We start from the raw sequence: 69,813 nt of genomic DNA, 5'->3' as shown, positions 1-69,813 counted from the left end.
GGTCCTTGTGGTCTATTACAACTCTTTGATTTTATAATTCTAAAGTGGAATCATAGCACTCTGACAGTGAATTATGAAAGGGCCCTCAGTCTTCAAAGGAAGTGAAATGGATTCAGGTTCCTTACCCACAGAGGCTACATTTCCATAATTCTCCATCATCACATAACTGTACATCAGTCTCTGTTTCTTCGTTAACAGTTTCCATTCCTCCTCAGTGAAATATACAGCCACATCTGCAAAGGTCACCTGCAATAGAAAATAGCCCTGATCCAGAGAGTGACTAAACAAAAGAGGAGGAAAGCACATGGTGCATTGCAAATATTATTTCATCACTTCAGAATTCAGTCCAGGAAATAAACTTTAAATTCTGCAAGAAAGCAAAAAGCTACAGCCTTTGAGATCCAGTTTGTCTCGAATCCTTTCAATATAATATACAATATGATAAACAATATAATTTCGGCCATTTCTGGAATATTATTGATTGATTAACATACTGGCTATTCCAACATGTATATTAGTTTTCATTTAGCCATATTTCACCTAATTTCAGAGGCAAATTTCATTTTTAATAAACAGTTCTGGGGAGTACTCTGGGCTTGAGGGCCACTGGGCCCACCCTCAATTTAAGCCCAGAGATATTCTTCCATATCATCCAGCATTTCACAGATGGGGAAAGCAACACACATGTGGACAAGCAACACCAGAAGTGGGTCAAGATGGCCAAAGTTGTTAATGATAAAGATCACACAAGCGAGAAAGGGTACAGCATTTTGCTTTTAGCTCAGATTCCTGGCAAGGGCAAGACGCTGCCCCCTTCTTTCCTCCCCTCTCCCCTCTTTTGCATTGATGGGCTGTAGACTCTTTTGAACCTGGAATGCACTTTGCAACAACTGAACTGACCTGAGGAGAAAGGAGGAAATGGGAGGAGGAGAGTGAAATAGGACATTCCCTAAGCCCCTGAAAAAAATGAGGAGACAGAGGATTAACCAGGACTCTCTCTGCCAAACTGGAACAGTATCTTCTCAGCTTGCTTTCATGATCCAGCCCAGACACAGATGAAAATAACAGTCAGGATGGCAACTTACCAAAGAGCTGTTAACCCTCAGCAGCCTCTTTCTGTTGGAGCCCAGCTCCGTCTGCTTGGCCTTTGTGTTGGCCATCAGGTGGGCAGGGGGATCCTGGTGGCCCTGCACTTTGGTCACTTCCAGCAAACAACGTCCCAACGCTGTGTACAAGGGGATCGCGATGAAGTTCCTGAGAAAAGAGACCAGGGTAAGGCTTGGTTTAGCAAGAAACCCTGCAGCAGTCAAAGACACAGAGAACAGCATCCTGCTGATGACATATGCAGGTAACATATGCCTCCTTTGGGCCGATGTAGAGGTGAGCATCCCCTTCCTCCCTCTGCACCAAACAAAACCCCCTGGACCTAGCACAGACTCACTGCAGCTCCCCTACACAACACTTACTCCATGCCTTATGAGAGTAGCTGGGGATCAGGGGATGGGGAATTGGAAAGGGTCCTGACTATGTCCTCATAGCTGGATGTGAAATGAATGCATTATCTGCTGAAACCTGCAGAGGTCCACAATGCCCTCAGAGGAAGATTTCTTCATTTTGCTTCTGACTACAGAAACACAGCTGGATGCTTCTCTAATACCTCACACCAACACTCTCACCAGGCATGGAGTGGCCATGCGGGATGGCTTCCACAACTGTATGGTAGGACCTGGGTCACTGAATGGCCAGTTGTAGTGTGATTCCACTCGGAGCAACACTGGAGCATAGACGGTTTTGCTGGGTCAGGCTGTCTGGCCTGGTGGTTCCTCATTCTCCCAGTGGCCAAACCAGCAGAACTCTCTATGCTCCAGTGTTGCTCTGGGTGGAATGGGTCTACAAATGGCCCTTCCCCAGGGAGGCCCCTCATCAGGAAGGGCAGGAAAGGAGCTCTCTCTTCTCAGGTTATGCCCCTTCCATGGGATCCAGCCCTTCTCCCAGGATTGACCTGATGGAAAGGGAGCACCCAATTCCCATGGCAGCCTTCTGCACGCAGAGAAGTCACAATTCTGATAGTGTCTTTGCCCAAGTGGAGAGTGCCCATTTTCCACACTGTTGCCTGTCCATCTTGTCTTGGGAATATCCTGTTCAAGCCACATGCAGACATAAATCCTAGCCTCTATCTTGTGCCTAGTCCTGATCAGAGTAGAATCACTGAATCATTTGGATTTATCTATATGTTAACTCACCAGTCACTTATGGTTTCAGTGGGTCTGCTCTCTAGGGTTAACCAACAGGATTCAGGACTCCTCAGATTTTTAAATGCAGGAATGCAAATTTTTCATGCTATGTCATCATGACTGATGAGAATTTGACTTCTCTTTCACACAGAGGAGGAGGGGAGGGCCTGCTTTATGTCCCAGGTGGAGAAGCTCTAGCTCTAGGGCTGGATGAGACATGAATTACTTTACAGATGTAATCCATGCCCTCCCATCATCATGGCCTCCTTCCCATTTAGACACTGGCCAAAATAATTATTTCATTTTTGCAGATGAGACTATTTCTCTAAGCTTAACTGCTGTGTTTGTCTATGTCAGTCATAGCAGGAGCATGAGGTATCTACCTCCTCCCTCTTCTTGCTAAAGCCACATAGAAATTGAGGCATGTACATTTGTGTGCATTGTTTCTGAATGGATCTATTGTTAAAATCACAATTTCTTCATTTTTCCTTGAATATTTTTTAAAAAGATGCAAACTGCTGAATATGTTGCACTTGATATAACAAATATCTATAAATGTATAGGTTTATGACTTGAATATTGCACCCTGGATTATGCTCATTTGGGGTTGTGGTGGAAATATTCCTTGTTGAAATAAAAAACTATAGAAAGATGGAGTCACCTTTGTCAGCCAGAGAGATGGTTTTTGAAATAAAGGCTTGGAGTTTAGAGAAACTAGAGCAAAGGAATAAGGAGTGCATCTTGACCTGGATGGAAGCTGGCACCAGTAAAAAGACATAACATAAACTACTGAGATAAGGACACACAGTTGACATTCAGAAGCAAGGTTAGGAGGAAGGCTACAGGAGGGGGTAAGGAGTGATGATGCAGTTTTAATGTATGCATGTATTTCTGTTCTGATTGTAAGAATTCTGTATGTTTAAATTGTAATTAGCCAATCAGGTGTATAGAAGAAGCTTCTTTGTCTTGAATAATATAAAAAGAGCCATTTTGTCTTGTTCGGGGTCTCAGCTTTTGGAACTTGAATTCCACTGAGTTCATTGTTTTCCTTTGTCGACAATTGGAAATAAACTTATGGATTTTCAATTACTAGGTCCTCTTGCCAATTCTATTGTTCTGCAAATCCTAGAAATTTAAGTTTCCTTAATTCATCTTATAAACCCAGTGAAACTAATATTTTTCAAAGTTCTAGTAAACAACACATACACACACAGTTCCCATAAAAAGGACTCACTGTGTGTCTGAGGTCTGGAAATCTCCCTTCCACCTTCTGGGAAGACAATGCTGTTAGAGAGCGAATTTGGGGCTTTATGCCTGCAAAGCATGGGCTCAGTCTCTCAGCTGCAACCCTTCCACACAATCCTGGACTGAAACATTTAAACAAAGGTCCTCTTTCAGCTCCAGGAATAAAGGCCTACCTTCAGTACAAAGACCCTGATTCCTGCAGCCCCAGAAAGGGCTCTTCCGCAGTCCTTTATGGCCGGAGCTTCCCTGGGTCAGAGGCCGTCTCCTCAGCCGTAGAGAAGGGTTGCTCTGAGTGCGAAGGAGGAGGAGGTCCAAGGGCTGAGGGAGGGAAGGCAATGGGAAAAGGTCAGTGCCAATGGCCATGGAGGGCAGAAGGTGACAATGCCTAGGAAACTCCTCTGAGTCCCAGCCATTCTAGGAATGAGAGGCAGGAGTGAGTCCAGGGGGCTGAGGGGGTCCCCTTTCCCAAAGGGGGAGGCAAGGACCGGTGGGACCCTCCCAGCTAGGGCCCAAAGGGAGGGTCTCTGTCCCAACTCTCTCTTCCAGTCCCCAAAGCCCAGCCTCCCCACTGGCCCTGAGTCCCCAGAACATTATTCCCCACAGTCCCAAGCAGCACAAAATGGCCACCAGAACACAAAATGGCCGCCTCTGCCTCAGTGCTTGGCAGTTGGCAGTTTGAGGCCTTCTGGGACCCAAAATGGAGGATGAAAGGGCCTCAAAGTCGGCAGGGCCCCAAACAGGATTTCTGATCCTAAAGAAAGGTTTTCCTGATCTCACCCGATGGCTGTGAGAACACAAAAAGTCCCCAAACAGTCCCTTATCCTTGTTTGTTTGTTTATATGTTTTCTTGTTTGTTTCATTCTTGATAACATGAGATGGTCTGGTCTTCCTTCTTGCCTGAAAATCTATTAATAAGGAAACTGGGGAGACATTTAAAACCTTCCAAAGGAGCTCCTTTTGGCCTTGTTTGGGGAACAAGCCTCCTCTTAGAAGCCAAAGACCGATGTTTGTGAAGAAGAAGAATAAGGCTTGTATTAAAACTATCCTCCCCATTTCTGATCCCTTTTAAAACCCTTGTTCCCCAGAAGGAGAAGAGCTCTGAAATAAGAAAACGCTCTCAGAAAAGACACACAAAGAGACACACTGCCTTTCTTTTGGCCCAAGGAGCCTGGCCTCCTTCTCTCTCTGGAGCCTCAGGAGAGAAAGAGATGCCTCTGTTCAACTGAGGCTCAGAGAAGGTTCTGGAACATTATTCCCACAGTCACAAGCAGCACAAAATGGCCGCCAGAACACAAAATGGCTGCCTCTGCCTCAGTGCTTGGCATTTGGCAGTTTGAGGCCTCCAGGGACCCCAAAATGGAGGGTGAAAGGGCCCCAAAGTCGGAAGGGATCCCAAACAGGATTTCCAAACCTTAACAATACCTAAAATGCCAAACAAAAAGAACAGTCCCAGAGTTCCATGACACTGAGCCATGGCCATTACAGTGCTTCAGAGCAAGAAGGCCTAGCGACAGTGGCATTAATGATGATTAAGGTCTGGCGGCAGCTCCATCCCCCCCCCCCCCGGCCTGATATCATCATCATCATCATCATCATCATCATCATCATCATCATCATCCTCATCTTTGCTACAGCATGAGAGCAACCATTAAAAGCATTGAAATCCCTTTTGGGGAGCCCCACTCTCCCACCTTCAGAGAGACTGGGCCTTGCCTAGAAGGGCTGCTGGGCCTCCTTCCTCCCCTCCTTAATGGCAGTGGCCAAAGGAAAGCACCAGCAGCAGTAGGCCCAAGCCAGGCCCAGCCAGACCTCAGGGCAGCAGTGAAGCCTAGTGGTTCCAGGCCTTGTCTCTCTGCTGTCGCTTCACTCCACTCCCCCCTCTCTCTCCTTCCTTCCTCCCTTAATGTCTGTCTGTCTGTCTCTTTCTCCCTCTAAAACGCTGCTGCTCTCTCCTCATTCTCTCTTCCCCACCGAGAGCTAAATATAGAAGCTGAAGCTCCGCCTCTTCTTGAAGCTGGCCAATCGGGGCAGAGCAGCTGGAAGACCCCACCCACTGCCCCAGACTCACATTTTGCCTTCTGGCAGCCATTTTGTTTTCTGGCAGCCATTTTGTGTGCTGCTTGTGACTGTGGGGAATAATGTTCCAGAACCTTCTCTAAGGCCTTAGTTGAACTGACCATTGGCTTCTCTTTCTCTCCTGAGGCTCCAGAGAGAGAAGGAGGCCAGGCTCCTTGGGCCAAAAGGGAGGAAGTGTGTCTTTTGTGTCTCTTTTCTGAGAGTGTTTTCTTACACAGTTCTGCTCTCTCTGGGGAACATGGGTTTTAAAAGGGATCAGAAATGGGGAAGATAGTTTTAATACACCTCACAAACAACTCTATGATATTGTGTAATAGAGCACCACATTCAAGACATATTAGTTCAAAACCACAATCATATCCCCTGTCCAAGCAAGAGGTAAACTACAAAGTGCCCTTCCATTACTCTTCCGAATAGATGGGAATTGAATCCAAGGCAAGTCACATGATGCGGATTCAGGCAAAGCGGAGCGAGTGCAAATTGTATCACCACACGGTGCATACCATTCAGATTCAACGATTTTAACTGGGACCCTTGCGCATGCTCAGTGGGGGTCTGAACGCATCCTGAACCTTTGCACTTCCGGGGTGAAGAAAGGAGCCTGGTTCCACTTTCACCTGAATGCTAGCCTCACCTGAATGACAGCTGCACCTTTCTTCCTCCCTTCCATTTCCCCATTCCTGGCAGCCAAATTCAGAGCCCCCATCCATTTCAGCCACATCTACATCTACCCTCCTATCATTCTCCTCATCTATTTCATCTACATCTCTCCTTCCCTTCGTAACAGTTGCCTTCTCTTAAATTGCATCCACACTGAGGAGATAATCTGGTTTAACTCCACTTTAACTGTCCTGGTTCAGTGCTATGGAATTCCGGGAACTGTAGTGTCCTGAGACATTGAGCCTTCTCTGCCAGAGAGCTCTGGTGCCTCAGCAAACTAATTTAATTAATGAATACAAATTAATCAGATGCAACTGATTGGGGTAACTTCATTAGACTTTACTACCCAACTAGATTAGTTTGATGGTATGGTAAAATACGGCCATACCTCCTCATTTACAAATGTTACCCTTAAATCAAGCCATCTATACAGATTTTGAGATTATATTATAACATATTACATCTGTTTAACAAACTTTTTACAGTTAACTGCTATTAAGAGACATAGCTATGAAAATCTATGACATGGGGTGCACTATAAACCTTTTAATAAATGAACAGGAATTGCAATCCTATATATTCATATTATCAGACCTAACTCCAGAGAATGTTAGCCTTTTGGATGCCAGAAGGTTCCTCTCATTCTTCAGAGCAAGAAGCAACACTTCAGCTGCCGTCTAGAAGATAAAGCAAAAAGGCTTCCAAAAGAACTGAAGCCTTGGGCAAGTCACACTCTCTCAGCCTCAGAGGATGGCCATGGAAACCCACTCTGAAGAAACCTGCCAAGAAAACCCCTTCAGAGACTCCCATAAGGTCACCATAAGACCTGGAAACAACTGGAAGGCAGACCCCAAGAGCAACATTGGGAAATAGGTGCAAGCCTTGCCTTGGGAAAGTGTAATGACTGGGCTCCAGTCAATGGAGGTCTTCTTCAGGCAGAAAAGGGAGGTTTATGCAAATGCAGAGTGACATCACTGCTACGGAAGGCTCTCTTGACCAATCAGAGAGCAAGATGAAGGTCCTTCTGGAAGCTTCCGTGAGAAGGAGATATAAGACCTGAGAGACCAAGAGACAGTTGGGGGAATTGTGTCGGTTGGAGATCGAGAGAGAGAGAGTGAAAGAGCGGATCTTGGAAGTTAGTCTCAGAATTGGATGCTTAGGTTTATTTGTTTTTAATACCTTGTATGAATTGAACATTATATACTTACAAATATTTTACCTGCAAGATTCTTAATATCTTGTAGGATTATATTTCAGTTATATTTTGATATTTATAATAGATATCTCTTTGGAGTATTTACTACTAGACGCTCCTTTTACACGTGTTTTGGCTCAGTTGATGCTTGGAAGATCAGTAAAGAAGAAGAAATAAGGTTCCTTAACTGGTCCCAGTGTAGGTTAAGGGAAACCCTTTTATAATTCACTGGATGGAGGCAGAGAGATTTAAGGAAGTTAAGGGTCTGCTGGGCTAAGAGCCATAATGTCTAAATGTCTAATTAGCATTTTGTAATCCACTCTGATAACCTTTTGGCTGAAGAGAGGGGTATAAAATAATAATAATAATAATAATAATAATAATAATAATACAGGGCCGCAGTTTGGCTGCTTGGACCACCGGAGATCATCACAGTGAGTCAGTTAGAAAAGCCCATCTCACTCCAGAAAATAAAGGTACTTAAGGAGTTTGCACTCTACGTCTTTCTGTAATAATAGCTACAAAACTGATAATAGCATTTGGGACATTTAGTCTTTTAAAAACAAATATTGCAGATTTAAATGCTGCTTTAAAACCTCTTTCCATCTGCCAGCTTTGCTCTGGTTTTGGGGGGAAATGAGAAAGTGTTGGGAGGGAGGGACTGACAACAGAATTAGGAGATGCATTGCAGGCTATGGAAACTTTGCAACCAAGAAAGGTCCAAAACACACGGCAGAAATATTCCAGTTTGAGAGCGCTTTAAATGCCCTGGCCCAGTGCTAGGGAACCCTGGGAACTGGAGTTTATTGTGGCACCAGAGCTCTCTGACAGAGAAGGCTCAATGTCTCACAAAACTACATTTCCCAGAATTCCCTAGCACTGAGACAGGGCAGTTAAAGCGGTCTCAGATTGGATTATTGCTGCCGTGTGTTTTGGATTTAGGTGACCCTTGGCAAGTCACACTCTCTCAGCCTCAGAGGATAGCAATGGCAACACATCTCTGAAGAAACCTGCCAAGGAAACCCGATGAGTTGCCATAAGTTGAAAACGACTTAAAGATACACATGAAGAACATAAAAAAGTCTGCAATTATTTCCCAGGTTGCACATGGGAATGGGAGGCAGTGAGGTGCAGTGGTTTGAGTGTTGGGTTACAACTCTGGAGGCCAGGGTCCAGTGTCCCACTCCTCCATGAAACCAGATGGGTCCCTTGGGCAAGAAGCCACACTCTCTCAGCCCCAGGGAAGGCAATGGCAAACTTCCTCCGAACAACTCTTGCCAAGAAAACCTCAGGAAAGGCTCCCCAGAAATCGGCAATGACTTGGAGCCACTCCACAAAAAAACTACAAAGCCTCAAGAAAGAGACAGCGTGGTTCAGTGGCTGGAGCATTGGACTATGACCCTGGAGCCCAGGGTTCAAATGCCCTCTTGTCCATGGAAACCCACTGAGTGACCTTAGGCAAGAAGTCATACTCTCTCAGCCTCAGAGGGAGGCACTTGCAAAACAACTTGAAAGCACACAAACACAACAAGAGCAGTAACACCATTAACACAAGGCAGCTAGGGAGAAAGAAAGAAAGCTATTGACAATGTGTCTGGTCAAGAAGACATGGGAGTTATAGTCCTTGGTTCAGAGGGATTGGAGGGGCCTTATTGCAGGGCAGGACCCCTCCTCTCTCTGGCCTTGTGAATGCTGGGAGTTCCAGTCCAGGAAATACACTTTAAATCCCATTGGCAACAGAAAAGGCTAGTACTGCCTTTCAGATCCAGTTTGCCCCAAATCCTTGATGAGGCCAGAAACCCCTTTGTTAGGATGCGAACACTGAATATCCCAGGAAGGCTGCTGCAAGGAGCACAGAGTGAGACAGAGACAAGGAGGAAAGGAGGTAGGGAGGGAGGGAGGGAGGGGAGCGGCAGCAGAGGGACAAGGCCTGGAAGCAATAGGATTCCCTGCTGCGGTGAGGTCTGGCTGGGCCTGGCTTGGGTCTAATGCTGCTGCTTTGCTTTGGCCACTGCCACCATGGAGGGGAGGAAGGAGGCCCAGCAGGTCTTCCAGGCATGGGCCACTCTTTCTGAAGGCGGGAGAGTGTGATTCCCCAAAGTGGAATTTTAATGCTATTAATGGTGGCTCTCACGCTGTAGAAATGCTAGCGGTGGGGGTGGGGGTGATGATGATGATGATGATATCAGGCTGCCACCACACCTTAATCACCATCACCACCACCCCCACTAGCACAGCTCCAGCATTCCTGTTTTACACCCGTGCAATTGCCATGGCTCAGTGTTATGGAACTCTGGGAATGTACTTTTCGTTTGGCATTTTAGGTGTTGTTAAGGTTTGGAAGTCCTGTTTGGGGTCCCTTCTGACTTTGGGGCCCTTTCATCATCCATTTTGGGTTCCCAGAAGGCCTCCAACTGCCAAGAGCTGAGGCGGAGGTGGCCATTTTGTATGCTGTTTGTGACTGTGGACAATGTTCCGGACCTTCTCTGAGCCTCAGTTGAACAGAGGCTTCTCTTTCTCTGCTGAGGCTCCAGAGTCAGAAGGAGGCCAGGCTCCTTGGGCCAAAAGGAAGGAAGTGTGTCTCTTTGTGTATCTCTTTGTGTGTCTTTTGTGTCTCTTTTCTGAGAGGGTTTTCTTATTACACAGCTCTGGTCCTTCTGGGGAACATGAGTTTTAAAAGGAATCAGAAATGGGGAGGTTAGTTTTAATATAAGACTTATTCTTCTTCTTCACAAACATTGGGCTTTGGCTTCTAAGAGGAGGATTGCCTCCCAAAAAGCCAAAAAGCAGCTCCTTTGGGAGGTTTTAAAAGTCTCCCCAGTTTTCTTATTAATAGATTTTCAGGCAAGAAGTAAAGAGACAGACCAGAATAACTCATATTACCAAGAATAAAAGAAACAACAACAACAAAAATAAGGATTAGAGACTAAAACAAACTACTTATTTTTTTAAAGGAAAACCACTATTAGGAGGTTAAAAACAAGACATGGGTGCTTCTACCTTTTTACAGCTGATTCAGAAATAATCCAGTTCTAAAGTGTGTTAATTCTTCTGGTGCAATCCTATGGAATCCTGGGATTTGAAGTTTGTTGTGGCATGAGAGCTCTCTGGCATAGAAGGCTAAATGTCCAAAGGTAAAATCCCAGGATTCCATAGCACTGAGTGGTTAAAGAGGTGTCAAAGTGCTTTATTTCTATAGTGCGGATGCAGCCTTCTTGGGAAAGGGACTGATGATGGGGAAAAGCATCGGGGAACTATGGAAGTTTCAGCAGATTATTTATTTATTTATTTATTTATTTATTTATTTATGATGCACTCATTTCACATCTATCTACGGGGACATAACCAGGGCCATCTCCAATTCCCCATCCCCTAATCCCCCACCACTCTAAGAAGGCATGGAGTATCTGTTGTGTAGGGGAGCTGCAGGGAATCTATGCTAGGTCCAGTGGGCTTTGTTTGGTGGAGAAGGAGGAAGGTTATACCCACCTCTCCGTTGGCCCAAAGGAGGCATATGTCACCTGTGTATGTCACCAGCAGGATGCTGTTCTCTGTGTCTTTGAGTGCTGCTGGGTTTCTTGCCAAGCCAATCCTAACCCTGGGCCCTTTTCTCAGGAACTTCATCTCGGCCTCCTTGTACCCGGCTTTGGGGCCTCTCTTCCTGGAAGTGACCAAGTGCAAGACCACCAGGACCCCCTGCCCACCTGATGGCTGACACAGAGGCCAAGCGGAGGGAGTTGGGCTCCAACAGAAAGAGGCTGCCGAGGTACAACAGCTCTTTGGTGAGTCACTATCCTAATAACTTCATCTGTGTCACTTCTGGGCCAGTTTATGAAAGGAAGCAAATAAAATACTGTCTGAGTTTGGCAGAGACAGTCCTGGTTAATCCTCTGTCACCCCACTTTTCCAGAGAACTTTAAAAATGTCCCGGTTGCTCTCTCTTCCTCCAATTTTCCCCTTTCTCAGCTCACTTCAGTTCCTGAGTGCCATTGAGTTTGCAGCCCATCAACTCAAAAGGACGGAGAGGAGAGGAAAGAAGGAGTATATAGCCCTTCCCAGGAGGCTGAAGCAAAAGGAAACTCCTGTGCCCTTCCTAGCTTGTGTGATCTTCCTCATAAACAAATTTGGCCATCTTCACTGCCTTCTTGGTTGCTTGTCCACATGTGTCTTGCTTTTCCAATCTGTGAAATGTTGGGGGCTATGGGAGAAAATCTCTGGATCTAAATATGGGGTGGGCCCAGTGGCCCTCAAGGCCAGAGTACTCCCCAGAACTGTTATTAAAAATGATGTTTGCCTCTCAAATGTGGCAAGAAATGTCTAAATGCACCATAATTCTTTGGTGGCTAAATGTACTGTATGTGTTGGGATAGTTAGTATCCTAATCCATCATCAATATCCCATGGCCTAAATTATATTGTGTATTATATTGAAAAGATTTAAGACAAACTGGATTTCAAAGGCAGTAGCTTTTTTCTTGCTGACAGAATTTAAAGTTTATTTCCTGGACTGAATTCTGAAGTGATGAAATAATATTTGGATGCACCATGTGCTTTCTTCCCCTTTTTCCTTAGACACTCTCTGGATGAGGGCTGTTTTCTGTTGCAGGTGACCTTTGCGGATGTGGCTGTATATTTCACTGAGGACGAATGGAAACTGTTGACGAAGAAGCAGAGATTTATGTACAATCATATAATGATGGAGAATTATGAGAACGTGGCCTCTGTGGGTAAGGAACCAGAATCCACTAGCATTATAGAATCATAGAGTTGGAATAGACCACAAGGGCCATTAGGTTCAACCCTCTTCTGCCATGCAGGAATACACACTCCAAGCATCATCTAGCCTTTGTTTAAAGACTTCCAAGGAAGAGAATTCCACCAAACTCTAAGGAAGTACATTTCACTGTCGAAGAGTTGTTAATGTCCCAAAGTTCCTCCTAATGTTTAGGTGGAACCTCTTTCTCTGTGAATTGCATCCATTGTGGTGTCTCTTTTTCTCTGTAGCAGCAGAAAGCAAGCTTGTTCCATCCACAATACGACCCTTTCCAATATTTAAACATGGATATCATATCCACTCTTAACTTTCTTTTCTCCATGGTAAACATACCCAGCTCTCTAAGCTGCTCCTCATAAGGCTTGATGGTTTCCAGATCCTTCACCATTTTGGTTGCCTTCCTCTGGGCATGTTCCAACTTTTCAACATCCTTTTTGAATTGTGGAGCCCAGAACTCGACACAGGATTATTCCAAGTGAGGCCTGACCAAAGCTGAATAGAGTGGCACTATTACTTCCCTTGATCTAGAAACTATACTCGTATTGATGCAGCCTTTTTAGCTGCTGCATCACGCTGTTTCCCCATGTTGAACTTGTGGTCTACTAGGAGTCCTAGATCCCTGTAAAGCGTAGTTTAATTGTGATAGCAACATCTGTAGAACATTTGAATTTGTAGTTTAGTGAGGCACTATTGCTCTCCACTTTATAAGGATTCTAAATATTCCATTGTAAACTGCCAATTGTCAGAACCAGCTTCTGTGGTTCATCCAGAATGGTATTGGGGTTTAGGGGGAAATTGTTAGTAGTTTAAATGCTAGTACTTTTAAGTAGTTGGTAAGGATAGTGGGGCCTAGAACAGCTTGGGGAAAGGAAGCAGTTGTGGAGGCTCTTAACTGACTGGTTTGTGAGCTTTGGGTGGCAGACATGTCCCCGAGGGGAGAGACGTATGTGAACGGTGGACAAAGAAGGCAAGAGGTACCCGGGCTGTTTAGCAGCTGAAGGGGTAAGAAAACGGAGGAGTGCGAAGGTAGTTAATGATGGAAGAAAAAGGTTTCAAAGCTTCAGAGACTGCTTAGACGTGTTAATGGACGCTTCTGCCTGATTTCTCAATAAACCTTTTGGTGCAAGCAAAGGACTTTCTAATTCTGAAACTTAGTTCCGCCCCCAGATATCACACCAATTCTAGGATTTTGTGGGAAGACAGCATGGGGATTAATGCATTTCTCACCCAAATGGTATTCAGCACATCTCTGAGTATCTTTCCTACCTTTTTTGGCCCTCTTCCAACCTTTTGAGGCTCTGTAGAGGCTTCTTGGGGAAAAGACCTCCCTTGGCCCTGCAATGGCTCAGAGAGGGCCCAAGAGTGTTAAAATGGCCTCCACTTCCCCAAAGGGATGCAATGGGATACTGAGGGGCAAAACATTATTCCTATTTTAAAGCAACAGAATGTGCGGTTGCCCCTGAGATACCCTGGGGGCCAATGTGACCCCCCCCCAATCCCCAACAGTAGCCCATCCTTGTCTTAGACATATTCAAGTAGACCACAAGTTGAACATGAGTCAACAGTGCGATGCAGCAGCTAACAAGGCCAATGCGATTTTACACTGCATCAATAGAAGTATACTGTCTTGATCAAGGGAAGTAATAGTGCTACTCTATTCTTCTTTGGTCAGGCCTCACCTGGAATACTGGGCACCACATTTCAAAAATGATGTGGAGAAACTGGAGCGCGTCCAAAGGAACTAAAATGGTGGAGGGTCTGGAAACCATGCCCTATGAGGAACGCCTTAGTGAGCTGGAGATGTTTAGCCTGGAGAAGAGACGGTTAAGATGTGATATGATAGACCTGTTTAAATATTTGAAGGGATGTCATATTGAGGAGGGAGCAAGCTTGTTTTCTGCTGCTCCAGAGACTAGAACATGGAACAATGGATGCAAACTGTAGTAAAAGAGATTCCACCTCAACATTAGGAAGAACTTCCTAACAGTAAGGGCTGTTTGACAGTGGAACAAACTCCCTCGGAGATTTTGGTGGAGTCTCCTTCCTTTAAACAGAGGCTGGATGGACATCTGTTGGGGATGCTTCGATTGGTGCATTGCAGAATGGGGTTGGACAGGGTAGCTAGCCCTTATAGTATCTTCCAATTCTATGATTCTATGAATCTAGGCCTCTGGGAGCAAGGAGGGGAAGGCAGGAGCAAAGCCAGAATTGCGTAGCTCTCTGTGGACAGGAAGGGACCTCTGGGAAGGGCCAGGAGAGGGACATTGGAAATTGGGGGCAGCCACCAACCGGACAGATTTTAATAATAATAATAATAATAATAATAATAATAATAATAATAACAACAAGAACAAGAACAAGAACAATAATAATATTTCCCGATGGATAAAGGTGGTTTCACAACCATAAAATAGCCACAAAGCAACAATAGCATCCAATTTACACACAGTAAAACAACAAGTCGCCAAAAATTCAATTCGGGACAAATAAAAACATTGTTTAAAATGCACAATTGTGATCAGAACTGGGTTTTCCCCATAAGTTCTTTAGAAGAGGTCAGGTGGGTAAGCCTGCCGGAAGGGATCCATCTTAAGTGCTTTCTTGAAAGCATCCAAGGTGGTGTTAAGATGGATCTCCTCCGGCATGTTGTTCCATAACTTGGGGGCCATGGCCGTCTTCGCTCTGTGGAAAGTTGTTCTTAGCCTGACCTTTGGGTAATCTAATAGATTCTTCCCAGATGTTCTGAGAGTGTGGGGCGGATTGTGTAGGGAAAGGTAATAAGCAACACTTTGTATTGTGCCTGGAAGCTAATTGGCAGCCAATATAGAGATTTTAGAACTGGTGTTATACAGTCTGACCTAGATGTTCCCGTAACCAATTTGGTGCCGCATTTTGAAATAACTGAAGCTTCCGAACTTGGTACAAAGGTAGCCCCATGTAGAGAACGGAACTTAAGAACTGAGCTTGAAATCAGGCCCTTGTTTTCATACATATTAAGGGTTAAATTTAGCAATTATGAGCAATGTTTATGAAAAAAGGAAAGGGTAACACAAAAACTCCTTTTTCTCTCATGTTTCTTTTCCAACCTGAGCTTGCTTAGCTCCATGGTTGATTCCAGGAGCCCTTTGTCACTCGAAATGCTGGAGTCTGGGGAGGACACTCACAAGTGATATGCTTTTAGGGGAATTTCATACTTAGCTCAAAGGAGAGATTGAGGCAACAGTGACCTCGGGATTCATCCCAACTATACCAGGCGCAGAAGCACACAGAACTCCAGAGTCATCCCTTGGTGCCACACAGCATGAAGCATCCTCTGCAGTTAGCTTGCATCATGCCATGTGCTCTGACTCAACACTCTATGGCAGTCTCACAGGAAATGATGACACTTTTCAATTAAAATAGTTTTACACATATTTAATGGAATATTTTTCTTTGGTCGCTCCTATGAGTAAGGATACAATCATTATATGGATTTGGGGGCATCCAGAACAGAATCATGCTCAGGTCACTCACACCAACTTTATTCATTTAATCTCAAATAGGGAGGGGTGAACGTGGGGCTAAATCTTGGGGTAACACTTTCCTCTCTTAACACTGAGATTCAGTCTTGTCTGTCATTGTCTTCCTTTACAGAAGAATTGGTCAGTCATGAGAGAGTCCACACAAGAAAGAAGTCACATAAACGCCAGCATTGTCGGAAATATTTTGCTTACAAGTCAGTCCTAGTCATGCATCACAGAGTCCACACAGGAGAGAAGCCATACAAATGCCAGCATTGCTGGAAATGTTTTGCTTCAAAGTCACACCTAGTGACACATCAGAGACGCCACACAGGAGAGAAGCCATACAAATGCCAGCATTGCTGGAAATGTTCTTCTGACAAGTCACACCTAGTGACACATCAGAGAGTCCACACAGGAGAGAAGCCATACAAATGCCAGCATTGCTGGAAATGTTTTTCTGACAAGTCACACCCAGTGACACATCAGAGAGTCCACACCGGAGAGAAGCCATACAAATGCCAGCATTGTGGGAAATGTTTTTCTCAGAAGTCACACCTAGTGACACATCAGAGAGTCCACACAGGAGAGAAGCCATACAAATGCCAGCATTGTGGGAAATGTTTTTCTGACAAGTCAGTCCAACTGAGACATCAGAGACTCCACACAGGAGAGAAGCCATACAAATGCCAGCATTGTGGGAAATGTTTTGCTTCAAAGTCACACCTAGTGACACATCAGAGACTCCACACAGGAGAGAAGCCATACAAATGCCAGCATTGCTGGAAATGTTTTTCTGACAAGTCAGCCCAATTGAAACATCAGAGAGGCCACACAGGAGAGAAGCCATACAAATGTCAGCATTGTGGGAAATGTTTTTCTTCGAAGTCAAACCTAGTGACACATCAGAGAGTCCACACAGGAGAGAAGCCATACAATTGCCAGCATTGTGGGAAATGTTTTTCTTGCAAGTCAAACCTAGTAACACATCAGAGAGTCCACACAGGAGAGAAGCCATACAAATGCCAGCATTGTGGGAAATGTTTTTCTGACAAGTCAGTCCAACTGAGACATCAGAGACTCCACACAGGAGAGAAGCCATACAAATCCCAGTGTTGAACTAATAGTATTATTATTGTCAAGAAGGAATACAAAAAATATATTTTCAATCCTATGGTGCTAAGAAAAGGCCCTTGTGATTTTGCTTTTAAGGTTTGTCTGTCCATATGTCTATTTATGTTTTAAGGTTGCATTTTGTTAAGGTTTTCATTGCTAATTGTATAGATAATTACTTTGGGTTGTAAATTTGGCTGGGGATTGTGGGTCTTGGTATAGGTTAGGTAGATGGGGGTGGGGGGGTGGGATTTGTTGCCACTGGCTGGAATAGTTATGGGAATGATAACTTTTGCAATCTGTTAGATGTTGGCTGAAGAAAGTTGGGGACAGATATTAACAGAAAGGGCTAGTTTCTGGGAATGGCAAAGTGGACCTTGTTACCTGTGGGGCATGGATTGTGGGAACTGGAGTTGGGGGCTAGGATTGGAAGAGGGTGATATTTAAAGTTTTGGAGTTTTAATGTATTGTTTGGATTGGAGTGGGCTTAAACACTGAATTTCTATGTGTTCTCAATAAAGTTCTTTGCTGTTTCAACACACTGGACTCTTTGATGCACAGAAGTTCTGAATTTGCCCAAAACTGACCCTTTCTTCTCTCCTCAATCCTCAGCTCCATTCCCAGCCATCAGAACAGCAGAGGCAAACACACACACAAACACACACACAAATATACAGGGTACACAGAGAGCTTTATTTCCAACTACAGCCTTTCCTTCCTGAATCCAGCGCTGCACCTTGGGCTACATTGTGGTCTCCTCAAAGGAAGAAAGGAGGGAAAGAAGGGGAGGCTGCTGAACTCCCGGAGCATACCTTCCTTTCCCTCAAAGGCCGCCAGTGGAATCAGAAGCACCAGCAGCAGCCTGGAACTAGCAATCCCTGTGCATAAATGCATGAATAAAGGGATTTATGACATATTGTGACCCATTGTGACCTCAGTCTGCTGCTCCTCACCTTAAGGATTGAGACAGGACTATTGTGATCTCACCCTGAGGTTCCTTGCCTGAAAGTCTGAGATGGGACTATTGGCTCGTGCTCTTTACCTGAAGGATTGAGACTGGTCCTATTGTGATCTCAGTCTGATGCTGCTTGCCTGACAGATTGAGATGGGACTATTGTGACTTAAGGCTGGTGCTTCTTACCTACAGGAATGAGATGGGACTATTGTCATTTCAGACTGGTTTTCCATACTTGGAGGATTGATACTGGTCCATTACAACCTCAGGCTGACGCTCATTGCCTGAGAGATTGAGACTGGCACAGTTTGACTTAAGGCTGATGCTCCTTGCCTGAACGATAGAGACTGTCATATTGTGACCTCAGGCTGATGCTCCTTTCCTGATGGATTGAGACCGGACTATTGTGAGTTCAGGAAGATTCTTCTTTCCTGAAGCATTGAGACTGTCCCATTGTGACTTCAGTCTGATGCTCCTTACTATTAAAAACCCCCAACCCTCCTCCTAATGATAAAAACATTAATCACCCCCTAATAAGCTATTAAACAGCAAGAAAATTTAAAACATTCCAAACACAATACAATAAAAAAGGTTTTTCAGGCAAGAATTGGATCGTTTTCTGAAGGTGAGAAGAAAGGGCAGGAACGATAGATACATCAATAACAATTTCCATAAGAATAACAATGGCAAGGGTCAGGGGGAGGGGGAGACAAGTCAGTAGATCTAATCTAGTCTGGAAAGTCCTTCCAGAAGAGATCCGTCTTAATAGCCTTCCTAAAGGCTTCCAAGGTGGAAATATGACAGAGCTCATCCAGAGGTCGTTCCAGAGCCTGGGAGCGGCTGATGAGAAGGACCTCTGGGTCACTGCTGAAAGTCTGGTCTTCTTGATTTGTAGCAGGTTCTTCCCAGAGGACCTCAGTCTGCGGTGGATTGTATGGGAGGAGGCTCTCCCGCAAGTAGTCAGGACCCAAGCCATGGAGGGCTTTAATGGTTAAAAGCAACACTTTGTATTTGCCCAGAAACTAATGGGCAGCCAGTGGAGGGATTTAAGAACTGGTGTCAAATAGGGTTCAATTGCATTGGAAACAACATTTTTCACGAGGGGAGGGGAGTTTTCTCTGGAGTCCTGAGAGGAGGGGCTCTGGGGAGGAGAGAAGAGCCAAAATCTAAGCCAAAGCCAAGAGGAGGGAGACGGAGGGGCCTCAAAATTCTGGCAATCCCCTGGCAACCTGGAAACTAGCTTTAGAGGTCCTCCCTTCATTCCAAATGCCACTGCCCTGGTCTTGAAGGGAGATAAGAACCAGCAGTACCTGCTTGACTTGATCCCCTTCTCCACTGCCATTCCCTTCTCTTTTGTGTCGTGTCTTTTTAGATTGTAAGCCTGTGGGGCAGGGAATTGTCTAATTAACTATCTGTAAGCTGCCCTGGGATCCTTTGTGGCTGAAGAGAAAAGAATAAATACTCTAAATAAATAAATATACAAAAAAATAACAAACAAGTTTCATTTATATACCACTTCATACCACATAAGCAATGTCTAAGTGGTTTACAACTGTAAGCTAATTTCCCCCCAACAATCTGGGTATTCATTTTAGCGACTTCAGAAGGATGCAAGCCTGAGTCGAGGTTAAACCCTTTTGCTGATCTTGAAATCACAACCTAATGGTTTTTGAGTGAGTGGCTGCAGTACAGGCATTTAACCACTGTGCCACCAGGGCTCCTGGTTATGGCATTAGCAATATAGCATGTACATTTCTGTACCGCTTATCAGTGCACTCAGCACTCCCTAATGGTTTACAATCTGTAAGCCAATTGCCCCCAACAAACTGGCTACTCATTAGACTGACCTACGAAAGGATGGAAGGCTGAGTGGACCTTGGGGCCTTGCCTGGGATCGAACTCACAACCGTGGCTGCAGCACTGACATTTAACCACTGTGCCACCAGTGCCCCAGGTTTTCCACAATCTTCCAGTCTAGACAATTCAACATCCCCCTTACTTTCTTCTCTGCGTGGCTAATGTAGTATTTCATTGTTGTATGACCTTTAAGCCAAATAACCAGAGTACAATATTGCTGCAAATTTCATTTAATTACAAAATATAACACAGTTGGAATATTCTGAAGAAGCTGAATAAGGAAATCAGATTACATCATACTGTTTACAGACTCGAGTCTGTCATTGTCACATCATATACATGTTGTTAACTGCCCTTAAACTGGTCCTGAGGCCCCCGACTCATGCTGACCCTGTGGATGAGACATCTCAAAGACCCCTGTCCTCCATTGCTCTGCTTAGGTCCTGCAGATTCAGGTCCGATTATTGACTCTACCCATTGGGCATGCGGTTTCCTCTACCTTCTATATTTCCTAGCATCATTGTCCTTCCTAATGAGTCATGCCTTCTTGAGATGTGTCCAAATACGACAGGCTCAATTTAGTCATCTTGGCTTCCAGAGAGAGTTCTGTCTTGATCTGCTTTAGAACGCATTTGTTTGGCTTTTTGGCTGTCCATGGGATCCTTTGCACTTTTCCCCACCATCGCATCTCGATTGAGTTGATTTTCTTCCTGTTGGCTTTCTTAACTGTCCAGTTCTCACATGTGTATAAAGTGATGAGGAATCCCATAACTTGGATGGTTCTAGTTTTAGTGCTCAGTTGTTTCTCTTTAGGATCTCGTCTAGTTCTTTCATCGCTGCCCTCCCCATTCCTAGTCTTCCTCTGATTTCTTGACTGCAGTCTCCATTCTGATCAGTGCTTGATCCAAGGTACAAGAACTCTTTAACTATTGTGATTTCCTCACAGTCTAAGTTAAATTCATGCAGCTTCTCCATGGTTGTTATTTTTCTTTTCTTTATGTTCAGCACTAATCCTGCCTTTACACTTTCACATCAGCCCTTTTCACATCATATGCAAACAGTTACTCAGACATCTAAGCAAAGGCTGACTTTCAGTGTCACACCACTGATCACAACACACATAGTGGTTTCATGGGCACATACATGTCATCACACACCTCATCCCTTTGCTGTTTTGCTTCTTTGTGTGTGAGGATCTCTTTGTCTCACAATTTTTCTTCCTTACTGATTTTTCTCTTTCTATCCCCATGGCTTTTCTCTCTATTAATCTCCCACTTCACTTTCTCTCTTCCTCTCTCTCCTCTCCCTCCATATTTTCCTTCTGTATGAGAAAAAAAGAAACTACGTTCCTGACAATCTAAGACTTATCCCTCCCTCACAGACACACAAGTCATTAAGTGCATGTCTGCATCCATTTGAAAAATACGCCCACTGCCCCCCCAAAAAACGTGGGAGATTTCAGGCGTATGTAATGAGAAGTAACATCCTCGATAACAACATTACACATTATAACTTTTCTAGATCAGAGAGTGAGCTTGTTTACACAGAATTCAACCCCATTACATGAATGAGCCACATTTTCTTTCTCTAATATGTTTATTGCACTTATATTCCTGCTTTTCTCCCAAATGGGATACAAGGTGGTTTACAATCATTTTTAAAATATTCCACTAAAACATTAATTTACAAAAGCTATAAAGAAATTAAGTGGCAGCATTGAAAACATGACTAAAACACTAAAAACAAAAATGTATTTAAAACAGTTCTTATATATATATATAGTATATATCTACAGAGAGAGAGAGAGCATACCGTGTCATACACTGCAGCTCCATAGTTAAAACCCCAAAGCCTGCCCAAATAGAAATGCCTCCATCTGCCACAGAAAGACAGAAGGGAAGGAGCCAAACGGGCTTTCTGTGGAGCCAAGTCCTACCTATTGAGAGCAGCCACGGATAAGGCTCTCTCCCGAATCCTTACTAACCCTGTCTGTGAGGATTGTGGGACTGTGAGGAAGCCCTCCCTTTAGATGTCAATGCACACCTTGGTTTATATAAAGAGATACGACCTTTCCAATATTAGAAACAAAAGCTTTATGCTCACACGCAGTTTCCCATCTCCACTCCTGCTTTTTCATACCTTGGAAGAAGAGATGGGTCATTCCTTCTACGGACTTAAACAGATCTCTGTGACATCCAAACATGAACAATGTGATTTCCCTAAACGCAACTTGAAAAAAACCAACCAAATATGAACTAAGGTATCAGATCTTGGTTTGTTTTAACCAGAGTTTACCTATAAAAAGCAACGCTGTGGCTTCTCCAAAGGATTCTTTAAAATTGAGTAGCTGGAGCTAATTAGTTTGAATCTTAATACTTTCGTGGGGAGGAGGGCAGCCTCAGATCTGACCTAAATGCATTGCTGATCACTTCTGATGGTCTTCAATAAAGTTCTTTTGTTTATTCAATTAAAAAAGAACTGGAAGCAAATGCTTTCAAACCCTTCTCCAGCGAGCAAAAAGAGGAGGGCAGAGTATGAGAGCTCAAGGCTCATATACTATTCATGTCACAAAAAAACATGGTTTCCCATTAAAATAATCCCAGGGCAGCATGTACATTAGATAGCGCTTTAAGTCCCAAATGCTGAAAAACACACTCAGTCGCACACAGAAGATATAAGGAAAACTGTCGCATGGAGCAGGTCAGTGTCACAAAGTGTGGAAGAAGAAGAAGGAAAAGTGTTTTATATACTGCCTCATATGGAGATCTCTGGTCAGCTATATCAGTAAAAGACTTCCCTCGGGTGATAGTCTCCTAGCATTTTGGACTACAAATCCCTATCAGTTCCTAAAGTGGAACGATATACACAAGTTACTGTTCAAAATACCTAGAAGATTGGGGAAAGCTCTGACTGACTTTTCAGGGACAGGGATAGATCTTTCTTAGCTTCCTTACTACATAAGATCCTACACAAAAAGTGAACACAGAACCTCCTACATGCAAAGCATGAACGCTGTCAGTGCATTATAGCACCTTTCTTGCAATATGGTAAAAACAAATACCAGGACCTATACAGGAGAGACATGATTTGGAGGTGAAGAAGGGACACCCCTTTTTCAGCATGAGATTAACCCACATGGACAGTAAGAAAATGCTTAAACAAAGAGGTTACAGGTTTTTTTTTTAAATAGGGTACTGAAGATGTCACAAGCTTTAGAGGGAAATCCTTTGTGACCACTGATGACAAGGGCAATGTCCAGCAGATGACTGACACACGAACAGCCACATCCCACCAAATACTTTAAAGGAAGCACCAGGGGATGGGGTGGAAAATCACTCTGTCTACCATTTATTACTCTTCTGAGAATACAGTCATTCATTCGCTGTCACCCACTGACCACAGTTCTCTGCATGGAATAGAAGTGGCTGGAAATACAAAACGCAGAACAACAGTGATTCAACAAAACAGTGATGAAAAACAGCAAAGAGAAAACCAGCAGCAGGGAATAAACCTATGGCCAACTTCTGGCAGAGTTGTGCAAGAGATTCCTAGAGAGAACATATCAATCGGAACCTCAAATAATCAAAGCCGCAAAAGTCAAAGCTGCAAATGTGGAGGGACAACTCTACTCCATAAAGCTAAAAAGCAGCTTCATATTTTTTGTGCTAGAAAAGGGAAGAGTGTAGAAGGATTATGTATCTTGCAGGTATTAAATTGGCATAGAATTTGGGGGAGAAGGCGAATTTCAATGAATTACATACAAATAGGTATGTCTGTGAGCGTGTGTGTGCACCATCTTCAAGTCGCCTGTCAATGTATGGTGACCCCATGAATGTCATGCGTCTTCACAGGCAAGGAAAGACTCAGCCATGGTTTTGCTAACTCCTTCCTCTGAAATAGAGCCTACAGCACCTGACCTTTGTTGGCAGTCTCCCATCCATTACTATCCAGGGCTGACTCTGCTTAGCTTCTAAGATCAAATGGGCATTGGTGCCTTTAGAGTTTTTAGGCCAAATACACCTCCACTACAAGCGAATTCCCATAACTCTTGTGCAGCTGCTGGTCTTCCCACATACAGACACATCTTGGAAATCCTTGAGTGAAAGGGCAATAGATGGCATGAAGGAGAGCATCACTTTCATCAGACCCAACATGGACCCCTAAGCCTCTTCCTCATGTACTGAAGATAAACAAAATAGAATGGGAAATGGCCATAATATAGCCATAGTTCAGCATGTTTCCATTTCATTAACTTCAAAAGGAATCATTAATGATGCATTTGGGGCCTATAATTCTATGTGTACTAATCTTGGAGAAGGAAAATAAACCATAGGATTGGACCACAGATGTGTGCCAAAGGAATCAATAGGATCCTTAACTGGATCCTACAAAATAAATCTCTCTTACAGTGCAACCGTTTTCATTTCCTAGCAGCCACTCAGGCATCTTACAAATTCAGCATGTTTAATTTAAAAACATATATCACCTATAATAGTATTATAATAGCTATTGCCTCCATCTTTTTTTCATTCTGATCTCAATCCACAATCATTTAATTGTGTGTCTGTGTGTGTACACATATGTCTATATGCATGTGTGTGTGTGTGTGTATGTGTGCGCATATGATCTTACAATACTGTACTCCAAGCATCTGAGAAAGGCTGTATCTGCACTGCAGAAATAATCCAGTTTGGCACCACTTTGACTACCATGGCTCAATGCTATGGGATCGTGGGAACTGTAGTTTGTTGTGGCACCAGAGCTCTCTGACAGAGAAAGCTAACACAAAACTCACAAAACTATATTTCCCAGAATCTCATAGCATTTAGCCAGGGCAGTTAAAGTGGTGTCAGATGAGATGATTTCTGCAGTGCAGATGCAGCTGAAATGAATCACAACCCACAGAAGCTGATGCTGAAATAAAACCCTTAAGTCTTTACTTGCTTTGTTGTTATTAGCTGCCTTCAACTCACAGCAACGCTGTGGATGAGCCACCTCCAAACCCCTCTATCCTCCATTGCTCTGCTCAGGTTCCCTTGATTCAGCCCCGTAACCTCCCGAATTATGTCTAGCCATTTGGCATGCGGCCTTCCTCTCTTTCTACTCCCTTCTACCTTTCCTAGCATTACTCTCCTTCTTAATTATTCATGCCTCCTCATGATGTGGCCAAAATACAACAGTTTAGTTGTTTTGGCTTCCGGGGAGATTTCAGGCTTGGTCTCTTCTCGGACCCATTTGTTTGTCTTTTTGACTGTCTGCGGTATCCTCAGTCCTCTTCTCCAGCACCAGATCTCAAATGAGTTTATGTTCTTCTCATCCACTTCCATTACTGCCCAGCTCTCACAGCCGTACATGGCAACAGGGGACACAATGGACTGGACATTAGTGCTCAGTTGTATATCTTTAGAGTCCCTTCATGGCTACTCTTCCCATTCATAGTCTTGTTTCGATTTCTTGACTGCAGTTTCCCATTCTGATCAATGTTTGCTCAAAGATACAAGAAACCTTTTAATTTCCTCATTATTTAGGTTGAATTTATGTAGATCTTCCCAAGTCATTATTTTTGTTTTCTTTATGTTCAGTAACAAGCCTGCCTTCGCAGTTTCTTCCTTGACCTTCCTTAGTAATTGTCCCAAGTCCAAGGTGTTTTCCTATAGTAGTATTGTATCGTCCATGTATCTTAAGATTGCTGATGTTCTTCCTTTTATCTTCCCTCCTTTTCAAACCAGCTCTTCGTTTATTTTCTGCATGTAAATTGAACAGTTGGGGTGATAAGATTCAGGCTTTTTCCAATTGAGAACTATTCTGTTTCTCCATGTTCTGTTCTGACAGAAGCCTCTTGTCCTGAGAACAGATTCCTCATCAGGACTATCAGAGGCATTGGCACTCCCATGGCTTTAAGGGCTTTCCATAGCCTTTCATGATCTATGCAGTCAAAGGCTTTGCTATAATGACCAGTGTTTCACAAACTCTGGTCTTCCAAGTGGTTTGGACTTTACTGGTCAGTAAACGGGGGAGCTGTAATCCTGGGAACAAGTTTAGGAAACACTGCTATAGTCTATTAAGCACACAGTGATTCTTCCCCCTGGAATGCCTCTTACAGTCACACAACTACAAATCCCAGAATTCCATATCACTGAGAGCCTTGGCAGTTAAATGTGGACTATTTCTGCAGTGTAGATGCAACCAAAATGAATTACAATTGATAGAGTTGGAAGAGACCACAAGGGCCATCCAGTCCAACCCCATTTTGCCATGCAGGAACTCTCAATCAAGGCATCCCTGACAGATGGCCATCCAACCTCTGCTTAAAGACCTCCATGGAAGGAGACTCCACTAAAATCTCTGAGGGAGTTTGTTCTACTGTCAAACAGCCCTTTCTGTCAGGAAGTCCCTCCTAATGTTGAGGTGGACTCTCCTTTCCTGCACTTTGCATCCATTGTTCTGCATCCTAGTCTCTGGAGCAGCAGAAAATAAGCTTGCTCCCTTCTCAATATGACATCCTTCTAATATTTAAACAGGGCTATCATACCACCTCTTAACCTTCTCTTCTCCACGCTGAACATCCCTAGTTCCCTAAGTCCTTCCTCATAGGGCTTCATGGTTTCCAAATCCTGTATAGAAATTTCTGCTTCAGACTCAAGAATGGCCTTTCCTCCTCTTCTGTGAAGAACACTGCGACATCTCAAAAGGTGATCTGCAATAGAAAATGGTCCTCATCCAGAGAGTGATTCAGGAGGGAAGCACAGGGTGAATCCCAAATATGATTTGATCCCTTCAGGATATCATGAGAGTGGGAGATATTGGAACATCTTCCCTTCTCTTTTCCTTAGCTCCCTGGATCTTCAAGAATGGGGTGAGAGGGGAAAGACAAGGCTGCAATCTGTGTTCCTGGTCATCTAGATTTCTCCTGGGATGGGAGTATTTGTTTAGCAATGAAAGCTCTTCCCTGGAGGTCTTCCCAATCTGCTTTACTAAACTGACAGAAATCTAGGGCAGCATCACCCAATAATCAGATTTATTTATTTATTTATTTGATTTCTAGTCTTTATGGAGGTCCAGTTCTTTTTGGAGGCAGAGAACACTCTGGGGCCCTCTTCCCTTCCCTGGCAATAGAAATAGGAAGACCACATATTCAGCCATTAGGAATGGCTTCCTTTCATGGTGGCTCCAAACCAGCTGCCTTCACCAGGAGCCTCACTGAATCAAGCCCTGTCTCAAAGGCATGCGTTCAATGCTCTTTTAGGAACAGAAGATGTCCTCCTGAGGACACTCTGAGGGCTGCCATTGTCTGGAATCCCAGTCCCTCCCACCATCCCTGGCCCTGATTGGCTGGAATCCCAGTACCTCCCACATCCCACACAGAATGACATCACTGCTACGGAAGGCTCTCCTGACCAATCAGAGAGCAAGATGAAGGTCCTTCTGGAAGCTTCCGTGAGAAGGAGATATAAGGCCTGAGAGACCAAGAGACAGTTGGGGGAATTGTGTCGGTTGGAGATCGAGAGAGAGAGTTAAAGAGCGGATCTTGGAAGTTAGTCTCAGAATTGGATGTTTAGGTCTATTTGTTTATTTAATAGCTTGTATGAATTGAATATTATATACTTACAAATATTGTACCTGCAAGACTCTTAATATCTTGTATAATTGATATTTTACTTATATTTTGTTATTTATAATAAATATCTACTATTGAACACTCCTTTTCCACATGTCTTGGCTCACTTGATGCTTGGGAAGATCAGTAAAGAAGGAGAAATAAGGTTCCTTAACTGGTCCCAGTGTAGGTTAAGGGAAACCCTTTTATAATTCACTGGATGATGGCAGCAGGATTTAAGGAAGTTAAGGGTCTGCTGACTAAGAGCCATAATTTCTAAATGTCTAATTAACAATTTGTAATCCACTCTGATAGCCTTTTGGCTGAAGAGAGGGGTATAAAAATATTATTATTATTATTATTATTATTATTATTATTATTATTACAGGGCCGCAGTTTGGCTTCTTGGACCACCGGAGATCATCACAGTGAGTCAGTTGGAAAAGCCCATCTCACTCCAGAAAATAAAGGTACTTGAGGAGTTTGCACTCTACGTCTTTCTGTAATAATAGCTACAAAACTGATAATAGCATTTGGGACATTTAGTCTTTTAAAAACAAATATGGCAGATTTAAATGCTGCTTTAAAACCTCTTTCCATCTGCCAGCTTTGCGCTGGTTTTGGGTGGAAATGAGAAATTGTTGGGAGGGGGGGACTGCCAACAGAATTAGGAGATGCATTGCAGGCTATGGACAGTTTGCGGCCAAGTAAGGTCCAAAACACACGGACGTAATAGTCCATTTTGAGAGCGCTTTAACTGCCCTGGCCCAGTGCTAGGGAATCCTGGGAAATGGAGTTTATTGTGGCACCAGAGGTCTCTGAAAGAGAAGGTGCAATGTCTCACAAAACTACATCTTCCACAATACCCTAGGACTGAGTCAGGGCAGTTAAATCCGTCTCAGACTGGATTATTGCTGCAGTGTGTTTTGGACTTAGGTGACCCTTGGCAAGTCACACTCTCTCAACCTCAGAGGATGGCAATGGCAACCCCTCTCTGAAGAAACCTGCCAAGGAAACCCCATGATAAATTTGCCTTAGGGTTGCCATAAGTCGGAAACGACTTGAAGACACAGATGAAGAACAGAAAAAAGTCTGCACTTATTTCTCAAGTTGTACATGGGAATGGGAGGCAGTGTGGTGCAGTGGTTTGAATGTTGCTTACAACTCTGGAGGCCACGGTCCACTGCCCCAGTCCACCATGAAACCAGCTGGGTCCCTTGGGCAAGAAGTCACACTCTCTCAGCCTCAGAGAAGGCAATGGGAAACCACCTCTGAACAACTCTTGCCAAGAAAACCCCAGGAGAGGCTCCCCAGAAGTCGGCAAAGACTTGGAACCACTCCACAAAAACAACAAAGCCTCACGAAAAAGACAGTGTGGTTTAGTGGCTGGAGCACTGGACTATGACCCTGGAGACCAGGGTTCGAATGCCCTCTTGGCTATAGAAACCCACTGAGTGACCTTAGGCAAGTCACACTCTCTCAGCCTCAGAGGTAGGCATTTACAAAACCACTTCTGGACAAATCTTGCCAAGAAAAGCCTGAGAAGAGCTTCCCACAGGGTCTCCATAAGTCAAAACAACTTGAAAGCACACAACCACAACAAGAGAAAGAAAGCGAGCTATTGCCAGTCTGTCTGGTCAAGAAGACATGGGAGTTGTAGTCCTAGTTCAGAGGGACTGGAGGGGCCTTACTGCAGGGCAGGACCTCTCCTCTTTCTGGCCATGTGGATGCTGGGAGATTCAGTCCAGGAAATACACTTTAAGTCCCATTGGCAAGAGAAAAGGCTACTACTGCCTTTCAGATCCAGTTTGCCCCAAATCCTTTATGAGGACAGAAACCCCTTTGTTAGGAAGCAAACCCCGAATATCTCGGGAAGGCCCTATATCTCCCAAGGCCCCCCTCCCTCCAGGACCTCCTTCCTCTCTTCCCCTCAGTCTCTCTCTCTCCCCTGAAGGCCTCAAACTGACAACTGCCAAGCGCTGAGACTCAGGAGGCCATTTTGTGTTCTGGCAGCCATTTTGTCTTTCCAGCGGCCATTATGTGCTGCTTGTGATTGTGGGGAACAATGTTCTGGAACCTTCTCTGAGCCTCAGTTGAACAGAGGCTTCTCTTTCTCTCCTGAGGCTCCAGAGTCAGAAGGAGGCAGGGCTCCTTGGGCCAAAAGGAAGGAAGTGTGTCCCTTTGTGTGCCATCTGTGTCTCTTTTCTGAGAAGGTTTTCTTATTACACAGCTCTGCTCCTTCTGGGGAACATGGGTTTTAAAAGGGATCAGAAATGGGGAGGATAGTTTTAATATAAGCCTTATTCTTATTCTTCACAAACACTGGGCTTTGGCTTCTAAGAGGAGACTAGTCCCCCAAAAAAGTGAAAAGGAGCTCCTTTGGGAGGTTTAAAAAGTCTCCCCAGTTTCCTTATTAATAGATTTTCAGACAAGAAGGAAGGAGACAGATCAGAATAACTCATTACCAAGAATGAAACAAACAAACATACAAACAAACAAGAAGAATAAGAATAAAGATCAGACTGAAAGGCAAACTGCTCATCTTTTTTGAAAGGAAAACCATTATTAGCAGAGTAAAAACAAGAATGGGCTGCTTCTATCCTTTTACAACCGACTCCCGCTGTATTTGCACTACAGAAATAATCCGCTTTGAAACCGCTTTAACTCTCCTGCTTCCATCCTATGGAATCCTGGGATTTGTAGTTTGTTGTGGCATGAGAGCTCTCTGGCAGAGAAGGCTAAGTGTCCAAAGGTAAAATCCCAGGATTCCATAGCACTGAGTGGTTAAAGCAGTGTCAAAGTGCCTTCTTTCAATAGTGCGGATGCAGCCTTCTTGGGAAAGGGGCTGATGCTGGGGAAAAGAGGAGGAATGCAGAAGGAAAGGAGGACGGACGGACGGACGGATGGACGGAGGGCCACCTGCAGCTGGACTGGCCTCCCTGAGCAGTCAAGACCTGAGCTGGGTTGTGGACGATGGGCACTCTTAATATCAATATTAATATCTTTCACTATTGATTGTAATTAAGGAGGGGATGAGGTTCAATAGCATCAGGAAAATGTTTAGGTGTTGTGAAGGTTTGCAAATCCTGTTTGGGGACTTTTTGTGTTCTCACAGCCATCGGGTGCCATCAGGAAATCTTTTCTTTAGGATCAGAAATCCTATTTGGGGCCCTTCCGACTTTGAGGCCCTTTCATCCTCCATTTTGGGTTCCCTGAAGGCCTCAAACTGCCAACTGCAAAACGCTGAGACTCAGGAAGCCATTTTGTCTTCCCAGCAGCCATTTTTTGCTGCTTGTGATTGTGGGGAATAATGTTCCAGAACCTTCTCTGAGGCCTCAGTTGAACCGAGGCTCCTCTTTCTCTCCTGAGGCTCCAGAGTCAGAAGGAGGCCAGGCTTCTTGGGCCAAAAGGAAGGAAGTGTGTCCCTTTGTGCCTCTGGCTCTCCATTTTGGGGGCGAAGGAAGGAAGGAAGGAAGGAAGGAAGGAAGGAAGGAAGGAAGGAAGGGGTCTGTGGGGGTCTGAGGAAGGGAGGCAGGGACTCAGGGCCAGTGGGGAGGCTGGGCTTTGGGGGCTGGGAGAGAGAGGTGGGAAAGGGACCCTCACTTTGGGCTCTAGCTGGGGAGGATCCCACCGGTCCTTGCCTCCCCCTTTGGGAAAGGAGACCCCCTCAGGACTCACTCCTGCCACTCATTCCTAGGGCTGGGACTCAGAGGAGTTTCCTAGTCATGGTCACCTTCTGCCCTCCATGGCCATTGGCGCTGATCTTTTCCCCATTGCCTTCCCTCCCTCAGCCCTGTGGACCTCCTCCTACTTTGCACTCAGAGAAACCCTTCTCTATGGCTGAGGAGACGGCCTCTGACCCAGGGAAGCTCCAGATATAAAGGACTGCAGAAGAGGCCTTTCTGGTGCTGCAGGAATCAGGGTCTTTCTACTGAAGGTAGGGCTTTATTCCTGGAGCTGAAAGAGGATCTTTGTTTAAATGGCTCAGTCCAGGATTGTGTGGAAGGGCTGTAGCTGAGAGACTGAGCCCAGGCTTTGCAGGCATAAAGCCACAAATTCCGTCTCTAGCAGCATTGTCTTCCCAAAAGTTGGTAGTGAGATATCCAGACCCAGACACACAGTGCGCCAGTGATTCCTTTTTATGGGGACTGTGTTTGTATGTTGTGTTCACTAGAACTTTGTGACATATTAGAATCATAGAATCGTAGAGTTGGAAGAGACCACAAGGGCCATTCAGTCCAACCCACTGCCATGCAGGAAATCACAATCAAAGCATCCCCGACAGATGGCCATCCAGCCTCTGCTTGAAGACCTCCAAGGAAGGAGACTCCACTACACTCCGAGGAAGTGTGTTCCAGTGTCGAACAGCCCTTACTGTCAGGAAGTTCCTCCTAATGTTGAGGTGGAATCTTTTTTCCTGCAGTTTGCATCCATTGCTCCGGGTCCTAGTCTCTGGAGCAGCAGAAAACAAGCTTGCTCCCTCCTCAATATGACATCCCTTTAAATATTTGAACAGGGCTATCATATCACCTCTTAACCTTCTTTTCTCAAGGCTAAACATCCTCAGCTCCCTGAGTCGTTCCTCATAGGGCAAGGTTTCCAGACCTTTCACCATTTTAGTCACCCTCCTTTGGACACACTCCAGTTTCTCAATGTCCTTTTTTGAACTGTGGTGCCCAGAGCTGGACACAATATTCCAGGTGGGGCCTGACCAGAGCAGAATATAGTGGCACTATGACTTCCTTTGATCTAGACACTATACTTCTATTGATGCAGCCTAAAATCGCATTGGCCTTGTTAGCTGCCGCATTGCACTGTTGACTCATGTTCAACTTATGGTCTACTACCCTTTCACATGTAGTTTCATTCAGCCAGGTGTCCTTCATCCTATATCTGTGCTTTTCGTTTTTCCGCCCTAAGTGCAGTACCTTACATTTCTCCGTGTTGAATCTCATTTTGTTAGCTATGGCCCAGTTTTCTAGTCTGTTGAGATCATTTTGAATCTTGATCCTGTCCTCTGGAGTATTAGCTACTCCTCCTAATTTGGTGTCATCTGCAAATTTGATAAGTATGCCCCCAATTCTGTCATCCAGGTCATTGATAAAGATGTTGAATAACACTGGGCCCAAGACAGAGCCCTGTGAGACCCCACTGGTCATTTCTCTCCAGGATGAAAAGGAGCCATTGTTAAGCACCCTTTCGGTTCGGCCGGTCAACCAATTACAAATCCATGTGACAGTTGCCTTGTCTAGTCCACATTTTACAAGCTTGTTTGCAAGAATATCATGGGGAACTTTGTCAAAGGCCTTACTGAAATCAAGATATACTATATCCACAGCATTCCCTTCATCTAACAAGCTGGTAATCTTATCAAAAAAAGAGATCAGGTTTGTCTGGCATGACTTCTTTCATTCATAAAAAGAATTTACATATGTCTTCACTTCCCCAAAATGAGTATAATTCAGGGTGCAATGTTCATTCATAAACTATACATTTATAGATTTTTGTTATATCAAGTGCAACACATTCAGTAGTGTGCATCTTTTTAAAAAATATACAAGGAAAAGTGAAGAAATTGTGATTTTGACAATAGATCCATTCCGAAACAATGCACACAAATGTACATGCCTCAATTTCTATGTGGCTTTAGCAAGCAGAGGGAGCAAGTACACACTTCTTGATCCTGCTATGACTGACATAGACAAACACAGCAGTTAAGCTTAGAGAAATAGTCTCATTTGCAAAAATAAAATAATTATTTTGACCAGTGTCTAAATGGGGAGGGGGCCATGATGATGGGAGGGCGTGGATTTGGTCTGTAAAGTAAAGCATGTATCATCCAGCCCAAGAGCTAGAGCTTCTCCACCTGGGACATAAAGCAGGTCCTCCCCCTCCTCCTCTTTGTGAAAGAGAAGTCAAATTCTCATCAGTGATGATGAAATAGCATTAAAAATTTGCATCCCTGCATTAAAAAATCTGAGGAGTCCTTTATCCTGTTGGTTAACCCCAGAGAGCAGACCCACTGAAACCATAAGTGACTGGTGAGTCAACATATAGATAAATCCAATTGATTCAGTGATTCTACTCTGATCAGGACTAGGCATAGGATACAGGCTAGGATTTAGGTCTGCATGTGGCTAGAACAGGATATTCCCAAGACAAGATGGACAGGCAACAGTGTGGAAAATGGGCACTCTCCACATGGGCAGAGACACTCTCAGAATTGTGACTTCTCTGCATGCAGAAGGTTGCCATGGGAATTGGGTGCTCCCTTCACATCAGCTCAATCCTCTAGTGCCCCCTGATCCTGGGAGGAAGGCTGGATCCCATGGAAGGGGAACAACCTGGGAAGAGAGAGCTCCTTTCCTGCCCTTCTTGACCGGAGGGCTCCCTAGTGAATGGCCAGCCGTAGACCCATTCCTCCCAGAGCAACACTGGAGCATAGAGAGTTCTGCTGATTCGACCATTGGGAGAATGAGGAACCACCAGGCCAGACAGCCTGACCCAGCAGAACCCTCTATGCTCCATTGTTTCTCCAGGTGGAATCAGGCTACAACTGGCCATTCACTGATCCAGGTCCTACCATAGAGTTGTGGAAGCCATCCCGCATGGCCATTCTATGCCTAGTGAGACTGTTGGGTGTGAGGCATTAAAGAAACATCCAGCTGTGTTTCTGTAGTCAGAAGCAAAATGAAGAAATCTTCCTCTGAGGGCCACTGGGGACCTCTGCAGGAGATAATGCACTCATTTCACATCTAGCTATTAGGACATAGTCAGGACCTTGTCCAATTCCCTATTCCCTGATCCCCAGCCACTCTCACAAGGCATGGAGTAACTGTTGTGTAGGGGAGCTGCAGTGAGTCTATGCTAGTTCCAGGGGGCTTTGTTTGGTGCAGAGGGGGGAAGGGGATGCCCACCTCTGCATTGGACCAAAGGAGACATTAGTCACCTGCGTATGTCACCCGCAGGATGCTGATCTCAGTGACTTTGAGTGCTGCAGGGTTTCTAGCCAAACCAAGCCTAATCCTGGTCTCTTTTCTCAGGAACTTCATCTTGGACCCCTTGTACACGGCTTTGGAGTATCCTTTGCTGGAAGTGACCAAAGTGCAGGGCCACCAAGACCCCTCGCCCACCTGATGGCCGACACAAAGGCCAAGCAGAGGGAGCTGGGCTCCAACAGAAAGAGGCTGCCAAGGAACAACAACTCTTTGGTAAGTTGCCATCCTGACTATTACTTTCATCTGTGTCTGGGCCGGCTCATGAAAGCAAGCAGAGAACATACTGTCCCAGTTTGGCAGAGAATGTCCTGGTTATTCCTCTGTCACCTCATTTTTTCAGGGGCTTTGAAAATGTCCTATTTCACTCTCCTCCTTCCACTTTCCCCCTTCGCCTCAGGTCAGTTCAGTTGCTGCAAAATGTGTTTCAAGTTCAAAAGAGTGTGCATCCCATCAATTCAAAAGAGGGGAGGAGAGAAGGGAGCAGGGTCTTGCCCTTGCCAGGAGTCAGAGGCAAAAGCAAACTGCTGTACCTTTCCTCGCTTGTGTGATCTTTATCATTAACAACTTTGGCCATCTTGACCCCATTTTGATGTTGCTTTTCCACATGAGTCTTGCTTTCCCAATCTGTGAAATGCTGGGGGATATGGAAGAATATCTCTGGACTTAAGTTGAAGGTGGGCCCAGTGGCCCTAAAGCCCAGAGTACTCCCCAGAACTGTTTTTTTTAAAGTGAAATTTGCCTCTGAAATTAGGTGAGATATGACTAAATGAACTATAATTCATTGGTGACTATATCTAATATACATGTTGGGATAGTCATTATCTTAATCAATGTATAATATTCCAGAAATGGCCTAAATTATATTGTTTATTATATTATATATTACATTGAAAGGATTAGAGACAAACTGGATCTCAAAGGCTGTAGCTTTTTGTTTGTTTGCAGAATGTAAAGTTTATTTCCTGGACTAAATTGTGAATTGTTGAAAAAATAATTGCAATGCACCATGTGCTTTCCTCCCCTTTTGTTTAGTCACTCTCTGGATAAGAGCTATTTTCTGTTGCAGGTGACCTTTGCGGATGTGGCAGTATATTTCACTGAGGAGGAATGGAAACTGTTGACAAAAAAGCAGAAACTTATGTATAGTTCTGTAATGATGGAGAATTACGAGAATGTGGCCTCTGTGGGTAAGGAACCTGAATCCATTGCCCTTCCTCTGAAGACTGAGGGTCCTTTCATAATTTACTGTCAGAGCGCTATGATTCCACTTTAGAATTATAGGCCTGTTACAGACTGCCAAAATAAAGCTGCTTCGGGTCTCTTTGGAGGTATGCTATTTAAATGATGCATGGGTCCTAACAGTCCGGAGGTCATGCCAAAGCCACACTCCATTCCTAAGCACTGGAGTGTGGCTTTGGTGCAGCTTCCGGATTCTTAGGATGCATGCATCATTTAAATAGCATACCTCCAAAGAGACTTGAAGCAGCTTTATTTTGGCAGTCTGTAACAGGCCATAGAATCAAAGAGTTGAAATAGACCACAAGGACCATCCGGTTCAATCTTCTGCCATGCAGGAATAGACATTCAAAGCACCCCCGAGAGATGGCTATCCAGCCTTTGTTTAAAGACCTCCAAAGAAAGAGGCTCCACCAAACTCTGAGGGAGTATATTCCACTGTTGAAGAGCTCTTACTGTCAGGAAGTTCCTCCTAAAGTTTTAATGGAGCCTCTTGTCCCTGTGGCTTGCATCCATTGTTCCATGTCCTTTTCTCTGGAGTAGCAGAAAGCAAGCCTGCTCCATCCAGAATATGACATCTCTTCAAATATTTGAACAGGGCTGTCATATCCAGTCTTAACCTTCTCTTCTCCCAGCTAAACATACCCAGCTCCCTAAGTCGTTCCTCAGAGAGCATGGTTTCCAGACTGTTGACCATTTTGCTTTCCCTCCTCTGGACATGCTCCAGCTTCTCAACATCTGTTTGAATTGTGGTGCCCAGAACTGGACACAGGATTATTGCAAGTGAGCCCTGACCAAAACAGAATAGAGTGGCACTATTACTTCCCTTGATCTTGACACTATACTCCTATTGATACAGCCTAGGATCACATTGGCCTTTTTAGCTGCTGCATCACACTCTTGACACATGTTCAACTTGTGCTCTACTACCATTCCTAGTTCCCTTTCACACATAATTTAATTGCCATAACAACTTCCTGTGGAATCTTGGAATTTCTAGTTTTAGTGAGGCACTATTGTTCTCCACTTTGTAAGGATTCTAAATATCCAATCCTAAACTGCCAATTCTGGAATTTTGTGGGAAGGAGCCATGGAGATTAATGCTTTTTGCCCCTAAATGGTCCTCAGCCCATCCCAGAACAAATTTCTTGGCTTTTGTAGCCCCTCTTCCAGCATTTTGAGACTCTGGAGAGGCATTGTGGGGAAAAAAGCCTTCCTTGGCCCTGCAATGGCTCAGAGAGGGCCCAACAGTGGCAAAATGGCCTCCACTTCCCCAAAGGGATGCTGTGGGATATTGAGGGGCAAAACATTAGGCCATATTTTTAGGCGACACAATGTGGGGTAGCCCCTGAGATCCGCTGGGGTCCAATGTGACCACCCCACTTCCCTACAGCAGTCCATCCCTGTCTTAGAGATGTCTTAAGGTTGTTTTAAGGATTCTCCCTTGCACTTGACCCTCACTAATATCAGAAACGAGGTCCCGGACCCCTTTTTCTGCCTTTCCTAATGCATTAGTCGTATATTAATTGTCTTGCCAAGAAATGACCTCAAAGTGTCCCTTTTGTGCATCACACTCTGTGGGTGTGTGTCTGTGATAGAGAGATGGTGGCAATGTGAAAAACATAAAGTCAGGGAAAAGATGCGGAAGGTGATCTGGTAAAGCAGTGCAGATGGGCAAGAGGCAAGGTGGGAGAGCAGAGGGAGAAAGTGAAGGGGATCAGGCCTCTGGGAGCCAGGAGGGGAAGGCAGGAGCAAAGCCAGGATCGCCTAGTTCTGTGCGGAGAGGAAGGGACTTCTGGGAAGGGCCAGGAGAGAGGCCTTGGGGATTGGGAGGCAGCCACCAAACTGACAGATTTTGAGAACTGGATTGAGTGAACTGGTGAGAACCAGCTCAAATCCTTCTTTTCAGACATATTTAGGGGTTCCATTTAGCAGTTATGTGTAACATCTATGAAGGGAGGAAAGGGGACACAAAAACTCCTTTTTCTCTAATGTTTCTTTTGCTTAGCTCCATGGTTGATTCAAGACATCCTTTGTTACCCAAAATGCTGGAGTCTGGGTGGACACCCACAAGTGCTATGCTTTTAGGGGAATTTGGTACTTAGCTCAATAGAATGAATTAGGTTTACTGGGGCAATAGTGACCTCTAGATTCAGCTCAGTTATAGCAAGTCCTGAATCAAACAGATCTTCAGAGCCATTTGAAATATGTAAGTGTTTACACACACATGCAAGAACTAGGTAACAAAGGTGGGAGTGGTGAATAGATGTAAGGCTTTGTTAATGGTGACACGTCATCTATCCAGACCTTTATTCAAATTGCTGAGGATTTGGTTGGGAAGAGGTCAGTAGTTCCTTTGACAATTGGGGTTGGTGAATGCATTTAGGTGCTTAGCCATGAAAAAAAAGAGTGTCTGTCTGTAACTAGACTGACACCAAAGAACAGCAAGTTGGGGCTGATATTTATATTGAAATTGTTGCTTGGGGGCAGAAACTGAGGGTTCAGAAAGGTTTATATCACTTTAGCATATTTCATGTGTGGGGAAAGCATGGCGTGAAACCGAATTGAATGCATTGGGTCTTTGATGCAAATACCTCAGACAAAAGGGATTAGCACACCGCCTCTAAGGTCCTTGTTGGCTCTGAATTTTGACCATGTTCACAAGCCAATGTACACTGCAATCTGAGGGTGACACTCCCAGATGCAACTCAAAAATAGCATAGGAGAGTATGGAAGCAAATATCTAAATATAGGTATTGGCAATACACTGACCACTTTCCATACTTAAAGATAAGTCACAGACACAGTAGATTTCATTCAGGTCCTTGGAGATTCTCTATCTTGAGTTGCAAAATAATACAAAATAATCCTCTCCGACTTCCATCAACTTCACCATCCCTTATACACACAACTCCAATCCAATCCACACCAATCCACATGTGAGCTGTACATGATGGTTGTGAGTCATCTCCTGGTGCGAAACAGCATGAAGGGACCTCTGCAGTTAGCTTCCATCATGCCTTGGGCTCTGACTCAGGACTCTATGGCAGTCTCACAGGATATGATGCCACCTGTCAATCAAAGTATTTTTGCACATGGTTAATGGAATATTTTTTCAACAGTCCTTTGACTATCTGCTTCCACTGATTCCCTCAAGGCAGCCCCATTTTTTGCTAGCTCCTATGAGTAAGGATACAACCATTCAATGGGATTAGGGGCATAAGCAGCAGGGCCATACTTAAGTTACTCACAGCAACTTTATTAATTTAATCGCAAATAAGGAGAGGTTAATGAGGGCTAAATCATGTGGCAACACCCTCCTCCCTTGAGTCTGATTTTCAGTCTCATCTGTCATTGTCCTTCTTTACAGAAAAACATTTGAGTCATGAGAGAGTCCACACAGGAAAGAAGTCACATAAATGCCAGCATTGTGGGAAATATTTTGCTTACAAGTCAATCCTTGTCCTGCATCGAAGAGTCCACACCAGAGAGAAGCCATACAAATGCCAGCACTGTGGAAAATGTTTTTCCTGGAAGTCTGACCTAGTGAAACATCAGAGAGTCCACACAGGAGAGAAGCCATACAAATGCCAGCATTGTGGGAAGTGTTTTCCTCAGAAGTCAGACCTAGTGAGACATGAGAGAGTCCACACAGGAGAGAAGCCATACAAATGCCAGCATTGTGGGAAATGTTTTCCTCAGAAGTCAGACCTAGTGAGACATGAGAGAGTCCACACAGGAGAGAAGCCATACAAATGCCAGCATTGTGGGAAATGTTTCTCTCAGCAGTCACACCTAGTGACACATCAGAGAGTCCACACCGGAGAGAAGCCATACAAATGCCAGCATTGTGGGAAATGTTTTCCTCAGAAGTCAGACCTAGTGATACATCAGAGAGTCCACACAGGAGAGAAACCATACAAATGCCAGCGTTGTGGGAAATGTTTTTCTCAGAAGTCAGACCTAGTGAAACATCAGAGAGTCCACACAGGAGAGAAGTCATACAAATGCCAGCATTGTGGGAAATGTTTTCCTCAGAAGTCAGACCTAGTAACACATCAGAGAGTCCACACAGGAGAGAAGCCATACAAATGCCAACATTGTGGGAAATGTTTTTCATTGAAATCAAACCTATTGAAACACCAGAGAATCCACACAGGAGAGAAGCCATACAAATGCCAGCATTGTGGGAAATGTTTTTCTACAAAGTCAGACCTAGTGAAACATCGGAGAGTCCACACAGGAGAGAAGCCACAAAAATCTCAGTAGTGAACTAACATTATATTTGTCAATAACGAATACAAAAAATACATTTTCAATCCAACAGTCCAAAACAGGCCCTTGTGATATTGTTTGTAAGGTTTGTCTGTCCATATGTCTGTTTATGTTTTAAAGTTATACTTTGTTAAGATTAGGTTTTCATTGCTAATAGTATAGAAAATTACTTTGGGTTGTATATTTGGCTGGGGATTGTGGGTCATGGTATAGGTTAAGTAGATGGGGGGGGGGGGGTTGGGATTTGTTACAGCTGGCTTTATTAGTTATGGGAAGGATAGCTTTTGCAATTTGTGGGATTTTGGCCTAAGAAGGTTGGAGGCCAGTATTAACAGAAAGGGTTAGTTTGTGGGAATGGCAAAGGGTCCTTGTTACCTGCAGAGCATAGACTGTGGGAATTGGAGGTGGGGGCTAGGTTTAGAAGAGGGTAATGTTTTAGGTTTTGGTGTTTTAATGTATTGTTTGGATTGGAGTGGGCAGTTCTGTCTTAAACACTGAATTTCTGTGTGTTCTCAATAAAGTTCTTTGCTATTTCAACACATTGGACTCTTTGATGCACAAAAGTTCTGCATTTGCCCAAAACTGACCCTTTCTTTTGTCCTCAGCTCCATTCCCAGCCATAAGAACAGCAGAGGCAAACATACACAAACACAAATATACAGGGACAGCTATATTTCCAAACTAGATCCTTCCTTTCCTGACTTTCCAGCTCTGCACCTTGGGCTCCATTTTGGTTTCCTCAAAGGAAGAAATGAGGGAAGGAAGGGGAGGCTCCTGAACCCCCGGCGCATCCAGAAGAACTGTATAAGCGGAGGGTCTGGATACTTCTCCTGTCGCCTCTGTCGTAAAGCCAGAGTCCAAATTGATTCTTATCTGAGAGATTTTGTCTGCAAAGTTATTATTAAAAGCATCAGAGCAGACTTTTGTAGGTTCTCACAAAGACTTGAGGGTGGGGGACATTTGAGCCAAGTCCCTTACCATCCTGAATAGCTCTGCAGGACGAGACTTTGCAAATGCAGTACATGCAGAGTAGAAGGACTTCTTAGCTGCATCTATTGCTACTACATAGGATTTAAGAAAAACCCTTATCAGGTATCAGTCCATATTTCTGCCAGAAGCGCTCTAGCCGTTGTCCAGCCCCCTTCATTAATTTGAGATCTTTAGTATACCATGAACTGCAATTTGAAGTGGGTTGAAAAAGGGCGCTTGGGAGCAATAGTGTCTATAGCTCTGGTAAGAACATTGTTCCAAGTATTGACCAGAGCTTCAACAGAATCGCAGGCATTACCAGCCATCAAACCCTCTAAGGCCTCTGGGAACCTAGTGGGTTGCATCAACCTTCGAGGGCGGGCCATTTTAATAGGTCCTCCAACCCAGACGGGGGGAATAGTGGCCTTCAGCCCAACCTTGACCAGGAAATGATCCATGGTCCATGACAATGCGGAGATATTGACTACCTCCGCCCATGGATGTGCCTGTTCCGCACAGAAGACCATATCGAGAGTATGACCTGCACAGTGAGTGGGCTCAGAGCCTATCTGGGAAAGGCCCATGTTTGTCATGCTGACCATGGACTCCCGAGCTGCACCAGATACGTTCCTTAAACCGGCCTCGAGGGGGATGTTGAGGTCGTCCAGGACTAAAAGCCTAGGCGACTCCAGCAGCAGCTCTGAGACCAGTTGTGTCAGCTCCGCTAGGGAGTCTGTTAAGCAACAGGGTGGGCATTAAACCAACAGAATCCACAGACTTTCCCTAGTCCTTAAGCTGAGGTAAATACATTCAATGTGGTCCATCTTATGGATAGGTATCCTGGCCAAAGCAAGATTGTTTTCATGGACCAAAGCAACGTTCCCTTATCTGCTCACTGATGGCGAACCCAGCTGGTAAAGTCTGAGCTCAGGTGGCTGAGCTATCATCACCCAGCCAGGTCTCCATGAAACAAGCCAGGTCAGCCTCTTTGTCCAGTAGGAGATTCTGGACTATCTGCGTTGTATTTTTGACTGACCTGCTGTTACACAAGAGCAGGGAAAGGCTCTGTGGCTGGTTTGGTATGCTCTCCATCTCTTTTGGGATAGCAGGGTGAATGGAAGGGGAGATAGATATCAAACATCAATCTCTCCTTCCGCTGTAACGACATTTCACCCTGTTAGCGCACCATGCACATCTTGTATAGCCACTCCACAGTCAATCTCCCCCCCCCCCAATTTGTCATCTGAATGATATTCTCCTTGCCCATGCCCATCTCCCTCCAAGTGTCTGTCTAAGAACATATGAAATAAAAGTACACAAGGAAAAAGGTACCAGCCAGTTGGCATCATCTGTCCCACCATTCACCACTGCGTCCCTGCCACTGGGAGCCAGGGATGTTAAGGGAGAAGGCTGTCTCCTGGCTGGCATCCTCTGGCCTCGGGGAAGATCTACAGTCCTGGCCATGCCCCTCTTACTGCTGCCTTGCCTCTGCTGGCTTCCTTGGCCCCTGGAGGAATTGGAGGAGAGAAAGGGTTGCTTCTGGCTTGGCTCAACTCTCTGCCTGGCTGGAGGTGAAAGGAAGAGAAGGAAGGAAGGAAGGAAGGAAGGTAGGTGCCAAGGGAAGAAAAGCATAATGGGACTATTGAAGTGAGGTGGGGGTATCGTGGACCAGACTGATGTACTCACCTCCCAGGACCCATTGTAAGAGCTATCACAGCTCACTGTGATGCTTTAAATCAGGGGTCCTCAAACTCCAGCCCTCCAGGTGTTTTGGACTTCATCTCCCAGAAGACTCAGCCAATCAACATCCACATGCAAATTCCCTTCCTACCTCAGTACTCTACAGCCAATCTGAATAGACTTCCAGAGCCCCACAAAGGCTCCCCTTTCCTCTTTGGCCCTCAGCCAATCACCATCCACAAATTTCCTTCCTACCTCATAATGCCCTCCCTGACATCTTGGCCAATGATCTGAGATTCTGGAAGCTGAAGTCCAAAAAATCTGGAGGGCCGGAGCTTGAGGACCCCTGCTTTAAATGATAAGAGCTGACTTGGATGCCAGCATTATTGCAGAGGCCATAGGTCAGGTGTCCAGTGACTCTGTCAATGAGATCATACTGGATCAATTTGAATCTGTGAGTACTAAGGATGTGGTCAAGCTGCCTGGAAATGAGAAGAAGACAACTTGCCCTCTTGATCTGTGTCCTTCATGTCTGGTCATCCAAGGAGGAGATGCACTTAGGACTCACCTGAGATGTATCATAAATGCATCTCTTCCATCTTGCTTAAAAGAAATGGTGTTATGATCCCTAGGACATGAACAATTACAGACCGGTCTCCCATCTTCCATTTCTAAACAACAACAACAACAACAACAACAACAACAACATAATAATAATAATAATAATAATAATTGTTATTATTATTTATAGCCCGCCCAATCACAAGGAATCTGGGTGGGTTACAACAATAAAAATATAAAGAATACAATAAAATAAAATACAAAAAATAAATACAATACAATAAAATAAAAGAGAGCGACGTTAGTTACAGTAATTCACAGTTAGGCCTGATGGAAATTGGGCCTGTCTTTTTCACTCCCTCCCAGGTCTGATGATGACAATTGAAATGGAGGGAGGGCTCTTCTTCTTGAGGCAATAATATAATTTCATTAATTTTAATTTAATTCTTCTCATTAATATAAGAGAAGAATTGGTGGACAGAGTGACATAAGTCACAGTAAATGGGGAGAGGAACTAGGTAGGGAACTAGGCAGGGAAGGCCTGCCTGAAGAGATGCGTCTTAAGAGCCTTCTTAAAGGCTGTAAGAGTAGAAATGTCACGGATCTCCTTCGGCAGGTCATTCCATAGCTTCGGAGCTGCGATGGAAAAGGCCCTCTGGGTGACTGAAGTTAGCCTAGATTTTATTGGCTGAAGTAGATTCTTCCCCCAGGACCTTAGAGTGCGGGACGGACAGTACGGAAGAAGGCGTTCCCTTAAGTATTCTGGACTCAAGCCATGTAGGGATTTAAAGGTAAACACAAACACCTTGTACCTTGCCCGGAAACTAATTGGCAGTTAGTAAAGGGATTTCAAAATCAATGTTATGTGATTGGTATGATGAGTACCTGTAATTAACCTGGCTGCCCTATTTTGTACAAGCTGAAGTTTCTGAACTTGGCACAAGGGTAGCCCCATGTAGAGCGCATTACAGAAGTCCAATCGAGAGGTGACCAGCGCATGTACAACTGTTTCAAGGTCTCCCTGCTTCAGGAAGGGGCGCAGCTGGCGTATCAGCCGAAGCTGATAACAAGTGCTCCTGACCTGAGCTGTCAGGTGAAGCGACGAGTCAAGGAGCACCCCTAAGCTGCGGACAGAGTCTTTCAGGGGAAGTGTGACCCCATCCAGAACTGGCTGACATAATTCCATACCTGGGCTTGGGTTTCCTATAACAAATACCTCCGTCTTACCTGGATTCAGCTTGAGTCGGTTTTCCCTCATCCAGTCCATTACCGCCCCAAGACAGGCATTCAGAGGAGAGATGCCATCCATAGACACTGCATCAGTCTGAGACATAGAGAAATATATTTGGGTGTCATCAGCGTACTGATAACATCCTGCCCCGTGTCTCTGGATGATTTCTCCCAGCGGCTTCATGTAAATGTTAAACAGCATAGGAGACAATATTGCGCCCTGGGGTACACCAAATTTTATCTCTCTTTTAGAAGAGCAACTGTCTCCCAGCGCCACCATCTGGAATCTGCCTGAGAAGTAGGACCAGAACCACTGTAGAACAGTGCCTCCGATACCTAACTCTCTCAGGCGTTCCAGAAGGATACCATGGTCGATGGTATCAAAGGCCATTGAGAGGCCTAAGAGCACCAGCAGGGTCACACTTCCCTGTCGATGCCCAGAAGGAGATCTTCGACTAAGGCGACCATGGCAGTCTCCACTCCGTATCCCCCCCCCCCGAATCCGGTTTGAAATGGGATTTCCCCCCTCTATTCTCTTTCCCTCCTTCCCTTCACTCCAAGGGCAAACTTCTCCACTAACTCTAAGACTTCCCTGCAGCCCCAGCTTCCTTTATGTCCCTTCCCCCAAAAGACAGCTCTCCTGGCTCTCCTTCCCCTGAATGGACCTGAGGGCCCTTGGCAATGGGGCTGGAATGGAGCACCCTCCCCTCCTCTTTCCCTTTCCTCAGGTGAATGCTGACCCTCTTTCTGTGTCTCTCAAAATGGTGGCACTTAGTCTGGACCCCCCCCCTTTCCCAAAATCCAGGCTACGTCCCTCTTTATGATGCCTTTACGATGTGTATTTTACACATGATTGCCTCCTGAGGACACTCTGAGGACTGCCATTGGCTGGAATCCCAGTCCCTCCCTCCATCCCTGGCCCTGATTGGCTGGAATCCCCTCCCTCCCATCATCCCTGACCCTGATTGGCTGGAATCTCCTCCCTCCCATCATCCCTGACCCTGATTGGCTGGAATCCCAGTCCCTCCCTCCATCCCTGGCCCAGATTGGCTGGAATCCCAGTTCCTCCCACCACCCCTGGCCCAGATTGGCTGGAATCCCAGTCCCTCCCTCCATCCCTGGCCCAGATTGGCTGGAATCCCAGTCCCTCCCTCCATCCCTGGCCCAGATTGGCTGGAATCCCAGTCCCTCCCTCCATCCCTGGCCCAGATTGGCTGGAATCCCAGTCCCTCCCTCCATCCCTGGCCCAGATTGGCTGGAATCCCAGTTCCTCCCACCACCCCTGGCCCAGATTGGCTGGAATCCCAGTCCCTCCCTCCATCCCTGGCCCTGATTGGCTGGAATCCCAGTTCCTCCCACCACCCCTGGCCCAGATTGGCTAGAATCCCAGTCCCTCCCTCCATCCCTGGCCCAGATTGGCTGGAATCCCAGTTCCTCCCTCCATCCCTGGCCCTGATTGGCTGGAATACCAGTCCCACCCACCATCCCTGGCCCTGATTGGCTGGAATCCCAGTTCCTCCCTCCATCCCTGGACCTGATTGGCTGGAATCCCAGTCCTTCCCACCATCCCTGGTCCTGATTGGCTGGAATCCCAGTCCCTCTCACCATCCCTGGCCCTGATTGGCTGGAATCCCAGTTCCTCCCTCCATCCCTGGTCCTGATTGGCTGGAATACCAGTCCCACCCACCATCCCTGGCCCTGATTGGCTGGAATCCCTGTCCCTCCCTCCATCCCTGGCCCTAATTGGCTGGAGTCCCAGTCCCTCCCACCATCCCTGGCCCTGATTGGCTGGAATCCCAATCCCTCCCACCCTCCCTGGCCCTGATTGGCTGGAATCCCAGTCCCTCCCTCCATCCCTGGCCATTTTGTATTCTGGCAGCCATTTTGTGCTGCTTGTTCCAGAGCTTTCTCTGAGGCCTCAGTTGAACAGAGGTATCTCTTCCTCTCCTGAGGCTCCAGAGTCAAGGAGGCCAGGCTCCTTGGGCCAAAAGGAAGGAAGTGTGTCCCTTTGTGCCTCTGACTCTCCATTTTGGGGAGAAGGAAGGAAGGAAGGAAGGGGCCTGTGGGGGTCTGATGAAGGGAGGCAGGGGACTCAGGGCCTGTGGGGAACCTGGGCTTTGGGGACTGGAAAAGAGAGTTGGGAAAGAGACCCTCCCTTTGGGCCCTAGCTGGGGAGGGTCCCCCGCTCCTTGCCTCTCCCTTTGGGAAAGGGGACCCCCTCAGCCCCCTGGACTCACTCCTGACACTCATTCCTAGAATGGCTGGGACTCAGAGGAGTTTCCTAGGCATTGTCACCTTCTGCCCTCCATGGCCATTGGCACTGACCTTTTCCCATTGCCTTCCCTCCCTCAGCCCTTGGACCTCCTCCTCCTTCGCACTCAGAGCAACCCTTCTCTACGGCTGAGGAGACGGCCTCTGACCCAGGGAAGCTCCGGCCATAAAGGACTGAAGGAGAGCCCTTTCTGGGGCTGCAGGAATCAGGGTCTTTGTACTGAAGGTAGGATTGTGTGGAAGGGCTGTAGCTGAGAGACTGAGCCCATGCTTTGCAGGGATAAAGCCCCAAATGCAGTCTCTAGCAGAACTGTCTTCCCAGAAGGTGGAAGTGAGATTTCCAGACCCCAGACACATGGTCCTTTTTGTGGGGAATATGTGTGTGTTGTTTACTAGAGCTTTGTGAGGTATTTGTTTTACTGAGTTTATAAAATGAATTTACATGTGTCCTCTCTTCCCAAAAATAAGCATAATCCAGGATGCAGTCTTTAATCTTAAACCTATACATATATAGAATTTTATTGTATCAAGTGGTGTGCATACCTTTTAAAAATATACTAAAAGAAGTGAAAATGAATGTGATTTTGACAATGGGTCTGTTCAGAAACATTGCACACAAATATACATATAAGGATTCCTGGATGGCCTCAGCAAGCAGAGAGAGGAGGTGCACACCTCATGCCCTATCTATGACTGACAGACAGAAACACAGCAGTTAAACTTAGATGAACACTCTCATTTGTAATAATGAAATGATTATTTTCACCAGTGTCGAAATGGGGATGGGGGCATGATGAGGGGAGGCTGTGGATCAGATCCGTAAAGTAGTGCATATCTTCTCCAGTCCAGGAGCTAGATCTTCTCTTCGTGGGGCATAAAACAGGTCCTCCTCCTCCTCCTCCTCCTCCTCCTCTACATGAAAGAGTAGTCTAATTCTCAGCCATGACTTTGAAACAGCATTTCTTCATTTAAAAAAAACTGAGGTGGCATGAATCCTGTTGGTTAACCCTAGAGATTAGACCCACTGAATCCATAAGTGACTGGCGAGTCAAACTATAGGTAATGCCAACTGATTCAGTGATTCTCCTCTGATCAGGACAAAGCATAGTATAGGTTCCAGGTTAGGATTTAGTCCTGCATGTGGAAATCAGGTGCTCTCTTCACATCAGCTTAATCCTCTGGTGCCCCCCAACCCTGGGAGGAGGGCAGGATACAATGCAAGGGAGCAACCAGAGAAGAGACAGCTCCTTTCCTGCCCTGCCTGACCAGGGGCCTCCCTGGGGGATGGAGGGCAACTGGTTTGGGAGAATAAGGGGCCACCAGGCCACACAGCCTGACTCAGCAAAACCCTCCATGCTCCAGTGTTGTTCTGGGTGGAATGAGGCTACAACTGGCCATTCACTGACCCAGGTCCTACCATAGAGTTGTGGATGCCATCCTGCATGGCCATTCCATGCCTGCTGAGAGTGTCGGGTGCAAGGTATTAGAGAAGCATCCAGCCGTGTTTCTGTAGCCAGAAGCAAAATGAAGACATCTTCCTCTGAGGACCACTGGGTACTTCTGGAGATGATGCACTCATTTCACATCTAGCTACAGGGATACAGACAAGGCTCTTTCCAATTCCCCATCCCCTGATTCCCCACCACTCTCACAAGGCATGGAATAGCTGTTGTGTAAGGGAACTGCAGTGAATCTATGCTAGGTCCAGGGGGCTTTGTTTGGTGCAGAGGGAGGAAGGGGATACCCACCTCTGCATCGGCCCAAAGGAGGCATATATAACCTGCGCATGTCATCAGTAGGATGCCGTTCTCTGTGTCTTTGAGCGCTGCCGGGTTTCTTACCAAGCCTACCCTAACCCTGGTCCCTTTTGTCAGGAACTTCATCTCGGCCTCTTCGTACACGGCTTTGGGCCTCTCTTTCTGGAAGTGACCCAAGTGCAAGACCACCAGGACCCCTGCCCACCTGATGGCTGACACAGAGGCCAAGCGGAGGGAGTTGGGCTCCAAGAGAAAGAGGATGCAGAGGTACAAGAACTCTTTGGTGAGTCTAGGTTCTTGACTATTAGTTTCATCTGTGTCACTGCTGGGCCAGTTCATGAAAGCAAGCGGAGAACATACTCTCCCAATTTAGCAGAGACAGTCCTGGTTAAGCCTCTCTCACCCCACTTTTTCAGGGACTTTTAAAAATACCCCATCCCACTTTCCCCCTTCTCAGCTCACTTCAGTTCCTGAGTGCCATTCAGTTTGCAGCCCATCAACTCAAAAGTGCGGAGAGGAGAGGAAAGAAGGAGGCAGGATATGCCCTTCCCAAGAGGCTGAAGCAAAAGCAAACTGATGTGCCCTTCCTAGCTTGTGTGATCTTCCTCATAAACAACTTTGGCCATCTTCACCCCCTTCTGGATTACTTGTCCATATATGTCTTGCTTTTCCAATCTGCGAAATGTTGGGGGATATGGGAGAATGTCTCTGGATCTAAATTGGGGGTGGGCCCAGTGGCCCTTATTTAAAATGACGTTTGCCTCTGAAATTTGGCAAGAAATATCTAAATGCACCACAATTCTTTGGTGGCTAAATGTACTATATGTGCTGGGATAGTGAGTATCCGAATCCATCCTCAATATCCCAGCCAAAATTTAAAGTTTATTTCCTGGACTGATTTCTGAAGTGATGAAATACTAATATTTCGGCTGCACCATGTGCTTTCCTCCCCTTTTGCTTAGTCACTCTCTGGATGAGGGCTATTTTCTATTTCAGGTGACCTTTGCAGATGTGGCAGTATATTTCTCTGAGGATGAATGGAATCTGTTGACAAAGAAACAGAAACATTTGTACAGTTATGTAATGATGGACAATTATGAGAATGTGGCTTCTGTAGGTAAGGAACCTGAATCCATTGCTCTTTCTATAAAGACTGAGGGTCCTTTTATCCTATATTATTATGTTTCTATGGTTCCACTAGAATAATAGAATCATAGAGTTGGAATAGACCACAAGGGCCATCCAGTTCAACCCCCTTCTGCCATGCAGGAATACACATTCAAATCACCCCCAAGAGATGGCCATCCAGCCTCTCTTTAAAGACCTCCAAATGAGAGAACTCCACCAGACTCTAAAGGAGTATATTCCACTGTCAAAGAGCTCTTACTGTCACAAAGTTCCTGCTAATGTTTAGGTGGAACCTCTTTCCCTGTGTCTTGCATCTATTGTGGTGTCGCCTTTTCTCTGTAGCAACAAAAAGCAAGCTTGCTCCTTGCGCAACATGACAACCTTTCAAATATTTAAACTTGGATATAATATCCACTCTTTATCTTCTTTTCTCCAGGCTAAACATAACCAGCTCTTAAAAGTGTTCCTCACAGAACTTGATAGTTCCCAGACTCTACACCACTTTGGTTGCTCTTCTTTGGGCATGCTCCAATTTGTCAACATCCTTTTTGAATTATGGGGCCCAGAACTGGACACAGGATTATTCCAAGTGAGGGCTGACCAAAGCAGAATAGAATGGCACTATTACTTCCCTTGATCTAGAAACTATTCTTGCATTGATGCAGCCTAGAATCACATGGGCCTTTGTAGCTGCCGCATCACACTATTGGCCCATGAAGAGATGGAAGGGCGACACAAAAATCCCTTTTTCTCTAATGTTTCTTTTCCAATCTGAGCTTGCTTAGTTCCATGGTTGATTCCAGAGGACCTTTATTACCTGATTGCTGGAGTCTGGGGAGGACACCCCCAAGTGCTATGCTTTTAGGGGAATTTCATACTTAGTTCAAAGGAGAGATTGGGGCAACAGGGACCTCAGTAGTTCTGGACACCCCCCCCCCCCCCCCGGCATTAGATGAATTTTGTATATTCCCAAACCCTATTTAAATGAATGAGGCGCCATTAACCCTTATGAGGCATGCCGGCCCTTTTCCCAGTGTGACTTTTAGTGTATGCTGAAATCCGTGTAAGGCATGTCCGCGTATGACGCAGGTGCACTCTACACTCAGGCACACACATATAGGTGTTCACGCACAAAAACAAGAACTAGGTAACAAAGGTGGGACTGGAGATGTTAGGCTTTGCTAATGATAATACATAACCTAGACAGAACTTGATTCCAAGTGCTGACAGTCCAGAATGGTGAGAGAAATCAGTAACTCCCATGGCAAGTGTAGCTGGCAAGTGTACTGAGGTGTTTAGCAATGTAAACCAACAGAGTGCCTGTCTGCAACTGGACTGACGCTAAAGAACAGCCAGTTGGTATATTTATACTGAAATTGTTGCTAGTGGGCAGAACTTGAGTTTCTATAAGGTTTAAATCGTTTCAGAAAGTTTCCTGGTTGGGGAAAATATGGTCCAAAATCAAATGGAATAAAATGGGTGCTTGGTACAAATACCTAAGACATAAGGGATTAGCACCCCGGTTCTCAGGTCCTTCTTGGCTCTGAATTCCAGTCCCGTTCACAAGCTAATGTACAACGCAATGTGAGCACGATGCTCCCAGATGCAGCTCATCAATAACATAGCAGAATATGGAAAGAAATTTCCAGATACAGGTGTTGGTAATGCACTGACCACTTTTCACACTTAAAAATAAGTCACAGACACAGTTGATTTCATCTGAATCTTTGGAGGTTTTTTATCTTGAGTTGCAAAATAAAAAATATTTGCAAGCTCTCCTCTCTGACTTCCATCATGTTCACTGTCTCTTGTATAAACAAATACAATTCAATCCTATCCACAGCAATCCACATGTGACCTGTATACTGTATTGGTTGTGATTCATTTCCTGATGCCACACTATGAAGCGTCCTCTGCAGTTAGCTTGCATCATGCCATGTGCTCTGACTCAGCACTCTCTGGCCATCTCACAGGATATGATGCCACTTTTCAATCAAGATATTTTTACACATGTTTAAATGAATATTTATTCAACAGTCTGTATGACTATCTGCTTCTACTGATTACCTCAAGGTAGTTCCCCACAATCTCCTCTTTGCCAGCTCCTCTGAGTAAGGATATAATCATTTCATGGATTTGGGGCACCTGCACCAGAATCATGCTCAGGTCACCCACTCCAACTCTATTAATTTAATCTCAAATAGGGAGGCGTGAACGTAGGGCTAAATGTTGGGCTAACACTTTCCTCTCTTAACTCTGAATTTCAGTATTATCTGTCATTATTCTTCTTTACAGAAGAACTTGTCAGTCATGAGAGAGTCCACACATCAGAGAAGCCATACAACTGCCAGAATTGTGGGAAACATTTTACGTACAAGTCTATCCTTGTCATGCATCAAAGAGTCCACACTGGAGAGAAGCCATACAAATGCCAGCATTGTGGGAACTGTTTTTCTCGGCAGTCTCACCTACTGACACACCAGAGAATCCACTCAGGAGAGAAGCCATACAAATGCCAGCATTGTGGGAACTGTTTTTCTCAGCAGTCTCACCTACTGACACACCAGAGAATCCACTCAGGAGAGAAGCCTTACAAATGCCAGCATTGTGGGAACTGTTTTTCTCAGCAGTCAACCCTACTGACACACCAGAGAATCCACTCAGGAGAGAAGCCATACAAATGCCAGCATTGTGGGAACTGTTTTTCTTGGCAGTCAACCCTACTGACACACCAGAGAATCCACTCAGGAGAGAAGCCTTACAAATGCCAGCATTGTGGGAACTGTTTTTCTCGGCAGTCAACCCTACTGACACACCAGAGAATCCACTCAGGAGAGAAGCCTTACAAATGCCAGCATTGTGGGAACTGTTTTTCTTGGCAGTCAACCCTACTGACACACCAGAGAATCCACTCAGGAGAGAAGCCTTACAAATGCCAGCATTGTGGGAACTGTTTTTCTCGGCAGTCAACCCTACTGACACACCAGAGAATCCACTCAGGAGAGAAGCCATACAAATGCCAGCATTGTGGGAACTGTTTTTCTCAGCAGTCCCACCTACTGACACACCAGAGAATCCACTCAGGAGAGAAGCCTTACAAATGCCAGCATCGTGGGAACTGTTTTTCTCAGCAGTCAAACCTACTGACACACCAGAGAATCCATACAGGAGAGAAGCCACACAAATCCAAGCAGTGAACGAACTTTATTTTTGTAAAGAAGGAATACAAAAATCTTTTTTCAATCCAGCAGTGCTAAGAAAAGGCCCTCATGATTTTATTTGTATGGTTTTTATGTCCATATGTCTGTTTATGTTATATTTTGTTAAGTTTAGGTTTTCATTGCTACTAGTATAGATAATCACTTTGGGTTATAAATTTGGCTGGGGATTATGGGCTGTGGTTTAGGTTAGTTAGACGGGGGGCTGGGATTTATTGCAGCTAGCTAGAATAGCAATGATAGCATTCAGAATTTGTGGGATGTTGGCTGAAGAAAGTTGGGGACCGGTAGTAACAGAAAGGGAGCTAGCTTCTTCGAATGTCTGGGGCGGGGAGAGATTGTGCGTGTGAGAAGGATGGCAAAGTGGGGCTGGTTAATAGTGGGGGATAGATGGTGGGAATTGTAGGTGGGGGCTAGGTTTGGTAGAAGGTGGAGTTTTAGGTTTTGGAGTTTCAGTATATTCTTTGGCTTGGGAGGGCAGTTCTGGCTTAAACACTGAATTTCTGGCGGTGTTTTCAATAAAGGTCTTTGTTATTTCATCACATTGGACTCTTTGATGCACAGAAGTTGTGAATTTGCACAAAACTGACCCTTTCTTCTCCCCTCAGTCCTCAGCAACATTCCCAGCCATAAGAACAGCAGAGGCAAACACACATACATCTATATATATCTATATCTATATACATACAGTATACACAGAGAAGCTATTTCCAAAGCAGGGTCTTCCTTTCCTGCCTTTCCTGGGCACCACTGTGGCCTCTTCAAAATCTCCTCAAAAGAAGGAAAGGAGGGAGGAATAAGGAAGGAAGGAAGGAAGGAAGGAAGGAAGGAAGGAAGGAAGGAAGGGGAGGCTGCTGAACCCCCGGCACGCTCCTTCCCTTCCCTCAAAGGCTGCCAGTGGAATAAACAGCAGCAGCAGTAAGGCCCTGGTGATCCCTGCACATGATCAGAAGGGGCTTTTGGAAGTATATGCACATGCGCAGTTTCAGATTTTAAGGCAACTATTGACAGTGCTGAACCATATCCCTCAAACTCAGCATCTTAGAGGGTATTAAAACTGAGAACAGGTCAACATGGAAGCCAAGACCCATGATTGCTCCTGCATTCAACTATGTTCCAGACCGCAATCTGCCGTGTCCATTGGACTCAAGGGGAGCCACCGAGAGCCAAACAAGCTCCCTTTCTATAGCCCAGTCCTGGGTTTTCCGTCGGGGTCATTGGATTCCATGGTAAAAGGCCTGGCAGGAAAGTAGCTGAGGCTTACCTTCGCCAAAGTATAGTTTCCTGCTTGTTGGAATAAGCTTTCAAGCACTCGCCGATGTGGTCGCCTATCTCAACAGACAGCTGAGCATAAGATTCTCCAGTTCTTCCACCAAGCGCCCCTTGCCTGGGTTGTCCAGATCTTGTATGGCCTTCCTGACTGGCTGCATCTTCTCTTCGCACTGAAGAGGGGAACAAACAGAGAGGAGCCATGTGAAAGTGAAGGGTGGGAGGGAAGGTGGGAGGAATTTTTTTAACTTGCCTATTGCTTTGGACAGCTAAGTAAAGAGGAACATCAGCTCATCTAAAATGTGATGCAGGAGAAGAGTTCAATGGATACTCTTTTCTGCATGTTTTCAGCATGATAAGAGTGGCAGAAAACGTACAATGTCAAATGTTTCCTGGTTATATACTCTTCCTCTTCTTCTTCCTCCTGTTCCGCAATGGCTTTGGGCTCACTCCCAGCTGCAACGTAGACAGGGCCCTGTGGTGGGTTCCCTTTATCTCCAACTTTGGCCTCACTGACTTTGGCCAGTGAAAGAAGAAAATTGGGCAGATTAGTCCTAAAGCAAAATTAGGGATGTGACAAAATCAGGGATCTGACCATTGAAAGAAAGGAGGGGAAGAAGGTGTGACAGTGCCTTGTTGTGGTGCTGCTGCTGGTGGTGCTGGTGTGTCTCCAAGTCATTTTGGACTAATGGAGACCCAAAGATGCTTTTGTTTATTCTACATTTTGTATTCTAAGCCACCTTGAGACTCACCCATGGGAGAAAGATGGGATGAAATGTAATAAATAACACAACCATACAGTTAAAAGAAGGTACAATAGGAATGAATGAATAAGAATCATAGAATCGTAGAGTTGGAAGAGACCACTAGGGCCATCCAGTCCAACCCCCTACGATGCAGGAAATCCAAATCAAAGCATCCCTGACAGATGGTCATCCAGCCTCTGCTTAAAGACCTCCAGAAGGATGCTTTCAGGTGAGATCAACCAGTCCAACTTGTGATGCCTTCACAAAGCAGGAGTAGGTTCCACTGTAAGGAAGACAGTACTCAAAACACTAACATAAAATAGGAAACAGGCAAACTAACCCAGAGAAATGCTCTTGTCCTGAGGTCTCTCCTCCTTCTCTCAGCCTCAACTGACTCAACTCCCACCTTGGCCAAGATTCCCAATTCTTTCCAAGGAAACCAACCAAAGAAACACATTCTCCTTGGTTCCATCTGACCACTTCTCCATAAGTCCAATGACATGGGTTACATTTCTCTTAATAGGATGATTTCAACTGCTTTTTAACATTTCACAGTCATCTCTCAGGATCCACAGATTCTGCATCTCAATATATCCCCCAAAAGCCAACCCTGATTTTGCCATTTTATGTAAGGCACATCATACTACAACCCCATTGTTTGTAATAGGACTTAACATCCACGGATTTTGGTTACTTCATGGGGTCCTGAAACCAAACCTCAGCAGATACTGAGGTCAAACTGTAAATAATCTTCAAATTCCACCATACAATCAATAAAATTACAATTCAAACATACATCACACTTGTTCTTATTTTTGTTCTTCTTCTTATTATTATTATTACTGTTCAGATGACACATGCATTTTAAGAGGCCAGAAGCTGCACCAAAGCTGCGCTCCAGTCCTTAGGATTGTAGTGTGGCTTTGTCATGGCTTCTGGCCTCTTAGGACACATGCATCATTTAAATAGCATACCTCCAAAGTGACCAGAAGCAGCTTTATTTTGGCCTGTCTATATCGGCTCTAAGTAAGATAAATTACAATACAGATAAGAAAAAGGAAAAATGGGCTAAAATGAGGGTGGAGAGGCTGAGGGGAGAACCTCTATCTATGCAAGGTAGCCAAGGTATTGGTAGCAATAAAAGTGTCAGTAACAGTGAAAAGCCCTAATCTGGAAAGGCCTGCTGAAAGAGATCTGTCTTAACAGCCTTTTTAAAGGCTTCTAAGGTGGAGATGTGATGGATCTCTTCTGGCAGGTCATTCCAAAGACTAGGAGTGGCAGAATAAAAGGTCCTCTGGGTTGTTGTAGCCAATCTAGTCTTCTTAGGCTTTAGGAGACTTTTTCCAGTGAAGGGAGTATTGTGTGGAAGAAGGCACTCCTGCAAGTAGTCTGGACCCAAGCCATGTAGGGCTTTAAAGGTTACAACCAACACCTTGTATCTTACCCAGACCCTAATGGGCAGCCAGTGGAGGGATTTAAGAACCAGTGTAATGTGGGCAGTTCTAGAAACTACAAATTCCATGATTTCACAAGATGTTGCTATAAAAATTAAAGTGGAACCAGTGTTGCATGCGATGTAGCGTTCTAGAGCACTTGCCCCCATTCTATAGGAAGGGCAATGGGTCCTTACCCACAGAGGACACATTTTCATAGGTTTCCATCATCACCTCTTTGTACAGAAATTCCTGCTTTGGACTCAAGAGTGGCCATTCCTCCTCTGTGAAGAACACTGCCACATCTCAAAAGGTGATCTGCAATAGAAAGCACCCTTCGCTGAAAGACAGAGGATTGTAAATAACACCCCCACTGCATCCTAGTCAGTCAAATTCCCAATGGCTCCACCACAAAAAAGGAGGTCTGGACACTAACCTGTCTGGAGGTCTTCTTTCCTCCAGTTTCTTCCACAAAGGAGGAATTGAGGGTTGTTTCTCTTCTCTCCCTTCCTTTGGAAGCCATCTTGGTTCTTTCCACACCTGCAGAAAATACAAAGTGTTTTTATGTGCACACATTTATGCAATCTTTCATGGACCACAGAAAATACAATTCAACAGCACTAAGGGCAAATCAAACCTGAACCTTCCCTAAAATTCAAAATAAATCCATTGGAAAGCAGGATAGTAATTATTGATATTATTATTATTACTATTATTAGTCTTGCCTCCAAACCCTCAGAGAGAGAATATTGTGAATACTGAAAGACTAAGACAGTTCACTGGGCCTTTCGGGGCGTAGAGACCAGCATCGTTGGCTGGCATGAGGTCGAAGATGGCGTCTGCACAGCGCACTCCCTGACTCTTCCCGCATGTGTGATGCTGCACATTGCACCATATCACAGGTGACATCACGGTGTTCTTCTGGCGCTACATCCTGATGATGCAGAAAAGGAGTGGAGAAAAGCCACACCATTGGCAGATATGGCACTTTTTCCCTGGCGCAGAAAGGAGCTCCTTTTTGCCCCACGGAAAGGCCACATCAGGGCCACAGCGTAGCTTTATCATAGTGGAAAAAGGAGCTGCAAAAAGTAGCGTGTTTGTCGTGGCCCTGATCTGGCGCTAAAAGGGGCGGCCTGTACATCCCCTTAATTTCCAGAAAATGGGGCTAGGATTGGAGTCCTAGGGTTGGCCCCAGCCTTTATCACTCCCAAAGATGTCAATAGGAGGAGGGCTGGGTAGGACTCATGGGTCTGATTGATTTTAATGGGTCTATTTTTAAATTTTTTCTTCCAATAATCTACATAAAATCATAATGTATAGATAGACAACAATAACAACAACCATAGCAATTGCAATATTTAAATGTCTATATTTAATGTTTCCCATTGCCTTCCCCTAAGGCTGAGAGAGTGTGGCTTGCCCAGTCACCCAGAGAGTTTCTATGTTGGAGATGGGATTCAAACACTGATCTCCAGAGTTGTAGTTCCACTATGCTCAAACCACTTGGCCACACTGGCTCCTATATCATGGACATCATTTCACTGGACCATTGTATGCCATGGACTTGGGCAGCTTCCTCATCCATGGAGGTCATTTTGCAAGCCCCCTTCTCCTCCTCCATTTCCAGGCCCAGCTCCTTCTGCATACCCTCCATCTCTCCCAGTTTGGCAGGGACCCTCCCCTGGTTCATCCTCTGCCCTCCCATCTTTTCAGCTGCTCTTCAAAGGCCACAGTTTCCTCCTCCTGCTGCCATTTCTCCCCTTCTCTTCAGCTCACTGCCATTGCTACAAACTGAGTCCAAAGGGCAAAAGGAGTTTGCCCTCCATGAAGACAGTGAAGGAGAAAGGAGAAGAGGGGCCCTTCCCAGCGGCTCAGGCAAAAGCAAACAGCTGCAGCCTCTCCTAGTTTGCCTCTCCTTCCTCAGAAAGAACCTTGCAATCTTGATCATATTCTGAGGTTGTTTGATCCCAGCCTCCCTTTGATTCTCTTGGATCCCTCTCCAAATTCTCAGGGCCCCACAGAGACTCCCAAGAGAGGAGAGGAGGCCTGGCAGCTGGAGAAGAGGGGAAGAGGAGGGGGGCTTCCTTGCTTCCAGCCCCCAAGGGCTGCCTCCCTACAGAAGACCCTCCAGACCCCATCCTTGGCTCCAAAATGGGGGCTCTTCCCTTTAGCCATCCTTCTCACAGAAGACCCAAATTTGGGGGTCCCCCATCGCCATCTCGAGGCCCCCACCTTGCCTTTCCTGCCAAGGAAACCCAGAAGGAGCCCTTCTTCTTCCTAAGCAGCCAACGGTCAAAGCCACCAGCCTTCTAGAACCCTATTCAGGCTCCAAGCCAACCGCCAGCCTTTCCCAGAATTCCACGCTCTCCCTCTTCCCAGCGGAGGAGACCGGGAGACAGAGCAATGGGTGCAAACGCCAGGGAAAGAGAGTTTATTGTCTTAAACTTGTAATTCCAGTTGTGTCCCTTTATGAGGGAGAATGAGATTATTATTATTATTATTATTATTATTATCAACAACAATTATGATAATTAGTGTCTTGTTCCCAAAAGCACAGAGCCTTGTGAAATCTCAAAGACTGTGTTTATCACACGGAGGTTTTTGCAGCTCTTTGCAGCTCAGATCCGAAGCCACTGCGGGTCCAATGATGCAAATTCAGGCCGACAACGTTTTGTGTTATCACACGCGATTCCTTTCTATGGGGCTCCTTCCGTGGGGCTTCCGAAGTGATTCCAAAGTGACCCTCATTTTGCTGAAATCGGTAACAAGCGAATGCACAGAAATCGCTTCCAAGCTCACTCCGATTCCACTCCGAATTGGTCTGGTGTGGAATGTAGCTTCGCTTCTGCTCTGTTTCACCACCGCAAACCCCCCGGTTGCAAATTTCCCATGATGCAGCGCTGCAATTCCCCCCATTTCCTTCCGGTGCTCCTTTCACTTTCAGGGCAACCAGGGGGGGTGCGTTGTTCGCTCCATTGTTGCTGGGATAAGGCTGAAACCTTTCGTGGGGAATAGGCAGCCAATGGGAGTGGAGGAAAGTCCAGGTAATGGGAAGGAGGCCACACCCCCTCAGGAATGGGGAGCCAATGGAAAATCACATTAGTCCCCATAGACTAATGTTTTAATCAATAAAGAACATTCCTAATACAACGCTGCCCTCTGGTGGATACTCAGGGCACTGCAGCCTCTTTGGGCTTCTCACCAACTTCTATTCTGGAGCGCCACCTGGTGGCCACTCTTGGCAATTCACTAATAGCAGTTAACCAAATTAAACAAGCACTGGGCCCCGGACAGAACCCCACTGGTCACTTCTCCCCAGGATGAAAAGGAGTCATTCTTGAGCACCCTTTGGGTTCGGCCGGTCAATCAGTTACAAATCCATGTAACAGTTGCCTTGTCTAACTTGTTTCATGTTTTTGTTTTATATGCTATTCAACATCTTTATCAATGACTTGGAGGACAGAATTGGGGCCATGCTTATCCAATTTGCAGATGACACCAAATTAAGAGCAGTAGCTAATACCCCAGAGGACAGGATCAAAATTCAAAATGACCTGAATAGACTAAGAAGCTGGTCCAAACCTAACAAAATGAAATTCAACACAGAGAAATGTAAGGTACTGCATTAAGGGAGGAAAAATGAAATGCACAGATATAGGATGGGGGACACCTGGCTGAATGAAACTACATGTGAAAGGGATCTAAGAATCAAGTAGGCACAAGTTGAACATGAGTCAACAGTGCAATGCAGCAGCTAAAAAGGCCAATGCGATTTAAGGCTGTATCAATAGAAGTATGGTGTCTAGATCAAGGGAAGTAATAGTGACACTCTATTCTGCTCTGGTCAGGCCTTACCTGGAATATTGTGTCCAGTTTGGGTGTCCCAATTCCAAAAGGATGTTGAGAAATTGGAGCACCTCCAAAGGAGGGCAACTAAAATGGTGAAGGATTTGGAAACCACAATGGGACAGTCTCAAAGCTTCAGGCAAGGAGCATCAGACTGAAGTCACAATGGGACAGTCTCAATGCTTCAGGCAAGGAGCATCAGACTGAAGTCACAATGGGACAGTCTCAATGCTTCAGGCAAGGAGCATCAGACTGAAGTCACAATGGGACAGTCTCAATGCTTCAGGCAAGGAGCATCAGACTGAAGTCACAATGGGACAGTCTCAATGCTTCAGGCAAGGAGCATCAGACTGAAGTCACAATGGGACAGTCTCAATGCTTCAGGCAAGGAGCATCAGACTGAAGTCACAATGGGACAGTCTCAATGCTTCAGGCAAGGAGCATCAGACTAAAGTCACAATGGGACAGTCTCAAAGCTTCAGGCAAGGAGCATCAGACTGAAGTCACAATGGGACAGTCTCAATGCTTCAGGCAAGGAGCATCAGACTGAAGTCACAATGGGACAGTCTCAATGCTTCAGGCAAGGAGCATCAGACTGAAGTCACAATGGGACAGTCTCAATGCTTCAGGCAAGGAGCATCAGACTGAAGTCACAATGGGACAGTCTCAATGCTTCAGGCAAAGAGCATCAGACTGAAGTCACAATGGGACAGTCTCAATGCTTCAGGCAAGGAGCATCAGACTGAAGTCACAATGGGACAGTCTCAATGCTTCAGGCAAGGAGCATCAGACTGAAGTCACAATGGGACAGTCTCAATGCTTCCGGCAAGGAGCATCAGACTGAAGTCACAATGGGACAGTCTCAATGCTTCAGGCAAGGAGCATCAGACTGAAGTCACAATGAGACAGTCTCAATGCTTCAGGCAAGGAGCATCAGCTGCCCTCAGTTTGCCTCTGACGTCTTCCTCCTCCACATCTTTGTTATGCCCAAGTTTGTAAGGGCAACCTGTTTAACCTGAGAGCGTGTAATGAAAATGTCTCTTTCTGTGGACTGATTCAGAGAAGGGATAACACAGATAGTGAGACACCAAAATTTGAGTTTAAACATAATACATGTAACATTTATTAAATCACAAACATAATACAAACATTGATTATCAAGAGGTCTTTCATTCACTCACAGATTCATACAATACTCTCACACACTTTCCTTCCGCCGGACATTGATCAGTTGTCCTCGAAGGCTGGAGATGACATCATTGCTGCGCATTTGGTGCCCACAAAATTAGGGTGAAAGCCAAGGCTCCTTATACTTTTCTTCTCTCTGGCTTTTGGTTGCTGAAGTCTTGCAATATTGCCGCCCATTACTCAACTTCTTCTTTTCGGGAGGAGACAGCTGTTCAAAGGCAGGTCATTCTGTTCAAATTAGTCCATTGTCCTGTCAGTTCCTCTTTATTGTGACTCAGGAGAAAAGGCACCTTCCCGGTCATAGTTCAACACACCTGAACAGCACCTGGCTTCAGCTTCCAAATTCCTCAGCCTTTCCTCATCTCAGTTGCCAAATCCCTCCTTCACATCAATGCTCTGTGCGGAACCATCTTGTTTAGTTCTTTAGCTTGTGTTAAAACACCATTCCTTGGTTCTTTGGTTCTTCAGCTCTGGGTTTAAGTCAGAACTCACACATTTCTCTTACATCTTTAACTTGGACACCATCCACTTCATACGGTCCTTTAAATCCTTTCTGTATTCCTCCATTCAATAAACTTCTACCTGGGGTTCTTCTTTGCTGGGGCGGCTATCAAGCGACTCCCCCACTGCCGGGTCCCAGGCTGTCACTTTCCCCCCCTGACAGCCTTCCTTTCCCCAGTTTGGGGCCGAAAACCCAAATCCTCCAGTGGTGGCCTGGGTGCTGTGAGCTTCAGGGGGTTTCCCAGTCTTGGGCTTGGCCCTAGTTCCTCTGAAGAAGGCACCTGCTCAGACTGAAGTCACAATAGTACCGTCTCAATCCTTCATCCAAGGAGCATCAGACTGAAGTCACAATAGGCCAGACTCAGTCTCTCAGGCAACGAGAATCAGCCTGAGATCACAATGGGCCAGTTTCAATCCTTCAGGCAAGAAGCATCAGCCTCAGGTTGCAATGGTCAAGTCTCAAACGTTCAGGTAAGTAGCATTAGCCTAAATTCACAATGGTCCCATCTCATTGCTGCAGGCAAGGAGCACCAGCCTGAGGTTGCTATATGTCACGAATCCCTTTATTCATGCATTTATTAATTTAGGGATTCATGCCATAAGGGTTTAGGATTAAATTAGAGTTAAGATAAATGGGATTTATGGTGGGTTGAAATAATATGTTTGAATATGTGCTTTAATAGAAGATACTAGAAAGAGGTAGAGAGATCATGGCTAAAGTATGTTCTTGTTTGCTAGGATTGGAATGTGTGGGAATCACCCTTCTAACAGAGGCTGGAGTTTAAAAGACTGGTCTCTGTAAAAGGAGGGAGAACATAGAGAGTTATTGGTATTTTTATATTGTAATATGTTGTCATGGGTTTATGCTTATTATATTTTCATATGGTATCATATTAGATTGGGATTGATGGGGTTTCATATATATATTGTTAAGCCATAATGTTAATTAAAACTATTGTGTCGCTGAGTTCTCTGGTACAAGGCCACAGGTGCAGTGGTTGAGATAAGGCACATGAGAGCTTAATTGTTTTTAGAAACACTGCCAGAATCCCAGATGAAGGGCTATCTAATTAATTAGCTTTATTGGTTATAGGATGGGGTTAATTGATATGGTTATAAAAGTGAAATGTATATACATACTTTCTTTCATTCCTGACAAAAAAAGTCACTTCTATTGCATGTATCTTCTTTTTCAATAAAAGCTGTTCCTTTTTCAAAGTATTGCCTTTTGTGTTGCAAGAGGGGCTGCAATTAGGACCCTGACAAATATCTCTCTCCCCTTCCATTCTCCCTGCTATCCCAAAAGAGCTGGAGAGAATACCAAACCAACCACAGAACCTTTCCCTGCTCTTGTGTAATGCCATGTCAGTCAAAAATACAATGCAAATAGTATTCTAGGATCCATTTTAAGGCCACCAGGCTCAAACGTAAACACTGATCTCAGTCAGAGTCCTTGGTGAGGAGATAGGTTTGATCCTGCTATAAATCTGTGGATATAAGGATCCAATAGTACCAGCGGATCCACATATGCACACGTTCAGAACAAGACTGCACCTGTCTATTCACAAGCAAGACTCACTGAGGTCAGGACAAGCATGTTGTTGTTGTTGTTGTTGCTGTTATTGCAGTGTGCCTTGGCAGGAATTCTTCAGAGTGGTTTTGCCATCATATCCATCCACTGACGGCTGAGAGAGTGTGGCTTATTGCCCCAGTTCATCCAGTGGGTTTATACAGCCAAGCCTGTACTCAAACCCTGGGCTCCAGAGTCACCCAGGACATGATTTGGTTTCCTGGAAATACAGTGTTCAGAGGAAGCCTTTTGTTGCTGGACTAAGACTCTGGAGACCAGAGTTCAGATCTCGTTTGCTTAGCTTCAGAGGGTGGCAAAGGCAAAAAACCAAGGAGTCTTTAACAACGTGATTTCCAGAACTATATCTCTCAATCCTCCCTCCTTCTAAGGATCTCTTTTCACTGCCCTCCCTGCCAGGATCTCCCCCCAACTCTAGGATTCTGTGTATTCCTGCATGGCAGAAGGGGGATGGACTGGATGGCCCTTGGAGGTCTGGGATTCTGTGTATTCCTGCATGGCAGAAGGAGGCTGGACTGGATGGCCCTTGGGGTCTGGGATTCTGTGTATTCCTGCATGGCAGAAGGAGGCTGGACTGGATGGCCCTTGGAGGTCTAGGATTCTGTGTATTCCTGCATGGCAGAAGGAGGCTGGACTGGATGGCCCTTGGGGGTTTAGGACTCTGTGTATTCCTGCATGGCAGAAGGAGGCTGGACTGGATGGCCCTTGGGGGTCTAGGATTCTGTGTATTCCTGCATGGCAGAAGGAGGCTGGACTGGATGGCCCTTGGGGGTCTAAGAGTCTGTGTATTCCAGCATGGCAGAAGGAGGCTGGACTGGATGGCTCTTGGGGGATCATTTCCAAATCTAGGGCTCTCAGATTTTCTTCTCTTCCCATTTTATAGAGGACAAATGACTTTGCTTCAAACTCAGTTGGCACTAATTAAAGCAGTGTGTCCTAACCCCATTTGGGACTTTCGGCCCTTGCCTTCCCCACTTCAGCCTCTCTAGACCAAAAGAATTCTGCAGAACTTAAAAGCCTCCATCTTATTCTAGGCTCAGAAGTGGTTAAGAAGGGAGGTCCTTTGCAGTCCAGGCCTCTGGCCTCCCTCTTTGGGGTCCCTTCTGACTTTGCAGCCCTTTCATCTTGCATTAGGGATTCCCTAAAGGCCTCCACCTGCCAAGTGCCAAGTGCTGAGGCAGAGGCAGCCATTTTGTGTTACGGCGGCCATTTTCTGCTGTTTGTGACTGTGGGGAATAATATTCCAGAACCTCTGACGCCTCAGTTGAATAGAGCCTCCTCTTTCTCTCCTGAGGCTCCAGAGAGAGAAGGAGGCCAGGCTCCTTGGGCCAAAAGGGAGTCAGTGTGTTTCTTGGTGTGTCTTTTGTGTCTCTTTCCAGAGAGGGGTTTCTTATACAGAAATGGGGAGGATGGTTTTAATAGAAGCCTTGTTATTCTTCACAAATATTGGGCTTTGGCTTCTAAGAGGAGGCCTAAAAGAGCTCCTTTGGGAGATTTTAAAAATCTCCTCCCTTTTCTTATTAAGAGATTTGCAGGCAAGAAGGAAGGAGGCAGACCAGACCATCTCATATTACCAAGAATGAAACAAACAAACAAAACAAGAAGAACAAAAATAAGGATTAGACAGAAAAACAAACTGCTTATCTTTTAAAAAGTAGAACCATTTTTAAGGGTAAAAATCAGCCTTTGGTGCTTCTACACTTTTACAACTGACTCAGGCCGTATCTGCACTGAAGAAATAATTCAGATCGAAACCGCTTTAACTCTCCTGGCTCCATCCTGTGGAATCTTGGGATTTATAGTTTGTTGCGGTATCAGAGATCCAGAGCCACCCAAGGCAAGGCTCTCCAGGGCTCTCTTGGCTCTCCTTTGCTTGCGAATTCAGTGGGCCCCTGGAGTGTATACCAAAATTCGCGTATGCTCAAGTCCATGCGTGCAGACATTTGGGACAAAAGTCCCTCTCCTCTCCTCCCCTCCCCTCCCCAATTTTTCCCTCCCCGCCGCCACGGTCGGGGGAAAGGTCGCGTGGGGGCCTCCAGCCCACCATCTGGTCCTTCCGCAGAGGTGGCAGTGATTGTGGCGGTGGCAGCGAAGAGGAGGCGGAGGAGCAGCGCCAGAGGCCTCCTCTCCATCTCGGCCTGCATGCCCCCGATGCTGCCACCGCAGAAGGGCCGGGTGGTGACTTGGAGGCCTCTTGGCCTCCAATAGCCCCACATGGCCCTTGCACAGAGACAGAGGTGGCGGCAAAGAGGAGGCCTCTGGCATTCTCCTTGGCCTCCTCTCCACTGCCACCATCACCAACACAGGAGGTGCCGGCGGCGACGGCGGAGAGGAGTCTGAGGCTTGGCCTCCTTGCAGCCGCAGCTCCACTGCCGCCCCCAATGCAAAAGGGCCAGGTGCAGCCTGGAGGCCTCTTGTCCAGCATGTTTCATGTTTTTGTTTTATATACAGTACTGTTTAATTTGGTTAAATGCTATTAAGGGACATATCTATGAGATTTTATGATATGGGGTGCACTATAAACCTTTTAATAAATGAACAGGGATTGCAATCCTATATATATATATATATTATCAGACATAACTCCAGAGAATGTTAGTCTTTTGGATGCCAGAAGGTTCCTCTCATTCTTCAATGCAAGAAGCAACACTTCAGCTACCTTCTAGAAGATAAAGCAAAAAGGCTTCCAAAAGAACTGAAGCCTTGGGCAAGTCACACTCTCTCAGCCTCAGAGGATGGCCATGGGAAACCCACTCTGAAGGGACCTGCCAAGAAAACCCTTTCAGAGACTCCCATAACGTCACCATAAGACCTGGAAACAACTGGAAGGCAGACCCCAAGAACAACATTGGGAAATGGGTGCAAGCCTTGCCTTGGGCAAGTGCAATGACTGGGCTCCAGTCAATGGAAGTCTTTTTCAAGCAGTAAAGGGAGGTTTATGCAAATGCAGAGTGACATCACTGCTACGGAAGGCTCTCTTGACCAATCAGAGAGCAAGATAAAGGTTCTTCTGGAAGCTTCCGTGAGAAGGAGATATAAGGCCTGAGAGACCAAGAGACAGTTGGGGGAATTGTGTCGGTTGGAGATCGAGAGAGAGAGAGAGTTGATCTTGGAAGTTAGTCTCAGAATTGGATGTTTAGGTTTATTTATTATTATAATAGCTTGTAGGAATTGAATATTATATACTTACAAATATTGTACCTGCAAGACTCTTAATATCTTGTATGACTTATATTTTAGTTATGTTTTGTTATTTATAGTAAATATCTCCTTGGAGTATCTACTACTCAACACTCCTTTTACACATGATTTGGCTCGGTTGATGCTTGGGAAGATCAGTAAAAAAGTAGAAATAAGTCTCCTTAACTGGTCCCAGTGTAGGTTAAGGGAAATCCTTTTATATTTCACTGGGAGGTGGAGAGAGAGAGAGAGAGAGAGTGTGTTTTGGAAAGGATTAAAGTGGAGAGATAAAGGTTAGAGTAAGAGCTGAGGCAAGAGAAAAGTGACCCCTCTTTAGAATATTTTTGTTAGTATAAATAAAGGATGAAAGATGAATATGTAAAATAGAAATGCATAAGTAGGTATGTGTGTGTGTGTGTATATATATATATATATATATATGTATGTGTGTGTTTGTATATGAAGATTGATATATGTGTGTTTGTATATATGTTTTAATAATAAAATATTTTTAAAAATTAAAAAAATAAATCACTGGGAGGTGGCAGCGTGATTTAAGGAATTTAACAATTTGTAAGCCACTTTGATAGCCTTTTGGCTGAAGAAAGAGCGGTATAAAAGTATTATTATTATTATTATTATTATTATTATTATTATTATTCCAGGGTCGCAGTTTGTCTGCTTGGACCACTGGAGATCATCACAGTGAGTCAGTTGGAAAAGCCCATCTCACTCCAGAAAACAAAGGTACTTGAGGAGTTTGCACTCTACGTCTTTCTGTAATAATAGCTACAAAACTGATAATAGCATTTGGGACATTTAGTCTTTTAAAAACAAATATGGCAGATTTAAATGCTGCTTTAAAACCTCTTTCCATCTGCCAGCTTTGCCCTGGTTTTGGGGGAAATGAGAAAGTGTTGGGAGGGAGGGACTGCCAACAGAATTAGGAGATGCATTGCAGGCTATGGACAGTTTGCGGCCAAGAAAGGTCCAAAACACAGGGCAGCAATAGTCCAGTTTGAGTGTGCTTTAACTGCCCTGGGCCAGTGCTAGGGAATCCTGGGAAATGGAGTTTATTGTGGCACCAGAGGTCTCTGAAAGAGAAGGCTCAATGTTTCACAAAACTACATTTCCCAGAATTCCCTAGCACTGAGCCAGGGCAGCTAAAGTGGTCCCAGTCCTGCAGCTGGACTGGCCTCCCTGAGCGGTCAAGACCTGAGCTGGGTTGTGGATGATGGGCTCTCTTGATATTAATATCAATATCTTTCACTATTGATTGTAATTAAGGAGGGGATCAGGTTCCTCCTTTCAATAGCATCAGGAAAATATTTAGCTGTTGTTAACATTCAGAAATCCTGTTTGGGGACTTTTTGTGTTCTCACAGCCATCGGGTGCGATCAGGAAAACCTTTCTGTGTTGTTTAGGTTCAGAAATCCTGTTTGGGGTCCCTTCCGACTTTGTGGCCCTTTCATCCTCCATTTTGGGTTCCCTGAAGGCCTCAAACTGCCATCTGCCACGCACTGACACAGAAGCAACCGTTTTGGGTTCTGGCAGCCATTTTGTGCTGCTTGTGACTATGGGGTATAATGTTCCGGAACCTTCTCTGAGGCCTCCTCAGTTGAACCAAGAGGCTCCTCTTTCCCTCCCTGAGGCTCCAGAGTGAGAAGGAGGCGAGGCTCCTTGGGCCAAAAGGAAGGCAGTGTGTCCCTTTCTGCCTCTGGCCCTCCATTTTGGGGAGAAGGAAGGAAAGAAGGAAGGAAGGACGGAAGGAAGGAAGGACGGAAGGAAGGAAGGAAAGAAGGAAGGAAGGAAGGAAGGAAGGAAGGAAGGAAGGAAGGAATGGGTCTGAGAAAGGGGAGGCAGGGGACCCAGGGCCAGTGCGGAGGCTGGGCTTTGGGGGCTGGGAGAAAGAGGTAGAACAAGAGACCCTCCCTTTGGACCCTAGCTGGGGAGGGTCCACCAGTCCTTGCCCCCCCCTTTGGGAAAAGAGACCCCCTCAGCCCCCTGGACTCACTCCTGCCACTCATTCCTAGGGCTGTGACTCAGAGGCGTTTCCTAGGCATTGTCACCTTCTGCCCTCCATGTCCATTGGCATTGACCTTTTCCCCATTGCCTTTCCTCCCTCAGCCCTTGGACCTCCTCCTCCTTCGCATTCAGAGCAACCCTTCTCTACGGCTGAGGAGACTGCCTCTGACCCAGGGAAGCTCCGGCCTTAAAGGACTGCAGAAGAGCCCTTTCTGGGGCTGCAGGAATCAGGGTCTTTGTACTGAAGGTAGGCCTTTATTCCTGGAGCTGGAAGAGGTCTTTTGTTTAAATGCTTCAGTCCAGGATTGTGTGGAAGGGCTGCAGCTGAGACAGTGAGCCCATGCTTTGCAGGCATAAAGTCCCAAATTCAGCTTCTGGCAGCATTGTCTTCCCAGAATGTGGAAGTGAGATTCAAGACCCCAAAGACACAGTGCGTCAGTGAGTCCTTTTTATGGGGACTGTGTGTACGTGTTGTTTACTAGAACTTTGTGGGGTATTTTTTCCTCTGGGTTTATAAAATGAATTTACATAGGTCTTCACTTCCCAAAAATGAGCATAATCCAGGATGCAATCTTCACTCATAAACCTATACATTTATAGATTTTTGTTGTATAAGTGCAACATATTCAGCAGTGTGCATCTTTTTAAAAAATATACAAGGAAAAGTGAAGAAATTGTGATTTTGACAATAGATCCATTCAGAAACACTGCACACAAATGTACATGCCTCAATTTCTGTGTGGCTTTAGCAAACAGAGGGAGGAGGTACATACCTCATGCTCCTGCTATGACTGACACACACAAACACACAAATCTTGTAATTGCACATTTGTAAACTGCTTTGATCTTTTTGGAAAGGTGGTATACACATAATAATAATAATAATAATTATTATTATTATTATTATTATTATTATTAACACAGCAGTTAAACTCAGAGATTTTTCTCATTTGCAAAAATGAAATGATTATTTTCACCAGTGTCTAAATGGGGAAGGGGGCATGATAAGGGGAGGCCATTGATCAGATCATTGAAAAAATACAGGTCTTATCCAGGCCAGGGGCCAGTGTTTCTCCACCTGGAATATAAATAATAGAATCAAAGAATCATAGAGTTGAGAGAGACCTCAAGGGCCATCGAGTCCAACCCCATTTTGCCATGCAGGAACTCTCAATCAAAGCATCCCTGACAGATGGCCACCCAGCCTCTGCTTAAAGACCTCAAAGGAAGGAGACTCCACTGCACTTCAAGGAAGGAGTGTGTTCCACTGTTGAACAGCCCTTACTATCAGGAAGTTCCTCCTAATGTTGAGCTGGAATTTCTTTCCTGTAGCTTGCATCCATTGTTCTGGGTCCTGTTCTCTGGAGCAGCAGAAAACAAGCTTGCTCCCTCCTCAATATGACATCCCTTCAAAAATTTAAACAGAGCTATCATATCACCTGTTAACTTTATCTTCTCCAGGCTAAACATCCCCAGCTCCCTAAGTCATTCCTCATAGGTCATGGTTTC

The 69,813-nt window shown here is 45.3% G+C and overlaps 2 protein-coding genes and 1 long non-coding RNA gene across 3 annotated transcripts in view; 2 read left to right on the top strand and 1 right to left on the bottom strand.

Annotated features, from left to right (window-relative positions):
* Positions 1-241, bottom strand: part of LOC149285022 (uncharacterized) — a 5,394-nt gene extending 5,153 nt beyond the window's left edge. Inside the window, exon 1 of the mRNA XM_089495943.1 lies at positions 126-241. Coding sequence (XP_089352069.1) covers positions 126-174 — 49 coding nt within the window. The 5' untranslated portion in view covers positions 175-241. The remainder of the gene's footprint in view (positions 1-125) is intronic.
* Positions 242-10,099: 9,858 nt separating this feature from the next.
* On the top strand, positions 10,100-39,884 carry LOC149285020 (uncharacterized). Its single transcript, XM_089495926.1, has 4 exons — positions 10,100-10,107; positions 11,982-12,136; positions 15,817-16,742; positions 38,977-39,884. Exons 1-4 carry the CDS (start codon positions 10,100-10,102, stop codon positions 39,706-39,708), a joined length of 1,821 nt encoding a protein of 606 aa, XP_089352052.1. The 3' UTR covers positions 39,709-39,884.
* On the top strand, positions 31,069-35,562 carry LOC149285021 (uncharacterized). The gene is made up of 3 exons (XR_016277803.1): positions 31,069-31,142; positions 34,249-34,416; positions 35,270-35,562. It is a non-coding gene; the product is annotated as an uncharacterized LOC149285021 (long non-coding RNA).
* Positions 39,885-69,813: the final 29,929 nt, after the last annotated feature.

This window comes from Sceloporus occidentalis, unplaced genomic scaffold (genome assembly GCF_023333645.1).
Source record: "Sceloporus occidentalis isolate IW3139 unplaced genomic scaffold, rSceOcc1.0.p SCAF_86, whole genome shotgun sequence".
Taxonomy (NCBI): Eukaryota; Metazoa; Chordata; class Lepidosauria; order Squamata; family Phrynosomatidae; genus Sceloporus; species Sceloporus occidentalis.
Note: the sequence above shows the minus strand (reverse complement) of the source record. Positions and strands in the feature narration are given on the sequence as shown.

Excerpts from the sequence above, each read along its gene's own strand:
- LOC149285020 (XM_089495926.1), top strand. Across the intron at positions 12,137-15,816 it reads TGAGAACGTGGCCTCTGTGG|AAGAATTGGTCAGTCATGAG; the intron begins GTAAGGAACCAG and ends CTTCCTTTACAG. Across the intron at positions 16,743-38,976 it reads AATGTTTTTCTGACAAGTCA|TCTGACCTAGTGAAACATCA; the intron begins GTCCAACTGAGA and ends TTTTCCTGGAAG.